This window comes from Gossypium arboreum, chromosome 4, assembly GCF_025698485.1.
Source record: "Gossypium arboreum isolate Shixiya-1 chromosome 4, ASM2569848v2, whole genome shotgun sequence".
In the NCBI taxonomy this organism is placed as follows: Eukaryota; Viridiplantae; Streptophyta; class Magnoliopsida; order Malvales; family Malvaceae; genus Gossypium; species Gossypium arboreum.
Window position 1 is genome coordinate 106776241 of NC_069073.1, and position 72089 is coordinate 106848329.

Below are 72089 nucleotides of genomic sequence, written 5' to 3' on the forward strand. Positions count from 1 at the left end.
TCATATTTAGTCATGTCTACTTATTAATTTAGTATGTATGCAGAGTCATAAGAACACAACCCCGTTCAAGTTCCATAATTTGAAGATTTGAATATCATGTATGGTAAAGATTGTGCTAATGGTAACGATGTCCAAAACAAGAACCGACATTATTGAGAGGATGGAAGAGGAGGATGATATGGTGGAAGAGAAAACAATGTAGGAGAAGGTGGCTTGAATGGAATTGAGAATGTTGGAATACTAGTAAATGATGATATGATGATGATGATGATAGCTAATCAAGGTCCTCGGCCATACTAGAATAGTCAAACTAGGGTATCATCTTTGTGGAGAAATGTGAAGTTTAATTATAAAATTAAAAAAAATTTAGAGATATATTAGAATTTATAAATTTTCATTAAAAAAATTTACAATCAATATAATTTAAATTTAAATTTATAAATGAAAATAAAAAAGTGAAAGACGATATATATTTTTATATTTTATATTATTTTAAAACTTCAATGATATTAAAGATTAAAATTTGGGTGTAAAAGTAAAACAAGCATAGGCCCATGTGACAAATAAATGCTGTCTCAGGTCAAAAAGAAATATAAAACTCAACAAAATTGGGGACTAGAAACTGAAGAAATTTCTGAAATGATCCATCCCCCGCTTCTGTAGAACCAATATTAAATTGTATGGGGACCATATTTGCTTCTCCTGCATCCCCATCACTCTCAAAACACGGAGTTGGAGAGGGAGAGAAAGCCAACGTTTTCCTCTTATCCTTCACATGTTTATCATCTCCCTTTGGTGGCAGTGACTGGTAAATTCTATTGAAAGGACCAGAAACAGCCACTTCTCATCCTCTTTCACTGCACTTTCTCCACCACACATACTTTTCATCATCCTCCCTTTCATTTTCTCCACCACACAACAGCGTTTCATACCATGTCTTTTCCTTATCTTCTCATTTCATCTTCTTTTTTCCATTTCTCTGCAACACATTCCAACATCACCAATTCTTATTTTCATAACTCGACATGGCAACTGCAACGGGTCGGAGAAACTCCAATACTCAGCTTTTGGATGAACTGGAAGCACTTAGTCAATCCCTGTACCAATCCCACATCTCCACTACTCGAAGAACTGCTTCCCTTGCTCTTTCTCGGTCTTCTCTTCCACCTACTGATGAGGTCCCCGAAGTTAAATTTGAAGATAATAAGCACAGTGCTAGGCCCCGAGCTCGGCGTTTGTCTTTGTCACCTTGGCGTTCCAGACCAAAAGCTGACGACCAGAATGATAACCAGGTTCAGGCCACGAGACCAAATGAGCTAGAAGCGAAAGCTGTGTCAACTGAAAAGAAAGGGATATGGAATTGGAAGCCGATTCGAGCGCTTACGCATATCGGGATGCAAAAGCTGAGCTGCTTGTTATCTGTTGAAGTTGTGACTGCGCAAGGCCTTCCTGCTTCCATGAATGGCCTGCGACTTTCCGTTTGTGTTCGGAAGAAAGAAACCAAAGATGGAGCTGTTAACACCATGCCGTCACGGGTATCACAAGGAGCTGCGGATTTTGAAGAGACTCTTTTTGTTAGGTGCCATGTATATTGCAGTTCTGGCAATGGAAAGCCTACGAAATTTGAGCCTCGTCCGTTTTGGATCTATCTGGTTGCTGTTGATGCTGAAGAGCTTGATTTTGGGAGAAACACTGTGGATTTGAGTCTCCTTATTCAGGAGTCTGTGGAGAAGAGCTACGAAGGAACTCGGGTTCGGCAATGGGACATGAGTTTCAATCTATTAGGGAAGGCGAAAGGGGGAGAACTCATTGTGAAATTGGGATTTCAGATCATGGAAAAAGATGGAGGAATTGGTATTTACAATCAAGCCTCGGGGGGATTGCAAAGCACCAAATCCAAGAATTTTTCAGCATCTTTTGCTCGTAAGCAATCGAAAACATCTTTTAGTGTTCCTAGTCCGAGGATGATGAGCCGATCAGAAGCTTGGACTCCTTCACAAACAGGGGTGACACCTGATCTTCAAGGACTAGATGATTTGAACCTCGATGAACCGGCGACGGTTCCTTCATCCTCTGTCTGCGTTCAGAAATCAGAAGAACCGGAAAAGATGGAAGAGATTGACCTCCCAGAGTTTGATGTTGAAGACAAGGGGGTCGAAATTCAAGAGAAAGAACTCAAAGAAGCCGAGGAAGAAGAACCCGAAGACAATAAATCAGTTTCAAGTGAGGTTGTCAAGGAGATGGTGAATGATCAGTTACATAAGACAAGGTTAACTGAGCTTGATTCGATTGCCCGGCAGATTAAAGCTCTTGAATCTATGATGGGGGATGAAAAGATTGTCAAGGCTGATGAAGAAACAGAATCACAAAGGCTGGATGCTGATGAAGAAACTGTAACAAGGGAATTTCTCCAGATGTTAGAGGATGAAGGAAGCAATGAATTTAAAGATATTCCACATTTTCAACTCGACAAAGCTGAGGATGATACCGCTGGTGATTCTGATTCTAAAGCTTATCTCCCTGATCTAGGAAAGGGGCTAGGCTGTGTGGTTCAAACAAGAGATGGAGGCTACTTAGCTGCTGTGAATCCATTGGATTCCTTGGTTGCTAGAAAAGACATGCCAAAATTAGCTATGCAGGTGTCGAAACCACTGGTTATACCATCAGATAAATCATTGAATGGTTTTGAACTATTTCAGAAGATGGCAGCCGTTGGAGTTGAGAAACTCAGCTCCCAGATTTCATCTTCGATGCCGCTGGATGAAATAATGGGTAAAACTGCAGAGCAGATAGCTTTTGAAGGAATTGCTTCTTCTATTATCCAAGGGAGAAACAAGGAAGGTGCTAACTCGAGTGCAGCTCGCACCATTGCAGCTGTAAAAGTCATGGCGACTGCGATGAACACCGGCAGGAAAGAGAGGATCGCGACTGGGATTTGGAATGTGAGCGAAAACCCATTGACGGCTGAGGAAATTCTAACGTTTTCGCTGCAAAAGATTGAGGGAATGGCAGTTGAAGCCTTGAAAGTACAAGCAGAAATGGCAGAAGAAGAACCACCTTTCGATGTTTCAGCTTTCAGTGGAAAGGCAATAACACAAGATCAACCACTTGATTCTGCTATTCCACTTGAGAATTGGACTAAGGACTACGGCTTGACTTCTTCCGAAGATCAGCTAGGCGACCCGGAAACACTGACGCTAGCATTGGTCGTGCAACTACGTGACCCCTTAAGGCGATACGAGGCAGTTGGAGGCCCTGTATTAGCACTCGTTCATGCGTCAAGTGGTGACATCGAACCAAAGAAGAATGACGAAGAAAAGAGGTTTAAAGTGATGAGTTTGCATGTTGGAGGCTTGAAGGTAGGAACACCTGGAAAAAGGAACATATGGGATAGCGAAAGGCACAGGCTAACTGCGATGCAGTGGCTCGTAGCATACGGATTGGGCAAGTCTGGAAGAAAAGGTAAACAAGTAGTGTCAAAGGGACAAGATTTGTTGTGGAGCCTTTCCTCGAGAGTAATGGCCGACATGTGGCTCAAAACAATGAGAAACCCGGATGTTAAGTTTGCAAAGTGAAGTACCCGGAGGAACAAAGCACTGGAACCTGGAGGTTGCAGCAGCATCACCTTTTCTTCAAAATTTGAAGTTTAATAAAGCTTTTTTCTTAATTGAGATTGATGCACTTGTAAGTAAACTTTATTTGTAGATATATATATAATTCACAAGAGTAAAATACAATTTTCTTGTTCCTATTTTTGTTAAACAAGTTGATAACTTGTGAAATGCAATAATTATAGTCAAATATTAGATGAAGAGTTTCCATTTACTTGAATTCAAATTTAATAATTATCATCAACAATTTCAAGCCTCCAACATAGGCAGTACATGGAGAGCAATGGAGGCACTCTATGACTCCGGCAAGGCTAGAGCTATTGGAGTTAGCAATTTCTCTTCCAATAAGCTTAGAGATCTATTGGAGGTGGCTTGCATTCCCCCTGCTGTGGTTCAATTTGAATGTCATCTATGGCAACAGCTTAGTATTATGGCACATCAAGTTGTGGGTAAAGAAAAAAGTATGTAAAAAGGTATATTTGAAATTAATAGACCATTACTGCGATCTAAGTTAAGTGATTGGAAAGGGTGATAGGGAAGTGAGCATTTCTCATACACCAAATATGGAAACAGAAAATAAATAGAACATATCGGAATTGTTTATGTTTGTGAAATATATTCACTCTCTTCAACAATTACAACAAGTCTCTCCCCGACATGGATTTATATTTAATAGAAATACAATAACTTGTTTACAATATAATAATAGAGAATAAACCAAACGTGGACTCTTGTCAGCTAATCTCATATAATTTCAATCCAATCTAAATGTTCATGTTGCAAAGGATTGTCTCGGGTGTTTTAATTCGATTCAATCTTCCATGCGAGTTTCTCAATTAATATGACTTTCATTGTTGAGCTAACACCATCCTCCAAATAATCAACGTGACTCATTCAAATCGTTCAATAAATTGTTAACAGTGCTAGGGAAATGATTACTTCCCTAAGCACTCAAAGGTCAATTTCATATTTTTAATAATATTTATAAAAATTTTATATTAAAATCAAATTAAATGGTTTGTCCCAAATTCAAATTTTATAATAGTATTATTTTACTAAAATACAAAAGATAAAAATACTACTATATTAATATTTATTACATTGTAAAAGTAAGGGCATTTTAATAATTTCAAAATTGAACTTATACCCAATTAACTTTAGTTACCAATTTAGTTAAATACTTAATATAAGTATAATACATTATGTTGAAGGACAAAATTACACAAGCCTCAATTTCTTTTTCATATTTATATTTAAATATTATAAATTTGTGTTGATTGAGTTCTAGCTCAATTGATATCAACATTGTTGATAATGTAAAAAGACGTGGGTTTGAGTATAATGAAATTTATTATCTTCTAATTTAAAAGTTGAAGAGAAATTATAAATAGTTTTAAGCATTGTATAAAAAAAATAAAGACTAGATCTCCAATTAGAATCCAATAAACTTTTAGACCAAATTATAGCCAAACCCAATTGTTTTTATTTATTAACTCATATTTCTTTTCTTATATTTATTAATTCTAGAAACTTCAAATAACATGGAGCTATTATCTTAAAAGTTAAAAGGTATTTTAGATGGTCTAGGTAAATAAATAAGATTTTTTTTCTTTCTATTTTTCACCTTTATTTATTTATAATACGGGAAGAACTAATGAATTAGGGTGATGACTTTAGTAAATCATCAAGTTTTGAGACGTGATTCAACATTCAATCAACAGTATTCAACTCAACAATATTTGTATAGTCTCTTTTTTATTTTGGTATTGTAAATGATGTAATTATTATTGAAATTTGGAATGAACGGAAGTATTGAACTTGTACCAAATGGTTAATGCACAAATAGGTGGTAACATTGTGACTTGAATCGATAGAGAGTGGCATTGTGACCTCTAACTTCTGAAGTTGTAATGACATTCACTATTTTGATAAGGTCACGACGTAACATCCATGACGACCCAGCATCGATCTGATAATTTTAAAATTTTATGTTTTAGTCCTCATTTGATTATATATCATGTGTTAATGATGTATTGAGCTTGATATTATGTATACATTGTTGAATTAAATCGCAGTTGAGGTCGTAATTACCCCAATCATGAATGTGACATTTCTTAACTTGAACCCGATAATCGAGTCAAGTATCAAGTGTTATATGATTAAAGGTTTCTTTTTCGTACACCAAATATTTGGTGCATATAGAATCGTTGAATAATTTATGGGATGGGATGATGAAATATGAGGAAAGGGTACATCACATTAGGGATGCTAATATAATAAAGGGTAAACTTTAAAATAGTCACTTTTGTTTATCTAATGTTACATTTTAGTCATTTATGTTTGAAATGTTACGTTTTAGTCACTTACATTAACGTGTTGTAACATTTTAGTTACTGAGCCATTAATTGCCATTAACGGTGTAACGGTAAGTTGACGTGGCATACTAAAACGTACCATTTCAAACATAATTTAACCTAAAATTTTTATTTGAAATGATGATTTAATGTACTACATCAGCTTTTACAAAAAAAAAATGTACCACGTCAGCTAATTGTTATACTGTTAACGACAATTAACAGCTCAGTGACTAAAATATTACAACATATTAACGTAAGTAATTAACACATAACATTTTAAATATAAGTAGTTAAAATATAATATGAAGTAAATAAAACAACTATTTTAATAATTTACCTCGTAATAAAATACTCTAGAATTTGGAAAAAGTATATTTGGAATGGTGCTGCTTCATAAGTACCGATATTCAGTGTAATTTTTATATTTTGATTGCGTCCACAGCTTGATGTCAAATATTTATCTCCAAATGTAGCAATATTAATAAAATATTTTTCATCAATAAAGAGTTTTTATCATTTTTTTAAAATTAGGTTTTAATGTCAAATCCTGCATGTGATTTTATATTTTTAATTTATTAAATAATATATTTTACAATTTCAAATATATATTTACGCTAATTAAATTTAATTCATTAAATAATATATTTTAAAATTTCAAATATATATTTAAACTAAAGGTCAATTAATTTTAAAAACATTTGAGGAAATAAAATAAATTTTTAAAATAATAAGAAAAATGAAATAATACTTAAAAACTATTTGGAACTATATAAGAAATTAAATACAAAAATATTTACACTAAATTAATATTTAATAATAACAATTAAAAATAATTGTTGAAATTTGATTTCTTCAAAACAAATCTACAAACATTTTTACTTGCACTAAATAAATAATAAATTGATAAATAAACAACAGATTTAATACTGCGTGCTTTGGATAGTAAAAATAATTTACAAAAATAAAAAATAATATTATATTATCTCATTGTAAATTAAAATAATAATTTATCTCTCTGATGCCATTTTTGTTTGAATATTATTCGATATTACTTCTTTAAAGAATCATTGCTTTAATACTCCATTCATTTTATATAATTTTAAATTATTATTGTTAACAATCTTCATTTTTTTACCTTTATTTTTCTTATATGCTACTTGACTGAATATACCTAACTACTAAATGTTATTTATAAAGTTAAAGATAAATTTTAATTGGTATATAACTCTAATACTAATTAAGTGATAATTAAAATGCTTAAAATTCTATTTCAATTAATAACTCTAATTTTCATAAATAAAATTATCACAACTTTTTTAAATAAAAGTCATTTTTTATAATAATGTCAAAATTAAATTATAATTAAATTTAACTAATAATTGTAAATTAAATAATAATTATAATTATAACAAATTTTTCCTTTATATTTGTTTAAAATTCTATTTAAGTAATAATTTTATTTTAAAATTAACTAAACTTTATATACATCATGTTATGAATATCTTATTAAGTGGATGTTCATCAAGATTAAGATAAGTTTTAGTATACTTTAAATTCTAATAGTAATTAGAAGTAGATCTTTACTCCATTTATACTTCTTATACCTATAAATAGAGACTTTGGAGAAGCATTGTAAACATTCTCATTAGTCAATAAAATACGCTCTTTTTTTTGTTCTCCTATTTTCTTTGTTATTTACTTTCTATCTTTTTATTTTATAACACGATATCAACACGATTCTCTTTTAATTATTTTTCTCCATAAGTCACAAAAATATCTCAAAATTTACTATTGTCGATTGCCTCCTAGAGCTGCTACTATTTTAATTGAGGCCTGCGCACTATAGGTAATCATTAGAGCTTTTAACCACCTAGGTACACATAAATCTCTAAATTTTTTTATGCTCTTTTATGCAAAGAAATTTATATAATCTTTACAATATTCAGAATAAGTTCTCAATTAAAATTACGTGAAAAAATATTACTAATGAGAACTTGTAAGAGAGAAAACTTATGTATGAAAAATCATTGGTTATGTACCTGTTGTACACCTGGAAAATAAGATCCACTCTCAAAGTTTACTATTAATAGATTTTAATTGGATTCAAAGTCTACTACTGGAATTTATTTTGTTTACTTCTTGATAAAATTGTCAAAACTCAACACAGAAAAAAAAAATACCATCTTTAAATATTAAATTAACTTGATATATGGTTTAAATATTTAAGATGGTCTTCTTTTAAGTTTTGATTACATGGGTTACATATTGTTTTAAGCATCTCATTTTTACATGAAAATAAATATTAACTGATTTATTTATGTCGCTATAGTAGGTTTTATAATTAAATAATATATTTGATTAAAACATATCTAGTATGCAAATTTGTGTTAATAAATTAATACATTTTATGTTTATTCGGATTTGATTTAGTTCAAAGAATTGTTAAAATAGTAGTCCATACGTTTTATATTATTCCATATGCTAATTATTTAGAGAAATGACATGAACAATTGTAAATGAAAAGTTCTATGAGTATGAATGATTGGATTTTGAATTAAATTTCTTACATGTTTATGATGATGGTTATGAAAGAATTTTTTTTTGGTTTTTATTATGTCATATTTTTATATTTGATATGTGACTTTTATTGATATATTTAATATAGGCTTGTTTCTATACATGACCTAGGCAATTATTATTGATAATTAACTGATTATGCAAAACTCTTGTTAAAAGGGTTCTAAAAGTATTTTGAATCGAACTCGAGACCTCTTGCACTCGAAGCGAGAATCATGCCACTAGACCAAATGCCCTACATTTGAAGATTTTGGTATATTCCTTGAAGCTAAAATTGCATATAATTATTTGAAAATTATATTTATTGACTTAGTGGCATTATATACTTTACATTAATTTAGACATTTCCAGTAGTAAATGTCACAATAGTACTTATATGTGGATACAGAATAAAAATGAATGATAATAAAAGTATCAATTTGTTACAATTTAGTACAATTGAAACACATATTAAAGTAAACCAGAAGTTTATTGATACAAATACATTTACTACTTGGCGTGATCAGTTAGACCATCTTGGATCATATATGATGCTAAAATTAATTGCGAATTCATATGAGAATTCATTAGAGAACCAAAAGATTCTTTAATTTAAAGAATTCTCATTTATTGCTTGTTCTTAATGAAAATCGATTGTTAGAAACTCACTAACTAAAGTTGAGATTTAATGTCTTGCAGTTCTGAAATGAATATAGGCCCATTCATCCACCATGTGGATGATTGTGATATTATATGATTTTGGTAGACGCATCTACAAAATAATCACATATGTGTTATCAACTTGCAACATGTCATTTGCAAGATTGCTTGTTTAAATAATTAATGTAATGCCCCAAAATTTTTGTTTTTGATTCTGAGGTGTTTTGACACAACTGTGTATCTGCTTCAGTAGTTAAGTGTTCTGGATGTGCGTGAGGGGTTCCTAAGTTCAAGCCATGACTTGGGCAAATTTTGGTATTTCTATGAACAAAGCCTTATCTCTAGTTAGTAGGCTTTTAAGTAATTGTTTGTAAAATGCTATTAGAATGGGCCTGCTGGTCTGGTGGTTAAGTGGAGTGTTAGTGTGTTGAAGGTCCTATGTTCAAACCCTTGCGCGAGCATGGATGATGTTTTTGCTCCAAATTTCGACTAGATTTGTGTAAAATTGGGTTTTTGAGTAGTTGCAGGTTAGTGGGAGTAGTGGTGAAATAATTAAGGGATTTTGGGAATTCTATCAAAATCTTTTTGCTGATTTCGGTTCATCCAAAATTCTATTTTCTCTTCCCAAAAATTTCTTCCATCGTTCTGACGTATTTTCACCCTTCTTCTGCCAAATTTTCATTGTTTCCTCATTCTTTTCTTTTGATTTCTTTTATGCCTTCATCGTGTTTGACGATTGAACTCACTCAATTCGGTAAGTATTCGTTTGTCACTTTCTCTCGTTCCGTAGTCAGTTTCTGAAAAAGGGTTATTTTGGTTCTTTCAAATTAGGTGAAAATCAAGTAGCGATTGGTGCTTCTGCAAAGATCTGAATGTTTGGCTTTCTAGTTCGTTGTCGGTAAGTAACCGAGTTCACTTTTTCAATGTTCTAAAGTTTCATTGTGAAATATTCTCGGTTTAGTTTTTGTTTGTGCAGTTAAAATCGACCTTGGTAATGTCTATTATAGGTTCTGGAGATACGAGATTATGTGTAGGAGCGAAGTCATAATAGGTGTGTACTCGATTGCACAAAAAATGAGGTTTTGACGAAAGCCAAAAACCCTATTATCGACTCTACACGAACAAGTGGTGTCCCGTATGGTAGGCCGTGTGATGGACACGGGCGTGTGTTCGACAAGGCCAGGCCGTGCATGCATGACACGGCTGTGTGATGGTCAAGCAGGCAGTGTGCGACACACGGCTAGACTGAATTGGGCCATGTGGGCTACACGGGCGTGTGGGATTTTGGACCAGGCAAGGAAAATTTGGGCTGTGTGGGCCCACACGGGCAGGCCACATGAGCGTGTGAGCTCATTTTCACTGAATTGATTGCTAAGGTTGCACGGGTCACCCAAGTTGACTGTGAACCTACTGTAAGGTCGGTAAACATCACTTAGACCTCTAATTGTGTGAACTGATTGATTGATTAATGTATAGTGAGTATGATAATAGTATGCATGTATACTGAACTGGTTATATGTACTGATATCATGAGTTAGCATGCCATGATTTGTATGTTGCATTGCATGGGGTTGAGTTGATTATATTCAGAGGAAGTGTACTAAAAGGCTCTCAAGCCTAATATACTGGTAGCTCAGTTGTAAATTACTGATTTGTGCGTCATTCTGTGCTACTTGGAGTGTAGGGATGGGTGGGTTGATTTAATCTCCACATGAAGTGTAGGGTTGGACGGAGATGGTGTGTAGAGGCTGGTTGGGTAGGACTTGTTACTGAATACTGCATGACTGCTACTGATACTATGATGGGCAAGGCCCTAATGCATACTGATACTGTGATGGGTTAAGGCCCTAATGCATACTAGTACTGAGATGGACTAAGGCCAAACTGTTAATTGATACCGAGAAGGGCTTAGGCCCAGGACTATTTTAACTGTGCACTGTGTTTTACTATCATTTGTTTTCTGTGGGATTACACACTGAGTTTATATAAACTCACCCTTTTGTTTAAATGTACACAAGTAATCCTCAGATCTAGAAGGATCGGTGCGGCGGAGACTTCGACGGTGACCACAATTTTGGACTGTTAAGGATTTAAACATGAGTCTTAGTTTTATTTCTACTTTATTTTTATTGGTTAAAATTTTGGGTTGTAAATTGCACTTCTGGACTTTTGCTTGGTTTTGGGATTTCAGTTTTTCTTTACTTTATGGATTTTAAACTGCTAGATATAGGAAACTTCGGTTTTCAAAAGAAACAAATGTTTCATTAAGAAATGCACGATTACTTAAACTGTTTTAAAAGCTTCCGCGACGAATAACATTTTAAAACCACCGACTAAATGAGTAACACGATTTAGAAACTAACAAGAGATAAAGTAAAGTATTTTAAACGAATAATGGTTTTGTCGTGATGGCACGATTTTCAAACACTCGATCATGTGACATCTCTAGATTTGGCCATAACGTCTAGGCCGGATTTAGGGTATTACAATTAATTTCAGATCATGCAATTAAGCTTGCTAATACTAATGAGTTTATATCTAAGTCTTTTATTGATTGAGTTTGAAATTTTTTTGTAAAAGTTTATTATTTATGCGCATAATGATTTAGAGAAATTATTGATTGAGCGCCTCTAGTTAATGTCTAAACCATTACTTATGAGAACTAAACTTCATATTTCAACATGAGATTATGTTGATTTACGTGTTGTATGCATCAAGCCAATAAGTTATAAATACTTCCCATTACAATTGATTTTTGGTCAAGAGCTAAATTTTCTCATCTTTGAATTTTTGTATGTGCGTATATGTTCCAATTGCTCCACTATAACAAAGAAGAGTGAATATTCAAAGAAAGTTAGGAATATATATATTAATTAAGAGTTTCGTATTATTATATGTTTTAAATATATTGGAGATTCAATTATGACATGATTTATGATTATTATTTTGATTTGATAGTTTTCTCGACATTAGGGGGAGGGAAATAATAACTTGTAATGAGTTAAGGGGGAGAGTAATTTGAACCAGAAGTTCAACAAGGATAACTCATTACAAGTTCTAAATATGAAAATTCTCATAAAAGATAAATAAATCTAGATGGTTATATAGTGAAGGCGAATGTTCCAGAAGAGGCCCAATATATAACTAATAAGTAAAACTCTAGAAGAGATTCAAGTACCTAAAATTGAAGATTAAAACAGTGAAAATAGGATATCTCAATAAGTTATGTCAATTCGAAAAAATGTAGAATTGATAATAAAATTGGTTGACAATGGTTTTGTATGTAATATTATTGTTGAAATAATGAAATAAAAGGAGGATCTTGAATAAATCTATTAATAAATATATATATGGAATAGACTATTCAAAATAGAAAGATACAACTCAAGTACAATTAAATTCGTGGAGTTTTTGGACCAATAGTCCAAATATCTAAAAGTATAAATGTAACAACCCGTTTTCAGTGAAATTGAAATAGTGGTTTCGGGACCAAAATTCGAGTCCTGAAGAAAAATTATATTAATATTATTTCATGGTCTGCATTATGATTGAAATATTGTATGAAAATTTCATAGAGAAAATTTAATCGGTTACATGTTTAATGATAAAAGGACCAAATTACATAACATGCAAAAGTTGAATTCTAGTAGCTACAGGGATCAAATAGCTACAGAATTCAAAATTAGAGGTCTTTATATGGAAAATAAACTAATTAGTGGAGTTAGTAGATAAGTATGATTAATCATCATTGGAAAATTCAATAAAGAAAATGATGAAATTGGAAAGTAAAAGATAAAAAGATGATAAATAATAAAATAAAACAAAATATCATCATTTTATCATCTTTCCTAAGATTTAAGACATGGAAACCCCAGCTATGGGTGTTGATCTCAAGAAAACTATTTTGGCTTAATTAGGTAAGTATTCTTATCCCGTTTTTAGTAATTTTTATATTTTCGAGATCGTAATAGCTTAATCCAGCTATCTCGGAGATTAATTTGTAAAGTTATCAAAGTATTAGGGTTTTGCCATCGATGAATATAGTTGAATAATGAAGTTTTATGGTAGAAAATGAAAGGCTGTTGATAGATAAACAACTTTTGTAAAGTGAAATTTGATAAAATTAAGATTTAGAGACTAAATTGTAAAGATGGAAAATTCATACAAAAATTTGATTTTTGTGAAATACATGACTCTTATTGTTATATGTAAAAATCAGCTAGGCTTGGAATAATGATTAAATTGCATGAATTTCATTTTTCGAGCCTAGGGATGAAACCAGAATTAATTAAAAGTATAGGGGTAAAATGGTAATTTTTCCTAATATGTGAATTAGATTAAAATGAGTATGAATTGTATTAAATTAATTTTAAGTTTATTCATATGATCTGGGTAGACCAAAAACGAAGTTAGATTGAGAAAAAGAAAAAGTTTCAGATTAGTAGATTTTGCATACGAGAACATTTGTCAAGGTAAGTTCGTGTAACTAAATTGTATGTTTATATTTTTGAATTGAATGTGTGTATGTGATTGTATTATTTCCATGTATATGAAATTAATCACATAACTGACGATAACTGGCAAGTATTAAGTTTTGTTTGAATAAATAAAATTCGATGGATACAGGGTTCCCGAATCGGTGGTGGTCCTGCATATGTTGCGGACACACCACAACTTGAAAGGGGGTCCCATTATTAGCTCTCATGGGCTTCCCATTATATGGTTCTTGCAAGCTTCCCAATACATAACTCTTTAGAGCATCCCAATTGGTTGTGATCCTGCATATGTTGTGGACACACCGCAGCTCTTATGAGCGTCCTGATATATGGCTCTTCGGAGCTTCCTAATTAAAGGCTCTTTCATGAGTTTCCCGATTTATTTGACTCTCCAGACCTTTCCGATATTGGCTCGCTTGAACTTTCTGGTTATGACTCTTATGATCTTCTTGTTATAGAGCTCGAATGAGCTTTCTGTTACATGGCTCACATAAGCTTCCCTTTACATGGCTCAAGAGAGAGCTTCTCATTTATGTGCTCGTATGAGCATTCCTGAATATGAATTGACAAATTACAGATTTGTACACTTTGTGTGTATTACCCTTGTATCCATCGATATTTTAAATGATTCAACGGGCAAAATCCTAACATGAGAAAATATATGAATTCGAAATAAATCATTATCCGTATTTACTCAAAATACACGGAAATTTGATATTTGATGAGCTCATACATGTTTCTTAATATTCATGTGAGATAAATGACTAACATTTTTGACGAAGTTATGTGTTTAGGCTACTAGCCAATTTGCTTTGGATGTATTTTTGTATGTTTACCTTAAATGTAAATGAATGGTAAGTTAATTTTCCGTTATACGAACTTACTAAGCATTAAATGCTTACCCTGTTTTATTTCCTCTATTTTATAGTACTTCAGAAGCTCGTTGGGTTGGAAGCTTAGTAGAGATACCTCACACTATTCATCAGCTCAATTCGATATAGATAACAAACTAAATTTTGGGTTATAATGGCATGTATAGGCTAAATTTGGCCAATAATGGTATGTATGTGTTTGGTTGTGACTAGCCATTGGAATGGCTTGTGTTGGACATATCTTGATAAATGTTTGGTGTGATTGAATGATGGATAGTATATAGGCATGTTGATAAATGAGTTGATATAGTGTATTTGGTATAAGTAAGCAAATATGTGTTTTGATCATCATGGTAAATTTGAATGCTAATATATATGTGATAATATGACTTGCTTAAAACTTTGTTTTGGATTTATTTAAATGTCTTGTATTGGCTTGTGAATGTGTTAAAGTTTTCATGTAGGTGGAAGATAAATTTGGGTGAGAAATGTGGCCTTGGAAATGGCCAATTTTCGTCCACACGGGCAAAGATACAGGCGTGTGTCTCAGTCGTGTGTGACACACGGCCTCATGCATGGGCGTGTGGTTTGGCCATGTGTCTCCTACATCTTTAAAATTGAAAAACAGAATACCCAAAAAATTTTCACACGGCCTAGCATAGGGGCGTGTGACTTGGTCATGTGACCACTGAACTTATTTAATTACAAGTCAGTATGCTCACACAGCCTAGCACATGGACGTGTGGCTTGGCCGTGTGACCCAAGTCAGAGAGCACCCTAATTTGAACACGGGTTAGGACACAGTCATGTACCTTTATTTTGAATGCCCACACGGCATGAGACACGAGCGTGTCTCTTGACTGTGTGAGCCATACGGCCTGGTCACATGGGCGTGTTCCCTCTGCACCATGGAAAAATCTTGATATTTTGCGAAATTTTTTTTGAGTTTCTGGATTAGTCCCGACTTGATTCTAATGCGTATTATGGGCCTCGAGGGCTCATATAAGGGACGATATGATTGATTATTACTAGTTTATGATATGAATATGTAATGATATGAAATTGTTTGATCTGTAAATCTCGGTAATGCTCTGTAACCCTATTTCAGCGACAAATAAAGGTTAGGGGTGTTACAATAAAGCCAGTGAAGGTACAAAGGAAGTAGTTTTGCAAAAACGGAATAAAAATATGAAATTTTTCGCTAAGTCCTGGCATTGATTATGAGAAGAGATAATATTTTTTTTTGTGGTGGATGCAATAACCTTTGGATATATTATTTTGACAATTTATAAAAGATTTAACTTGCGTCTAATGGTTGTTGTTACAACCTTTTATGAACCATTATATTGTAACAGCCCGATTTAGGGCCAAAATGGAATAGTGGTTTTGAAACCACGAATCCGAGGTTGAAAGAAATTATTTTGATTAAGTTTTAGTGTTTATATTATGATTTCATAATTGTGTTAAAATTTCGTTGCGAAATTTTATCGATTGGGTGTTTAATTTGATATTTAGGACTAAATTGAAATAGGTAAAAAAATGTGTGTTCTAGTTCATAAAGTACTTGATTGAAATGGGGGTTTTAAGTAAAGGTACTTAAATGGCAATTAGACCTTTATATGGACAAAAATTAGGACATGGATGGAATTTTAAGAAAGTTTAGTAGTAAGGGCATTTTGGTCATTTGTATATTAAATGAAATAAAATGGGAAAAATAACACAAAAATGTGTTCATCTTCATTCAAGCTTGGCCGAAACTTACATGTTCTCCATAGCTAGGGTTTTTCCCAAGCTTTCAAGCTCAATAGTAAGTGCATTCAAGCCCCGTTTTTAATGTTCTTTACATTTTTGAAATCCTCGTATCTCGGTCTACCTATTTCTACCATTATTTCGAGCTAGGGTTTATGTTTAAAATTTTACCCATGAATGATATGCATGTATTTTGATGTTTAATGGTAGAATATGAATGTTTGAAGTTAGAAGAACGATCTTTTCTAAGCGATTTTTAGCGAAAACGAGTAAAACGACATAATCGGTAAAAATACCTATTGTTCATAACTATGTGTTAGAGTGAGAATTTGATGTTGTCATAGAAGGGAAAAATGATCAGCATGTCATAAAACATAATAATAAGGGCTGAAATTAAATTCCTGAGCCTAGGGGCAAAATTGTAATTTTGTAAAAGTTAGGGGGCAAAAATGTAATTCTTCCATAATATGATTTTTGGATTGAAATAAATAGTATGAGTGTTAAATGAGCTAAATGTGTTGTTATAGATCAAGAAAGGCGTGGAATCGATCTCGAACGGGGGAAGGAAAAGGTTTTGGACTAAATTGAAAAATTTATATATTTTGCACCAAGGTAAGTTTGTATGTAAATAATACATTAACTTCATTTACATTTTTATATTTCAGCCTATTATATGTATTTTAGCTAATTTTGAAACATAAATCGACTATTGGAGGAATGGAAATAAGTAATAGAGAGAGAAATCCCGGTTGAACATTCGGAAAGATTGAATAATATTGATGGAGTGTAGCTAGGTCACATGTATGGTGCTGAGTGCACATCATGTGTACAAGAGAGCTACGAGATACTATGTAGTAGCTAGGTCACATGTGTGATACGGGATGTATCTCATGTAGACAAGAGAGCTACGAGAGAGATAGATGTAGCTAGGTCGCATGTGTAATTCCAAGTGAAGGACACCATGTAGATAAGAGAGCTACGAGATAAATTGGCTAGGTCACATGGGTGGTACTAAGTGTTCACCATGTGTACAAGAGAGCCGAATTATATGAAATATGATAGTGGGGCAGTGTGCTGAAACCATCAAGTATCGAGGATTGATCCCAATTGTTCAACGGGATAATTTTACGGTGGCATTGTAATCATGGACTTATACTTGTGATGTATGAAATGTGATGAAAATGAATTGTGATATGTATGCTAAGTGAGGTTAATACAAAGAAAGAGTGAAAGAGTGAATTTGCAATAATACTGTTTTGGACAATAGCAGTGATGTGACTTTGAAAAATCACGAAAAATAGTATAAATTTAATTAGAGGCTGAATGAGATATGAAATTAAAGCTCAATGAGTCTATTTTAATATAAACGAAATAGAGAAAGCAAAGGAACTCTATATTTTGAGATATTTATATTTGTGTGTGACTTGTTCAGATTGACTATGTGATCCCCTGTTCTGAATTTGATAAATCATTAAAAATTGTACAAAAATAAATAAGAAATATAGTTTATATGTCTAGATTATTTATTGAGTCTAGTTTTAAATGAAACATGTTTCATGGCTATTTGAATTGTGTACTAGGAGAAATTCAACTCGTTGTGAACAGAGGTCAGATCAGTCGAGCTGTATAACAGGGGAAACTTTAACTAATAAACTGTACTAATTGGATGGACCAAAAATTCTAGAAAAAAATTATTAAGAAGTTATATGAGTCTAGTTTTAGGAAAATTTTATGGATTTGAATTTCGAGTTTTGTAACTCGAGTTATGATTTATTTAGTGAACATGACGCAGGAGAGACAACTCAATCAAAGTGGAGTAAATATTGAAATTAAAAGTAGATACACTTGAGTTAATGTGTAAACATATTAGATTCTTTAATTATTATTTATATACTTACTTACTAAGCTATATAAGCTTACTTTATTTTTCTCTTTTGTCTTATAGTGTCGTCCAAGCATTGCTCGGGAGTTAAGGATCGTTGAAGATCCGCCACACTATCAATACTTTTGGGTATTTGAACTAAACATTTCTTTTGAATTATGGCATGTATAGTAGGCTTCATTATTTTGTTACGTGTCATAATTGCCTAGGTTTAAAATATTGGTTACATTATTTAACAAAATTATTTTGTATAAGCCATTGAAGTTGGCTAATATTGTTCAAGACATATGTTATAATGATACATTATCTATTTGGATGACATATTTCTATTTCAGTTTCGTTTAATGATATATATTATGAGCTGGTAATACCTCGTACCCTGTTTCGATGTGGAACACGGGTAAGGGGCGTTACATATATAGTAAAGTTTATATTAAAATCCTTAAAGGATTTAAGATGCTAAAAGCATATTGAATTTCTCAGGAAATTATTCATTTATATGAATTGGAATAATTTGAATATATGTGGTAAATAGATATATTATTTTAACAATTTATAAAAGATTTAACTTGCGTCTAATGGTTGTTGTTACAACCTTTTATGAACTATTATATAGTAAAGTTTATATTAAAATCCTTGAAGGATTTAGGATGCTAAAAACATATTGAATTTCTCAGGAAATTATTCATTTATATGAAGGGGGATTATAAACTGATTTAAAATACCTATTTGTGTTTTTATAGAAGAATCGTGATTAAAGTTTGCTATGATTATTGTTGAAACTCCTGAAAAGATCAAAATATATTTCCCCCAAATTTTCTCTCACTCATGACTTTCAAAAGAATAGTGATATAAATGTTTAGCAAATACATTCAAATAGTCATTTGAAAAACTAGTATTCAAGATTGAATATGTAGAATATGAGAAAGTATGTGATGTTTTCATGAGGGGGAGTAAATACGTGCGGTACTCTTTTCCTTTAATCGAGGTTTTGTCCCATTGAATTTTCCTGATAAGGTTTTTAACGAGGCAACATATTATGCGTATTACAGATATATGTACTCTTTTTCCTTCACTAGGAATTTTTTTCCCATAGGGTTTTTATCTTAATAAGGTTACCTGGACATAGAAATGATGAACGACATCAGAAGGGCATCTTTTCTCCTTAGACCAAGAGAACCAGTTTGATAGCAGAAAGGGGAACGTTTGGGTAGAAGGAACGGTAAAGAAATGCAAAAGATCAATTTTTTTGGGAACATTTGCCTTTTAGGAATTTGGCACCAACACAAGCTTCTAGAGTTTACTTTTGCGGAGTGGACGCCAGCTAAGTCTAGACTGGATTTTAGTTTTTTTACTTTTTCAATTTCAGTTTATTTATTTGTTTGGTTCTTGTTTTTAATTCTGTTTGTTACTTCACTCTCGTAGGTTCATCTTCAATGAGTTAGTTTGTACTTTGATTTCTTTTATTGTAAAATTCAGCCCGGTTAATTTAAAAAAATAATTTTTCCGGAAAAAAAGTGATATTCAAATAATTTTTTTTAATAAAGATTAAAATCAATAATAATTTTCATAAGAAAATTAAAATTAAATGAGTAAAATATGATAGGCCCACCTGGTCAACAATTTGGTATGTCCGACCAAAATGAAATCCAAAATCCTACCGAAGTGGACGGTCCCGCAATGCAGGCCGACTTTTCACCATTGGGGGTTGGGCCCACTTTCATTTTCCACAGCAAAGCCGAACCAGTGTCCCAGTCCATCATCACAGCAAAGCACACGTGGCGGAATACTGAAGAAACTTCTCACATGATCCCCGCTCCTTAATAACAAATTTAGGGAAGGAAATTCTCTCTGTTTTTTCATTTTAGCATTATAAAAAGCGTGGCCGACTGCAAGGTGCTCTTCGTATTTTAGCTTTTCGCATTTTGCGTCCAAACCAAGCGCTTTCTCTTTGTTCCATCCAGATGGCGAATGCAATCAAGTTCTTCGAGTTGAACACCGGAGCCAAGATTCCCTCCGTCGGCTTGGGGACTTGGCAGTCTGAACCTGGCCTCGTTGGCGCCGCCGTTTCCGCCGCCGTAAAGGTATATATAGTTGGCACTATTGTTGATCGTCGCAGTTCTCGAATATTTCTGTCTTCATTGGAAATGCAGTTCGCTGGTCGTATTTATTTTGATGTTTCAAAAATAAAATAATAATTAGATGTCTGTTTGGTCGTTCTATTCAGATCGGATACCGCCATATCGACTGCGCTCAAGTGTACGGAAATGAAAAGGAGGTAAACTATGCTCTGTTTGGATTGGACATATTTTTAGAACCCATATTTTACTTTATGTTTTAAATTTTTTACTCACTTTTTTTTGTTAAGAAAAGCGAAAAAAAGAAGAGCAAAAGCCGATATTTGGATGCCGAATAAATAAAGTTAAATTTTAGTTTTTTTAATTGAGTAGTAAGTTAATGATAATGATCAGATCGGTATGTGCATGTCTGTATATGTTTTAGATTGGTGTGGTTTTTAAGAAGCTGTTTGAAGATGGTGTGGTTAAACGTGAGGAGCTGTTTATCACCTCCAAACTCTGGTTCGTTTTTCATTCTTGTATATTCTTTTTATCCATGGATTTTCTTTTTATCGAAGATTGCTTTCTAAAACTATGTTATGCACAGGTGTACTGATCATTCACCTGAAGACGTGCCGGCTGCATTAGAGCGAACTTTGCGGGATCTTCAGCTTGACTATGTTGATTTATACCTTGTATGTATTGCTTGATAACTGCTACTTTATCTGACCTTTGTCTGTGTTATTTAATACTGGTGAATATGCCGATTAAATGAAGCTTCTAAACAGTGTCATTGAATATTTTATGTTAAGTAGAAACTATTGCCTGACATCAAGTTTTAAGAATAACATTTGGAAGATGTTGAGTTTTTTATGTTAGCGATTTTGTGGTATCCTGTATTGTTGAAGGTAATTCTCATTTGTGGCTAATATGAGGATGTTTGTTTGTTTGTAAGATCCATTGGCCCGTTCGGATGAAGAAAGGATCAGCTGGGTTCAAGCCTGAAAACTTTATTCAGCCGGACATACCTAGCACGTGGCGAGCAATGGAAGCACTCTATGACTCTGGTAAAGCTCGGGCTCTTGGTGTTAGTAATTTCTCTTCAAAGAAATTGGGGGTTCTGCTTGCTGTGGCACGTGTTCCTCCTGCTGTCAACCAGGTTGAGTGTCATCCTTCATGGCAGCAGGCTAAGCTACGTGAATTTTGCAAATCCAAGGGAGTTCACTTATCGGTGAGCATGTAATTCTTGTTCCACTTTGTGTTGGATTCTTGAGTCTTGTGTTAGTGAAAAATAACGAAGTGGCATATCTTTATTTCAGGGTTATTCACCCCTGGGTTCTCCGGGCACAACATGGCTCAAGAGTGATGTTCTTAAGCACCCAATTCTAAATATGGTTGCACAGAAATTAGGCAAAACTCCTGCACAAGTTGCACTGCGCTGGGGCCTGCAAATGGGTCATAGTGTGCTTCCAAAGAGCACACATGAAGAGAGGATCAAGGAGAACTTTAATGTCTTTGATTGGTCTATTCCCGAGGACTTATTTGCCAAGTTTTCTGAAATTGAACAGGCAAGTTGCTATAACCTTTCTCAGCAAAAATGCTATTATTCTGTAGTAAGGAATTACAAGTGGCTTGATGAATTCCGATAACTCTCTTGCTCCACTATCTTATGGTCCTGAATGTATTCTCGTTTTGAATTATACAGGCACGATTGCTCAGGGGAAATTCATTTGCGCATGAGACTTTTGGTCCATACAGGACTGTTGAAGAACTTTGGGATGGTGAGATTTGAGTGACTGAATAATACAGGAGCAGTGGAGCAGAAGAAGATATGTAAAAGAGGAAAAACGAATCTGTTTGTGGTGAGGGGGAAAAAGAGTGAAAAGGGGGATGTTTTTAGTACCTTTTTTTTTTTTTTTTTTCTCATTTCTTCCTATTGTTTTGGTTCTATCAATATCAGTAACTAGGATGGCCGATGGATGCATCGCTCGGGTATTTTGTGCTCGACAACTATAATAATAGTTTCAAAATTTATCTTGGCATTGTTTAGTTTTGTGAAATTTGGTTTAATTGGCCATGGATGAACCTTGAAATTTGAAGGGTTGGTAGGACCCTGGCCATTTCTTCAAGGATGCATATATATCCACTTAAGTTAGGTCCATGAATATCTCATAATGGTACTTATTCCAAACCAGTTCCGAAGTGACTTGTATGCCTATCCTCTAAACTGCATTTAAAAAAAAAAAGAAAAAGAGAGATGGTTTAGAAGGAAGATTTCGAAGTGTCAGTTCATCCACCCTGCACTACTCTCTATCTTTGGAAATTGGAATTAACACTCAAAAGTGATTGAAAATTTTATTACCCAAAGAAGAAAAAGGGAAACCCTATCATAAGGTCAGCAACTGCAATAGCAGTAAAACAGAAAACAATTACATTTTGGTTAGCCTTTCACCAAGTTCCCAACATGGCAAATTGAAATCCTTAGACATCCGCAGTCTCAGCCTGATAGTTCCTTTTGACAAAACTCATTCACGTAAATAATAACGTTACATTTATATAATAATATACTAATTTCAGATTTACAATTCAGATGTTTTTTTACATTACAAACAATACAATCATAACTATAAAACAACATCTGAATAATTACATTTGTCAAGTCTTGCTACAATTCAAATTCTTTTTTTAACAAAGAAACGGGCCCAAAGGCCATTACCTCAAAATTAATAAGATTTGGAAATTATAAGATTATGGATATCACGAGGATAATCCATCTCAATGTACAGCAATTCAAAAGCAACCAATTACATAAAAAATCAGCCACTGCAATTATGATCCACCCATTTGACCTCACCTATTTCTCACACCTGTTTGACAAAAATATGGTAGTTTATTGTTGAGGGGAGGTTGATTCTTTTGAAAGAAGTTTTTGAATTCTCAGTTCAAATTAAAATTTAGTTAGTTTTGTCTCTTAACTCTAATAAGAACTCAAATGTCAAAAGAGTAGGAATGCTTCATTACATTAAGTTATGTGACCACCAATCAAAGGTATGTGAGCATCGTTCATACCCGTGTATTAAGGGGAACATGATAAAAGTTGCCATTTATGGGGCAAGGGCAAACCTACCATGTCTGGATGCTTGCATCCCTTAGTGGTGACCGTACATCACACACCGGCCGACCCAACTAGTTATTCTTGTTCGGTTAACTTGTCACTTTCAGTATGCATGCTGTCATGAAACAACACCCTGACTTGATCCAAGGACCATACCAACCCAGTCCGTTAGCTCCAAATAGTCTCCAGAAGGAATCAACTTCCACTCAACATTTATATTAAGAAAAAGGTGAGTCACAAAACTCTTTCGTTGGGGTGTTTTGTTGTTTGTAGAGTTCTTAGAAAGATCCAACTTTGTCAGCCGTACGATTCTAATATAAATGATTGAGATACTTTTGATATCGATGTGTACAAACCTGTTACATGTGGAATTCTGTTGACCTTCAATAACCTGTGTTGAAATTGACCAACAGTTGCCGGATTAGTTGCTGAAATATCGTGATTTTCTCATTTGGTTCCTATCTTTTTCTCTTTCCAACAGAAAAAAACCACCATATATATCATTGAAGTTGTTCCTTTTTCAATTTCAATATAGTATTAGAAGTTAAAAGCTGTGGGTGTTTGCTCGTTCAGTTTTTTATTTTTCTTATAGAGTAAAATGGAGATGAAAAGTGGACATGGACCTTTCTATTTTGAACTGAACACAGGAGCTAAGATGCCATGTATTGGTTTAGGGACATGGAAAGCTCCTCCTGGTGTGGTTGGTGAAGCTGTCGTTGCTGCAGTCAAGGTTTTCATATTTTATTTTATTCCCATTGATTTTGTTTCTCTTCCTGCTCTTCCTTGTATTGGATTGGAACCCAAATCTATAAATTTTCTTTTCATCCCATAAGCGATCCCATTTTTTTTCAACTTTTATTCAGCCCAGAAAGTTGCTTATAACTTTCCCACCATAATAGATCTGGGAGGCATTTTGCAGCAGCAGAAAATTTAACTTTGCCCATATATAGTTCGGTTCGATATGAATCTTATTTTGCAAGTCTATACTGTGAGGGGACTTACTCTTAAAACTATCGAGTATTCTGATAATGCCATTGTTTCGCAGGCTGGTTATAGGCACATTGATTGTGCTCATGTTTATGATAATGAAGAGGAGGTAAAATCCCCCTCCCCCTTCTTTTCTGAAATTTTCTAAATTGATTAAGGTGATTGCTTCTTTTATCTATGGTTCATGCTATGTAGATTGGGCTTGCATTGAAGGGACTGTTTTCCTCAGGGCAGGTGAAGCGCAGTGAACTCTTCATCACATCTAAACTCTGGTATCTATTTTAGTCTCCCTTTTAGCTTTAAATGCATGGTTTGTATGATAATGAGAAAGAGATTAGCTTTGAAATCCATATTCAGGTTTAAAACTGTGTTATTAAGCTCTGATTGGTTAAAAATAATGTTAATGGCCTGGCTGATACGTGACTTGAGTCCCTTTTTTTCTGTTTTTGGAACATAAACAGGTGTTGTGACCATGCGCCTGAAGACGTCCCCAAGGCATTGGCCCGAACTTTGGAAGACCTCCAACTTGACTATATTGATCTCTATCTTGTATGTCTTTATGCTCTTAAGTGGAGCTCATTTTGCCCGAAATCATCAATGAAAAATCATTCCCATTTCGAAAATGAATTTGTACACAATGCTAATGCAAATTTGTCCTCTGTATGTTGTAACAGATACATTGGCCATTTCGTACAAAGCCTGGTATGAGAGGATGGGATCCCGAAATCATGGCTCCCTTGTGTCTTCCAGAGACATGGAAAGCAATGGAGGACTTGCATGTGTCTGGTAAGGCTCGGGCCATCGGTGTCAGCAACTTCTCAACTAAGAAACTGCAGGATCTGCTCAAGTATGCTAAAGTTCCACCTGCTGTAAATCAGGTGGAATGCCACCCTGTTTGGCAGCAGCCTGGGCTACACTATTTGTGCAAGTCCATCGGAGTTCATCTATCGGTATGATTATGTAATTGGTTTAGTTTTTAATCATAAAAATGGACACAAACCCTTTAAATTTTGAATGATAAGATGTGAATATTCTTGCAGGCATATTCCCCACTAGGATCTCCAGGGTCTTGGATTAAAGGAGAAGTGTTGAAGGAACCAATTTTGGTTGAAATTGCAGAGAAACTTAACAAATCTCCAGCACAAGTTGCTCTACGCTGGGGTATTCAGAGCGGTCACAGTGTACTTCCAAAAAGTGTGAACGAATCTAGGATTAAGGAGAATTTAAGCTTGTTTGATTGGTCCATACCTCCTGAGCTCTTTTCGAAATTCTCAAGCATCCACCAGGTAAAACATGGCTCATCACATGCATGCATGCATTCATGTATGCATAATAGTAAAGAATTTCAATTGCCTGCCATTGAATAAAATCTTGAATAAAGTCTTTTTTAATTTATATGCAGCAACGGCTTCTCCGAGGGGAATTTGCTATACATGAAACTTGTAGTCCTTACAAGAGCCTTCAAGAACTGTGGGATGGTGAAATATGAGATGAAGTCGACGAAGACAAATCATGATTCATAGCAGTTTCATTCTGTACTTTAGCCAGAAGCCAATAAAGTTGGCAGCAATGTCAACGAGTCCAATTGTATGGCCCCCATAGAATTTGTTTCCATTGAGCGCACTTTCAAGAGCTTTTAGGCATTCGCAAGCTTCTTCCATCGCCTTTTCTCGCTCACTCTCTGGGCTCCACTCTGCTTTCCGTATCGCAGGCCAACACACACAAACTTAACACCGACACTACACTTTCATCAATTCGTTTTTGAATAAAAAACAGTGCTTAAATCTGAGCTGCCAAAGCCCCTTTAGCTCCAATGGAGATTCGCCTCTAAACATGATTATTTCAGAAAAAATTATGATATAATTATTTTAAAAAAATCATATTTTAAATAATATGATATGATATATTGTTTTTGAGGATTATATCATATTTCTATATTAAGTTATCTGTAAACATTGATTTTGTATGACAAATTAATGTGCTAACAATATCAAATATTGATTTTTAATAAAAATATAATAAAAGTATCATATTATAACATAAGTTTACATTAAAAAAATAAAAACAATAAATTAATAAACCCAACCAAACATGTTTATTTGAACTTTTACTTGTAACAATTGCTTTTTAGGCCATATAGACTTGAAAAAGATGGATCGGAAAAAGAAGTTTATACCTTGTCATCAATGAACTTAGCCCAGAATCGAGCCATAGCTTTCCCATAAGGATCTTCTGGCAAAATTGGATTGTTTTTCCATGTTTCCTCTATGTATTCAAGTATAACCAGTGATTCTGCTATTGGTTTTCCATTATGGAGAAGAACAGGAACTTTCTTATAAACTGGATTGTATTTCAAAAGCAAAGAGCTCTTATTTTTATATATATATCCTCTTCTATATATTCGTACGGAACACCTTTCAATCGCAAAGCTAGCTCTACCCTCCGGCTAAAAGGGCTTGCCCATGTTCCAAAAACCTTCACTTCTTCACCCATTTTTTTTTTTCAACTCTTGGAGGGAATACTATGGTTTGAAGCTATTAATAGAGGGAGGAGTTCCTAGTTTTCTTGGGGAAGAAGATAGGTTGGCTTTCATCATCTTTACTTAATCAGTGACGGTCTAAGGGAGACGGAAATGGTTAAGATGTTTAAGTTAATTATTAACATATATATAATGGACAGTCAGAAAGGAGACGAAGCAATGAGCATGGGAGAAAGCTCAGTTTTGTAATACTAAATTAACCAAGTCAAAGTAAACCAATTCCGGAGAGAAATCCAATAAGAAAAACACGATTCCATGAGGTAAAGATGGTGCATTATCTGGAAATAGCACAACATTAGATGCAAAGACACAAGTTGCCTTTGAGCTACTACGCACAAAATCATGAGGAAATAGGATTAATCGGTCCATCCATTGCCAGATAGCCAATTCTTTAGAAAGGCGATTAGTTTATGTGTAGGAGGCAGGTGTCGCTTAACAACGTTGCAGTCTACAAACTCTTCACAGCATTTGATCAACACAGGGCACTCATCTGCTGTCAAAAAATCTAGTCCTGAATCTTGTTGAATATTAAGTAGTCCTGTGGTGTCTCCCCCAAAGAATTTCTTTCCCTTAAATACACTCTCAAGTATTTTCAGACACTTTCTCACTTCTTCCAAGGCCTTGTCCCGGTGCCCAAAACAGCTTTCCACACTGGAGGCATGCACTACATTAAACACAAAGGAAACATTCAGAAACCAATACAGATCTCCTACATTCAAAAACTTCACAGATAACGAAGCATAAGCTTTGCTGAAACCAGATTCCATAATCCATATCCACAACCTGGAGCTGTTTTGTAGGTTCTTTAATGGCCTTTATGATGCCAATCATACATGGGGCTTTTACTGAGAAAATGGGCTCATAGATTGGACTTTTGTTAGCCTAACTATTTTTAGGTCAATCATCAACCCAAGTTTTTTATTTGTTTCAAGGATGTGATTTGTTAAAAAAGAAAAACCCATTATTTTGGATAATTATCGGTTGTGAATTATTACATTCTTTCAATTTATTAATGTAAAAGGAATTATATTGTTTTTCATGCAATCAATTATACGAGCATCAATCCTACGTTGAAACTCCATCCTTCTCGTGACTAAAATTTTATTCAATAATCAATCTAACATAATTTTTGTCTCTTGAATTTTGTAATTTCCTCTATTATCTATATTTTTTATTTATTTTAGTATCTAAATTTAATAATTAGATTCGATTTGATTCTTAAATTAAAAAATATTTAAAAATTTAATAATGTGACACTTTAAGAATGTGCCACATTTATCGCTAAAATTTTCTAAGAAAATTATATAAATTTTTAGACGATGATAATATGGTATAATTTTAGAGTGTTACATATAATATTTAATAACCAAAATAGATATGAGGTACCATGCAAATTTTTTTTTAAAAAAGTACAATTATAAATGCTAAAGTAGAATGTAGTTGCAAAATTTAAGGAAAAAAATATAATATCCCTTGATTTTAAAAAAAAGTTTTAAGTTGGGGCAACTTAAATACATACATTGGTTCAAACTTGAAAGCTGAAAAAGGATAAGAAAAGAAGGGGAGTACTTGGGATTCAAATTTCAAAACCTACCATTTAAATGTGGATGCTGCATCACACACTCCTAAAACCAAAAATATTCCAACCATAAAAATAAAGGGGTTTCCAACCCTACATAACAAACAAACTAACAAAGTTTAAAAAATTGGAATCCTAATGCATTTAACCCTCTCCAAAAGGAACAACCACATTAACCAAAGGAAGTGGAAATGTTAATTTTATATAATTATAATTATTTGATACTTAAAGAAATCCTCAAATATTCTTAATTAATAAATGACAATACCCACATCTTCATTTTTCTTTTTCATTCTCAATTATAAGAATAATGCTTTTGACTTCTATGTTGCTTTCACATCTTAATTACTCGTTTTCCAAATTAAATTAAAAAAATGTTTTACCCTTCCCATAATTTTATTATAATCTAAACACTTTCACATTGGGGCCTTCAAAATTAACAACTATTTAATTATTTACTTTTACATTGTTTTTAAAATAATCCCAATCTAACATAATTTACTTAAATATAAAACATACCCACTTTGAAATTCGATTCATTACTTATTTTATCTACTGTACTTGTCAATTATTTATTCATTCTCGAAAATTATTCCGTAAAATTTTCAATTAATTACAATAAATTAAAATTTAAATGTAAATTATGTAAAAAATAAAAAGAAAAAGTTATGATCAAATTAGTTTTAACTTTTAAAGGAAAATTAGACTTCAATAAAAGTAAATAAAACTGACATACTAAACCATTAAAATATGTTTAAAGTAGGTAATTTAAAAATTAATAGCAATAAATTTATGAGTAAAACTGAAATGTGATTTATAAAAGCAAAATTGGCATTGAATTCAAATAAAAGAATAAAAGTTGGTGATGGTTGATATGTATATCATCCTGTTGAATTTCATTTACAATTCAAAGTAAAGAAGAAATGATAAAAAGTTTGATTTGGGTTTGGAAAAGAAGATTCCAAATAAGAAAACATGACACAGACAATGTGGAGCGCTTAAGCAGCATAATTAAAAGTGAAGAACAACTTTTCCTTTACACCAAAAACAACTTCAAGAACTCGTAAATTTTGAAACTAAAGGCATTGTGTGCATCTTATTAGGATCTTTAAAACAACATAAATTGAAAGGATAGACGTCATGGATTTGAATGGATACATCCTCCCATCACCACCCTACTTTTAATTTTCAAACAAAGCCTAGACATTGTCAAGCCCTTTTCTTGTCTGCTTAAGAACATGACAACTTAGGAAAAATAACAAAAAGGAAAACTGGGGATTCTCTTCAAATAGTTATTACCAGCTTTACTTCATAATATAAGACCACAAAGCTTCACACTTTTTTCTCTCATACATTAAGAAAAGGAAAAACCCATATTCTATTTCTGAGTCTTTTTTTTTTTTTACTTCCATTCTGCCTTAATGCAGGCATGGTTTTAGCCTTATGGATGGACCTTTCATCCACCGAGAGCACATAGGCTCAACCCAACAAGAAGATTACCAGTTCAAGCTTTGTTTGCCTGTACCAAAGCTAAAAGCTAGTAGCTTTTGGGTTCCAAAATCTGTTAAAAGCTTGTGCTACAGAGCTATAGAGCCAAATGTGTGTTGCTTAGAGAGATTAGATTATAGTGGTACAATAGTTAACAACTCTGCTGTTCCTGATTCACCTGGTGTTCTTGAAGAAAAGAGAGCTGACATGGAGGGTTTGGTTGAGAAGAAAGAAAGGTTTGAAGAGAAGATTAAAAGCTTTGGTGAAAATGGGGTTCAAATGGGGACCTTTGCTGTGTTACTTGAAGACAAGGGTCGTGAAAGTAGTTCAAGTTCTGATCTTTTCACATCAGAAACAACAGTGCATGAGGAGGAACACAGTCACAGTAGTTCTGAGGAAGATTTATATTCACCACCTTCATTGGATTGGCATGGGCAGGAAATTGCGGAAACAGAAGACAGCAGCATCTGTAGTAGTTTTAGTGAAGATAGAAAGAAAACCCCCATGGATGATAGGAAATTGGAGAAACAAGGTTCCACGGTTTCAGGTATTATGACTACTATAAGAAAATGTCTCTCATTTTCCTTGTTTGATTTATTTTATTGATGTATTTCGTAATGGGGTTGCAGAGATTGAGTTGATGAAGGAAAGATTTGCAAAATTGTTGCTTGGTGAAGATATGTCTGGGTGTGGAAATGGTGTTTGCACTGCCTTGGCTATTTCAAATGCCATCACCAATCTTTGTGGTATGTTGACTATTTTTCTTTAAACATAGTTTCTTTTATCTGTTTGATTTCTCCATGTGGCATTTGTTTCTCATTCACTTTGCCTTAACCACGCAGCCACCTTGTTTGGGCAAATATGGAGGCTAGAACCAGTACCGCTTGAGAAGAAAGCAATGTGGCGAAGAGAGATGGAATGGTTTCTTTCTGTTAGTGATCACATTGTTGAGTTGATACCGTCGTGGCAGACATTCCCAGATGGAAGCAAGCTTGAGGTGAAGCTTTGATTTAAAATGTGACATTAGGGCAGTTCTAAAATCTAATGAACAATTTGTATCTAATGGTGGATTTATAGTTTAAATTTCAATGGCCGTTGCTGTGATTTCAGGTCATGACGTGCAGGCCCCGGTCGGATCTTTATGTTAATCTCCCAGCTTTAAGAAAATTGGACAACATGCTTCTTGTAAGATCCATCGACTTTTATTGCAATACGGAAACATGTTTCTGTTGTAGAGTTCATTTTTAACGTAGAATTGTTTTTGCAGGAGATATTAGATAGTTTTGTTGATACAGAGTTCTGGTATGTTGACCATGGGATTCTAGCTCAGGAGGCTGCTGGATCAACCCCATTTCGGAAAGCCCTTCAGCGTCAAGAGGAAAAATGGTGGCTTCCAGTGCCTCGAGTGCCCGCAGGAGGCCTTGATGAAAATTCAAGGAAGCAATTGCGGCATAGACGTGACTGTGCGAACCAGATCCTAAAAGCTGCCATAGCTATCAACAACATTACTCTTGCTGATATGGAAGTCCCTGAATCATATTTTGAGTCTCTTCCAAAGGTAAAAGAAAGTGGATGGTAATTAGATGTACTGTGTACGTGTTACGTGTTCTAGGAAGTGCTGGTTGTTAACTTCTGCTAGAATTTGTTTCAGAATGGCCGAGCAAGCTTAGGAGATCTCATTTATCGCTATGTTTCATCTGATCTGTTTACTCCCGAATGTCTTCTTGATTGCCTTGATTTGTCCTCCGAGCATCAAGCTATAGAGATTGCCAACCGAGTGGAGGCCTCAATATATCTGTGGCGCAGAAAGACCAATCCCAAACCTGTCAACAACACATCCCGCTCTAGTTCAAAGTCGTCATGGGACATGGTTAAGGATCTAATGGTTGATGCTGAAAAGAGAGAAATACTTGCAGATAGAGCCGAAAGCCTCCTGCTTTGCTTGAAGCAGCGGTACCCCGATCTTCCCCAGACCACTTTAGATATGAGCAAGATTCAGTACAACAAGGTTTGTGTCTCAAATTCCACTTTCATATTTGTTCTTAAGAAGGCTTTCTAAATAGCCATGCTAATAATTGAGTGTTGTGGTGCTACTTAGGATATTGGGAAATCCATTTTGGAAAGCTACTCTCGAGTTTTAGAGAGCCTGGCATTTAACATTGTGGCGCGTATCGATGATCTGCTTTATGTTGATGATTTGACCAAGCATTCAGACCAATTCTCTTCGCCGACCAGAGTTGGTGTAATCGGTCGGAAGAGTCTTTCGATTCCTTACTCGGTGCCCTTCTCGAGCACTCCTTATAGAACTGCATTTACAACTCCAAACTTTTCACCAGCACATCTAGTTAGCCCCGTTAAGGGAGAAAGTTCACCATTATTCTCAAGCAACAAAATCCCACACCATGGGATGGGTGTGAAAAAGGTCTTGTTGACAGACTATCTTAGTATTGATTTAAGAGATAAGGAACACAGTAGTCCAAATGAAGTAACTGAATCAGGTTCAACTTCAAGCATAGCTAGAGAATCGAGGGTATCGTTTGAGGGTCTAAACGAGGCTGTGAGCCTACCAAAGCCCGAGCCAGCCCCAGAGAATGAACCCTGATGTTGCACGCCATGAACCATTTCCTTAAGACGACAATCTTTCACCTCTTTCTATAATTATAGTTTTTTTTATTATATAAAATTTGGTAGAAATAGGAAGATGTTTGAGAATGATGAACAGTAGTCACCCTGTGATTTGTTTTGTATCCTAAATGAAACCAATGTTGATGGATGTATTTCAACCAGTTGTCCCAATAGAAGAGTTTTTTTTATATGATGTTATTACATTATTCTTTGTAGCTTTGTTTAGCAAGCCAATAAAAAATCGACAAACCTGGATTCTATAGGTATGATTCGTTTGACAATTGTTAACAAAGCTAAAACAACGTTTCAACCATCATGAAGACGACCATTGATAAATGTAACATCAAAATCCTAATCAACTTTCACACAAAAGGTTGTGTGGTTGCAGAATATTTGTCCTAACCCTTACAATCATCTATAGCGACCAGTTAAAAGGCATTTGCGGTTTGCCCCCACCGACTGATAGATAGATAAAGACTGATTTAATCTGTGGGCTGCAACGTTTGATTGGGGAACCTTAAACTGTTCACATAAGTAAATAGGAAACGACAGAATGAAAGATAATTGTGGGAGATGATGGGCCACACACAATTGAAGGTTTGTTTTTAACTTTTTATGCTGCGTGGCATCCTTAAGAGGCAAAATCTGAGTCATGAAGTGGGACAGTGGTGCTTTCAAGTATCTCAAAAGACGAATGTAATTTTTGACAGTTTTAAAGGAAAAAAATGTCTCCAGTTTCTTTTTCCGTGGCTTGTTTAAGGAGAAAACTTGGGGGTTTTCTAGGGGTGTACATATGATCGGTTCAAAAGAAGCTGATTAATGCAAGAATTAAAATCTTATTTGATTATGGCCGAGAAACCAGACATTCAAGCACAAGTTCTAATTCATCATAGTGTATCAAGAAGTCACTTAAGTAGATATGCTTAACAGAAATAAAAGAAAGAAAAGAAGCCAAATAACTATAGTGCTGTCCGCAATGTCTGATTACTGTTATCCAGTTCCATGTATATAGCTAGAAACAGATCGAACTGCTATCTGTATCTTCCTTATGTATCTGTTAAGGAAGAATATGCAAGTGTATCAGAAAAACAATGAAAATACAATGAGTTACTCAGCAACCATTTGTATCTAACGAAAAAATGAAGAGAGAAACAGAATTGCGCATGGAGCACATTAAGAATTCGCTTATACACCTTCAAATTACTTTACTTCAAGGTTAAAACAATACAGTTAAATATCAGTTTAGTAGTAATGGTGGTTAGACCAAGCAGGGTTAACACTCTTAACTACCGGTTGTCGAAGAATTGGTTCAGGTTTTAAAGGTCTTACCTATTAAGTGATGATTAATAGAGAAATGGGTTTAATGCAGTACCAACAAGAAGACCATATATAAGCATGTTGATTGGCTATTTCAAACCCAGTGAATATCTAACCTTGATATGCACGTCGATTGGCAAGTGAACTCTCAATAATAGACAGATCCTACAGAAAAAGAAGAATAAAAAAAAAGAAAAAAGAAAAAGAAGATATCAACCTTAAGAGTTAAAAAAGTTAAATGCTATGCTTCTCATAATATAAAGACCCCATTAGACAACCATACCTTGCCACCAATTTCCTCTTGATGCATACCCAGATTCATCTTCTTCACTGTCATCGTTCTAGAAAGTCATGAAAAACATGTTAGTAGATTCCTAAATCAAAATTTGAATGCAGAAGGAATACTCCAGAGGTCTTTTGAGGTACTCACCAATCCAGAGTCCTGGTCACTGTGGGATCGAATGTATATGTCTTGGCCACCATAGTAGATCGATGAACTTAGATGACATGGTTCTATTTGCTCCTGATAGATGGAACCCACTCTTCCATTTTCTGCACTTCGAACTTCACCCGCATGCCCTTTAGAATGATTACCTGACAAGTTTGGATTGATTATTTAGAGAGTTTTCAAACACAAAAACAAGGATTCAAGAACTAGTCAGTGCATCAAGTCATTGAACGACATAAAATAAGTGTATTCAAAACACGAGCAAAGAGTATAATCTAATTTCTACCACTATCTCTTAAGTTACCAAATAGTGTTAAATCAAATACAAGACAACAATTTGAGCAAGTTCTTGTGCATAAATATACGAATGAATTTAATAAAATCCTGAAAAGGCTAAAAATGATGTACAAACCATTGGTTGTAGGCTTTGCATTCTGGGGCACATTCAGGGAATCCTGTGGTAAAGCCACCATACCAGGACGAAAATACCTTCCTCCTGACACCTAAACCATCACCAACATGGTGTAATTAACAAAAACTAAAACGTCAACGATCAAAACAAAAAAGAAAAGCAGAAACAGAAAATTGGGCTGAAAAGAGAACTTACATATGAGATAACACTGGCAAAGAACTATACAAAATACGTTAAAACACAACAGAACAAGATCAATACTAAGAAACAATGTCAAGTCTTTGTTTCCTTAAGCATCAATAACGTTTAGAGAAATCAAAAAAATTTTCCACTCGTAAAAAAAAAAAAGAAGAACAAAAATCTTTTATTCAGCATCAAATAACCCAATTGAAAGAAGAAAGGATTCAACCTTTGAAGCTTTATGTGACCAGAAACTCCATTAACAAAAGAATTGAAGTCCAAAGAAATGAAAAAGAATTCAAACCCCATAAAGATATAACTTTTGAATATGATAAAAGAAAATACCTTAGATTGAGGAGATAATAGAGCCCTTAAAACCTCATTAGAAGATGGTGGTGGTTCCCTAGAGCCAAAGAGTTGAGTAGTTATGGAAGGAGGAGATGACCCCGTTCCTTTCCCTGCCTCCATTTCACTTACCAAACTAGACTTCTCTTTTCTTTCTTTCTTTTTTTTCTCTTAACAAATCTTGTGAGTTACAATAATCTTGGTTCAGCATACAACAAAGCAGGAGGCTTTTATATAGAGATGTAAGTTTGAAAATAAACAGCTCAAGCGAAAGAAACGGAAACGGAAATACAATAGAAGTAGGAAAAAAATAAATGAAAATAAAGAGAAGGAAACAGTAAAGGAGAACAAATAATTAAAGGTTAATATATGCATAAGCCCTTATACTTTTTTTCAAAATTTTGAATTTAGCCTATATACTTTTATTTTCAAGAATTTAGTCCATTTACTTTTTAAATTTCAAATTGTAGGTTCAATTGTTAACACTATTAAATTTGTAAGTGCGACATTTTGAAATAGAAAAAATAATCACATGGTAAACATGTAATTAAAAAAATGACATTGTGATTAACTTAGATTTAACAAACAAAAATTTAGCAGGATTAACAGTTGAAATCTAAAAAGTAAAATGACTAAAATCCAAATTTCTGAGTAGTGCAAGGATTTATGATAAATTTTAACCATAATTAGACAAAGACACGTGTTGAATTTGAACTTTGAAACCGTCGTTATCTAAATAGATTTTTCTATAATATATAAAAAGCAATTTTCTAATGTAATCTTAATCGTCAATTTAAATATTTTTGAAGATTTGTGATATCTAGAAATAACAATTTTAATCTTATTAAAATATTTATTTAAATAAATTTTCTTGATAAATAGTAATTATAATTCTATTAAATTTTTATTAAATTAAATGTTAATATTTGATACATTAATAGTATTTGTTTAATTCCACAATCAATTTTGAAAATTTAATATTTATCTTTTTTTTTCAATATTTATATTTTAATATTTTACTATACACTAATCATATTTTTTAAAAGAGGTTGAAATTAAATTATAATTTTTATGATAATAAAAATATAATTTTATCATTTTAATATCCTATATCTTTATAATTTTTAAAAGATTTGTTAGAGTTGTGTGATCTAAATTCTGTTAAAGAAATAATACAAGTGGTAAAATTAGAGAATCCATATAGAATTACACTTTCTATTTGATTTTGATTAGAATAAGGTTTTTAAAACTTTTAAATAAATGTAGTTGGAACTCTTTTTATATCATTCGATTTTCAACATTAGTGAATTTTCTTTTCTTCTGCTCGTGATTTTTTCTCGAAAGGGTTTCCACGTACAATCTATGTGTTTTATTTTTCTTTTTTTATTACTTTGCGATCTTTCTATATTATCATGATCGACATTCAACTTTTACAAGATTAAATCAATTCATTTTTAGAGGGACCAAAGTGTAAATTTACTTTTACTAATATAAATTTAAATAAAAAAATTTATATTTTAGGGGGTTGGGCCCTTGCCAACCCCTAATTACGCTCCTAACATGTTAATTCCATGATTCTACTTGTCAGTATGTTAAATAATTTCCCAAAAATTAATTTATATAATAAATAAAAGTTGAATTTTATATTGAATTGTTTAAATTATTGTGTTTTCGTTAAAAAACAAAACACAAAAAAATACTTTAGTTTTAAACAGCAAATTTTAATTGTTTTTAAAATAAGTGTGTTTATATTTCATATACAAAATTTTATAAATAATATATATAATCTAATCTAATGTAATGTATTTAAGATAATTACATATTATTTACCAACTATTATAATCAATTTATTTACTATTAAGAACAAGAAAAATAAATAAATTGTAAAGAGTTTAATTTACTCTATATAAATTCTAGCAATGCATATGATATTGAAATCTAGCATATATAAAAACATGTGTTTTAATTGGGTGTGCTTTTCGTGGTGGGGCTTAAAGTCTGTTTGTTTCATTAAAATGATTTTTAGAAAATAATTTACTTTTTTGGAAAAATAAATATTTTCGATATTTGGATGAATCATGTAAAATATTTTTACTGTTTGATGATTTCTTAAAAATATTTCATAAAACTGATTTTAATGAAACAAATATACATTATAGAATTTCTTATATTTTCATTGTTTAATTGAGCTTATTTTATATCTATAAATTTATATTTTACATTATTTTTGCATATATTAAAAATATTTTGTTAAATTTAGGTTCATTACAATGCCCTTTTTAGTTACATGACTACCAAGTGAGTATTTTTTTATTTAAAATGTTATATCAAAAAATTGACAAAAAATTTTTAAGAATGTCAATAATTGGACTTGATTTTCAAATATGAAAAGTAAAGAGATTAAATTCTTGAAAGTAAAAGTACAAAAACTAAATTGTAAATTTGTGAAGAGTATATAGATTTATGACATATTTTAACCTTTGTACTACAAAACATTTATTATTAATATATTTATAATTTTAATAAATATTTATTATTAAAATATTAATATTATGCTGAAGAATATTATTTAAAATTATTATTTTTAAAATGGGTAAACTACCAAAATAGTCACTTTTATTTGCCTCATGTTACATTTTAGTTACTTATGTTTGAAATATTACATTTTAATCACTTACGTTATCGTGTTGTAATATTTTAGTCATTGAGCCGTTAATTGCCATCAACAGTGTAATGGTAAGCTGACGTGGCACGTTAAATTATCATTTTAAACAAAAATTTTAGGTTAAATTCTACAATTGGTCCTTAAATTTTTTTCATTTTGAGCATTTCAATTTTTTTTTTTATGTTCTTTTAACAAATGGAAATATTTTCCATTCTCTTTTACTTCTCTCTCTATTTTCCTTCATTCTTCATTTCTTTTAACGTAGTTTTTCTATATTTCCATTTGTTAAAATTAGTCCACAATCTTGCCTCACTAAATAAAAAATTAAATTGTTCAAAAAAATAAAAGTATAGGGACTACTTTTAACAAATGGAAAACATCAAAAAACTACGTTAAAAGAAATGGAGAAGGGATGAAAACAGAGAGAGAAGTAGAAGAGAATGGAAAAAATAAAGAAAAAAAAGGAAAGTTAAAAAAAATAAAAGAAAATAATTAAATTGCTCAAAATAAAAAAAATATGGGGACCAATTGTGTAAATTAACCTAAAATTTTTGTCTGAAATGATGATTTAACGTACCACATCAGCTTACCGTTACACCGTTAACGGTAATTAACCGCTCAGTGACTAAAATGTTACAACACGATAACGTAAATGACTAAAATATAATATTTCAAACATAAGTGACTAAAATGTTTGGATAATTTCGTTTAATTAGTAGTTAAAATTTTCTAAAATGTTTGGATCTCAATATTATTTTCTAAAAGATAACCAATTAAAAATTGATATGTGACAAAAAATTATTATTTTTATATATATTGTTTTTTTTGTTCTTTTTTCTTTCTTTAGAATAAAATTGATGGCAATTCAAGTCACTAGTTCTGAGTTTGATTATTTCTACCGGTTCAATCAAATAAATTATTAAAAAATCATAAAAATAAAAAATATTTACAAAGTAGATAAAATCAGTTCAATTTTTTTTTTTTTATCTTAGTTCAATCAGATTGTATAGATTTGCGAATCAATTGATTCAATCTCTATTTCTAAACTGATCCAACGAGTAGTACCGATATAGTTTTGAACACATTTGTTTTGGTAGATGAAATAACTTTTTCAATCTCGTTAGGTCGAGCAAGCAAATAATGAAGTTTAAAAATAAATTAATTGCTAGCACTCAACCTTAGGAGAACAAATGATGAAGTTTGAAAACAAATTAATTACTAGCACCAACCATAGGAGGACAAATTTCAAGCATTGCAAGTCTTGTCATACACTATAAAAGAAGAACACAGAAAAAAAAAAAGAAGAAAAAAGTAATAAAGAGAGAAATAATATAATAGAAAAAAATAAATTAAAAATATTTTTAATTTTATATGACGTGGTAGATTATTATTGACTATAATTTCCTTTAATAGATAGAATATTTTTGTATAAAATAAGTAATGAACAACAGTTTTAGGTATTACTTGTGATAAAAAAATGTTTAGGTACTAAAATGGGAAAAAATGTATAGTTTAGGTAACGGTTAATGGGTTAAGCCTTTTTAAAAAGATAGATTTAACTATTTGACTAATGAAGACTCCAAATTAGGGAAAAAAAAGTAATTTAAGTACTATTTGTGACCAAACAAAGTTTAGGTACGAGAAAAAAAATAGTTTAGGTACCAATTTTTAAGTTAAGCCTTACATTAAAAACTAATTATGTTTAAATATTTGTATAAATTGAATGAAAAAATGAAAAAGAAATTAAATAACTTTAAAGTGTTGGAATTAAAAGATATAATGACCTATTTGGTCCTCTAACTTTACAAAAAGTCATTTTAGTTTTTCATTTAATTTTGTCTTTTTTAACTTATGCTTTTTAATCAAATTATCTCAAAATAGATGAAAATTAAAATTTTCTAAACTTCCTTGATGTGGCATACAAAGAATTTTTCATGTGGATAACATGTCAATATTTAATTAATTTTTAAAATTTAAAAAATTCAAAATAAAAATTATTTTTAAAAATAAAATCATTAAAATTATTTCAAAAGTAAAAACATTAAAACTATTTTTAATATTTTTAAAATTTTAAAATTAATTAAATACTAACATATTATTCACATGGTAATCCCTATGTATGCCATGTTAGTAAAGTTAATAAATATTAAAATTTTTATCTATTTAATAAAAAATATGAGCTTAAATGTTAAAAAAGACAAAAAATAAAAAAATAAATGAAGAGTTAAAATAATTTTGAAGGGTTGAAAAGTACTTATGCGAAATTAAAAGGAAAATTTTTTTTAGGCTTGGACGACCCGACTTTTACCTTAAAGTGGTATATTTCGTTTGTTTTTTCATCTTACAGATTTCTGGCACGTGGAATGAAAGAGACTTTAAACGGGCTCAAGATCCAAGTTCCAACCATTTACTGCCACGCGTAGATAATGATATAATTATTTTGACATAATTAAAACCATTAGAATCAAATTTATCTAACAAAGACAGTTGACAAAAATTAAAACTCTACTTACCAAATAAAAGTTTTAAATTTTATTTCAATATCTTAAGATATTAATGAAAATCCCTTAAGATATTACATTAATTTTTAATTTTTTCAAAGAATATTTAATAAAATTAATTGATAAAAAATATATTTAACTGGGAGGATCCACTTACAATAAAATAAAATTAAAATGATTTTACACTATTTTGTATTTTTATACGATTAATATTTTAACAATTCAAACTATATTTTTAACTATTTATTTTATGTAAAAATTTCAACATTAAATATCTTAATAAATTTAATAATTAATTATTAAAATATTAATCGTATAAAATTATAAAATAATATAAAATAATTTTAATTTTATATCAGTGTAAATAAATTTTTTTATATTTAAAATCTATTATATTCAAGTTGAATTTAAGATTATATAATCATTTATCAAACAAATTAATTATACTTATATTTTACTTCAAGTAATATACTAAACGAAAAGGGATTGAATGAAACTATGATTTCACTTTATCCCTATCCTATCTCTTTCCGATAGCAAAATGAAAAATTAGATTTTTCTTCCTGATTTTCTGCTTTTTCATCCTGAAAAAAATTCAAATCCAATTAAAAATGCTAAAAATGAAGAGGAAAAATCTAATTTGTCATCATCCTATCGGAAAGAGATAGAGATGATGTGGAATTATAATTTCATACAATCCTTTCTCTATACCAAACATATTTGTACCAAAAAAAAAAAGTACCAAACATATTTTGTAACTTAATTTAACCTTTAATTTTCTAATTTACCAAACCGTTTGCTTCTTATCTTTTGTTTTGCTCAGCGGCGATATAAGCCTTTGGGCTGGCTATTGCCGCCTTTTTCCTTTCCCATCAACCCTTTCTTTCTTTATTCTTCTCATTCACTACACACGTATTCTTTCTTTTCAGTTTGGAGATCTGTAACACCCTTAACCCGTCTCCGTTGCCGGATTAGGGTTATGAAGTATTTCCGTACAATCGTAAAACATTTAACATCATAACATTTAAATAAATTAAACATATTATAAACCATTCAATTATATACAATTTGTCCCTAAATTGAGCCTTCGAGGCCCTAAAAAATAACTTAGAAGCGATTTGGGACTAAATCGAAACAAAATAGAAGTTTTGAGAAAAAGATGCAAAAATGTAAAATCAGAGGTCACATGGCCGTGTGACATAGCCCAGGCCGTGTAACATCCGAACTAAGGACACACGGCCGTGTCCTGACCCATGTCTTCATCTGTGTAACTCATTGAGGAGGGTCACACGGCCATGTCGCAGATCGTATGCCAAGCTGTGTAATTCTCTGAGTTGCCATAGACGCCCGTGTGCTAAGCCATGCAACTTACTGACTTAAAACATTAAAATTTTACAAATGACACACGGTCGTGTCACCAGACTGTGTGTGTCACATAACCGTGTGACAGCCCATGTCCCAGGCCATGCGAACTCAAAAACTTATCTAAAATCAAGCTATTTCAAGCCCAATTCATACCTAACCATTCAAACCATTTGGGCACACATTCAAGGGATTCAAATATCATTCAAACACACATAAACATGCCATTCCAAACATCCTAAATCACCTAACCAATATGCCATTCAAAGACACCACAATTGCATCAAAAAGTTACTTACCAAAGTAAGTTAATATTGCATATTCCCAAGCATAATAACCTAGTTCAATTAACTACCATACATGACCATTTGCAAGCCATCAAACATACCAAAAGAACCTTATTTACAAGCACTTAAAAGTGACCAATATGACATATCTTGGTAAGGCATTAAAGTACACCAAACCAATATAACCTCAAAAGCTTAAACATATTAAAACATACATTACAAAGATGCTATACATACCATTATTAACCTTGGCCAAAATATACAAAATCTATCGAAATAATTGCTGGTTAGTGTGATAGGTCTTCGACGAGCTTCCAATTGATCAAGCTCCCGATAATCTATAAAACAAAAGAAAGTAACTACATAAGCAACAGGTGCTTAGTAAGCTAGTATAAACTTAAATATAACTTACCATTTCATTAATATAATTTATAGATTAAGCATAAAACATTACCAATGCCATAAACATAGTATAAGCCTATAAAACATAATCAAACTCACAAGTTAGTACACTTGTTCATGATACAAATGAATTCAACCATAAGATAAGTAGATTTCTATATGTAAATACATCATTTAGCTCATAAATTCTTTCATAAGATCATGATTCATTCCATTTGCATACTTACCTCTTTCATTTCCTTTTCTAACCCGTTGAATCAACTAGAATTATACAAAATCTATCGAAATAATTGCTGGTTAGTGTGATAGGTCTTCGACGAGCTTCCAACTGATCAAGCTCCTAATAATCTATAAAATAAAAGAAAGTAACTACATAAGCAACGGGTGCTTAGTAAGCTAGTATAAACTTAAATATAACTTACCATTTCATTAATATAATTCATAGATTAAGCATAAAATATTACCGATGCAATAAACATAGTATAAGCCTATAAAACATAATCAAACTCACAAGTTAGTACACTTGTTCATGATACAAATGAATTCAACCATAAGATAAGTAGATTTCTATATGTAAATACATCATTTAGCTCATAAATTCTTTCATAAGATCATGATTCATTCCATTTGCATGCTTACCTCTTTCATTTCCTTTTCTTACCCGTTGAATCATCTAGAATTACATCGGATACTCGGGAAAGCTCACACATAGTGTGCCTTTACATATAATTGTATAGTGTGCCTTTACATATAATCGTAACCTTTCCTTTACATCAATGTTCACACAAGCTGTGGAGAATCCGTAACAAATGCAGGACCTCAGTCATCGGTAGGACATTCAAGACCATCATCCGAAACATGAAATCTCTAATGACATGTCAATTGTATCCTAATAATTCTTAAGGTTCAAACGAGACTCATTATCCGTCAATTCATCACAACATTGATTCATATATAGATTCATTTATACTAAAACAACATAGTAAACATTCAATTTAGCTAACATTAAAACGATCACAATTTATACAAACTTACCTCGATAGCTAGGGTGTAGAAGTAGAATCGAACACTAATCCGAAGCTTTAGTTTTTCCTCGATTTAAGTTCGTTTGTGGTTTATCTTGATCTAAATAGACAATTTCATTCAATTAAGTACTTCTAGAATTCAATTCAATCCATAATTCATATATATACAAAATTACAAAATTTTCCCTAATACTTTTGACTTTTCACAATTTAGTCATTAAGCTTATAGCTTGAGGATAACTCATTTTAGCCTAAATCCAACTTAACCAATGTTATAAGGGACCTTGAAACAATCCATTATTACCAAAATTTCACAACAAAACTCATGGATTTATACTTTCAACAATTTAATCCCTATTTCCAGAATTCATAAAAAAATACTTAACAAAACATGTTTAGTTTACAATCAAGATTAATAATTTATCAAATAACATCAAAACACATTCAAAAACATCCAGGGAAATTCCCTTAAAACTTTAACATTTTTGCAAATTAACCTCCGGGCTAGCTAGATTAAGCTAAAACGAACTCAAAAACATAAAAGTCATTAAAAACAGGGCTTGAATACATACCATGCAAGTGAGAACAATGCTTAGCCGAACCCTAGCTATTCTTCCATGGATGAATCGGCTATGAAAAAACAAATACGAAGAAGAAGAAGATTTTAGCCTATTTGATTTTAATTTTATTTACCATTTTACCCTTATTACTAATCAAAATTTTCAATAAAACCTTGTCCATAACTATCCACTAACTTGTCCATAACTATCCACTAACTCATTAAACGGTATAGTTACTATCTTAGTCTATTAGTTTAAAATTTCATAGCCATTTGGTCCATTTACAATTTTTACCTTCTAGATTTAGTCATTTTTACCTAATTAATAATTTAAACATTAAAATTTCTCAATGAAACTTTAATACGACCTTAATATAATCCCATAGACATTAAATAAATAATAAAATAATAATTCACTCGTTGAAATTGTGGTCCTGAAACCACTATTTCTGACACCACTAAAAACGGGCTGTTACAATATCTATTTTGTGGGTATCTTTATTGTCTTCACAAGTTGTGATGGATAGATGACAGTGCCTGTCATTCGCTAAAACTCTACTGGTCACTAGTAGTTTTTATTGAAAAGTGGGTGGCTCTTCATCAACTTCTTAATCTGTTTCTTTTTTTTAGAGTGTTTCAAGATAATAAATGATTTCACGTGTCGATTTGGACCTGTGTTGTCTTAAGTTTTATATATTTTTGTTTGATTTTCCATTGTTTAATAAGTTGTTAGTTTTAGAATTTTTTTTTTTTTTGCTATTGTAACATGTTTTTTAGTCTTGCTTATGCATGTAATCTTAGTTTTACAAGTGATTTTAGGGATGATTTTGTTGTTATCCTTTCTAGTTTGGTGAATGCTTGATTCTATTATCCATTTTTGTTTTGGACCATTCAGGGTTGATTTCCTTATCATATTAAGTGTTTGAAATCATTCCAAATATGTCGTGCTTAAGTTGTGACAAAGCCAATTGTCAATGTGTCATAATGTTCTATTGATGCTGAGGCTAAAGCCTTTGTTATGTTAACAGAGCTTGTCCTTCAATGTCTACGATGAGTGTTTACTATTTTTCTCCCTCTAAATTGTATGGTTTCTTAATAAAAGTACAATTAAATATATGTCTAAACTATTCATAACCTTAACCCATAAATTAGGTGTTAAGTATGACTCTTATTTCAGTAAAATTTGAGAAATAATCTTTCAATTAAACTCTATTTATTTGTTTCAATCAAACTCTGATTAGTCTAGATTATTTTATTATTATTTGACCTATGAATTTAGCCTATAAATAGGCTCTTTTACAACCTTAGAAAATAAACCCATTAGAGATTAGAACTCATAACACTTTAAGAGAAATTTGTGTTTACGTTTTAAGGGTTCTTTGTTTTTAGGTTTTCGGGGTTTAATTTTTATCTCCATCTTTTGTACTCTTCATTCTTTTGCCATTATAGTAAAATTATCTTTGTTTGTGGTTTTTATCCTCTTTAGAGAGGTTTTTCCACGTTAAATTTGTGTGTTCAACTTCTCAATTTCTTTTGTGATTTTTACTTGTTTGTTGCTTAATTGGGTCAATCCTTAACAAGTGATATCAGAGCTAGTTTAATTTTTTTATATCAGCCTGTTCAGAGATGACAACAACAAATTTTGAAATTGAGAAGTTCGATGGTGTCACAAATTTCAATCTGTAGTAAGTTCGGATGATGGCAATTTTAGTTCAAATAGGTCTGAAAAAGGTTGTTACTAAGAAAAAGCCTGAGAATCTAAATCAAACAGAATGGGAAGAGCTTGATGAAAAGGCTTTGTTTGCAATTCATTTGTGCCTCACAAATACGGTATTGCAGGAGGTATTGATGGAAAAGACCTCATCCGCCTTGTGGAAAGGTTAGAAACTCTTTATGCGACTAAGTCTTTGACTAACCGTTTAGTGTTGAAACAATGTTTATTTACGTTTCGTATGAACCGATGTGAGCTTCTTAGAGATCACATCAGTCAATTCATTATTCTTTTAAATTATTTAAAGAACGTTGAGATTCAGATTGATGATGAAGATCAGGCTATGCTATTATTGTGCTATTTACCCCATTCATACAAGTCTTTCAGCGAAACCCTGATTTATGGTAGAGATAAACTCTTGTTCGAAGATATGAAGGGTCATTTATTGAGTAGAGACAAACTCGAAAATGAGTTTGGTTCAGATAGTAATGCAGATAAGCAAGCTTCTATTTTGGTAGCATCAAAGAAGTAGGACAAAATGTATCGCTATTGTAAAAAGTTAGGTCATGTCAAAGCAGATTGTTATAAACTGTGAAATAAAAGGGTTATTGAGAGTAATAAGGAAGATGTAGCTAGTGTTAGTTTGGCCGATGAAAGTAGTAATGATTTCCTATTAATGTCAACGAGTGATAACTCTAAGCTTACGTCCAAGTGGATCCTAGATTCAGGATGTTCTTTCCGCATGTGTCCCAATAGAGAATGGTTCTCCACATATAGTTTGATTAAAGGTAGAGTTGTACGCATGGGAAACGATTCATCCAGTAAGGTAATTGGTATTGGTACTGTTAAAATTAGGATGCATGATGGGACGATTAGGACACTCTCAGATGTCAGGTATGTACTTGATTTATGAAAGAATCTCATCTCTTTGAGTATTTTAGACTTGAAAGGATGCAGAATCAACATCAAGTTGAGCGATATTAAATTATATCGTAGAGCTCTCGTTTTGTTAAAAGGTAAAAGAACCGGCAGTCTTTATATTCTGAAAGGCTCTACAGTAACCGGTGAAATCAAACGTCCCTCGTCCGTTACGGAGTTGAAGTTAACTCATTTGGAGCAGAGGCAACTTGGTCATAGGAGGGAAAAATGTATGACCGTTTCTTTGAAGAGAGGTTTTCTTTTGGATGCAGGTTTTAAAAATTTAGGGTACTGTGTTCGTAAAAATCAAACCCGAGTTAGTTTTGATTTGGTAGTGTAGAAGTCGAAGACTAGAAGTCTTCCAGTTTCTATGTAGCACCCCAAACCCGGCCCAGAAGTTATGGCCGGATCTGGCATGCCACATCAAAAACGTAAAAAAAAAAGATTTTCCATTCTAAGTCCAGAAAATCGTACTTGATGTTCAAAAGATTAATTCATTAAAGGTTAAAGTGAATGGAAGTCGTGCACCGTGTAGGAAACCGGAAAGAGGTGGTGAGTCCATCGGATCGCTAAGTACCAAGCTCCTTCGACCCAATCCTAGACATGCATATCGCCATTGCCACACCTTAACGTCATGGATATTTCTAGGAAACCGATTTGATTAAGTCATTTTTAGGAAAAGTGATTAATTTTGGAAAATACTTTCATTGCGAAAGCTTTGCTTGTTGTCGTGTTATTTTGAAATCAATTGTTGTTTTTGAAAACGCACCCTAAAGCTATCCAATTTCAAACAGTTAAAATAAGTATTACCTATCTTAGTAATACATATTAAAAACCATCAAAAATAAATAAGCGACCTTATTACATTTAAAAACCCAAACTTCAAACGTAAATAAAAGGATGTCCAGTTCACCAGAAGAAAATCAAACTTTTAGAACGGGTGGCCACTCCGAATTCCCTCACAGCTCCAAGCCCACTATGGTTGGGGATTTCCTGCGTGGATGAAAATAAAAGGGGTGAGTTTGGGGAAACTCAGTGTGTAAATTAACCCAACCATAGCCTATATCAACTCAAACCACGAAATAGAATAAGTTGGCCTTAGCCTGCAATGTAATCTGAATAAATCCCATAGGCCCATAATGTAACGTAGCAGATATTACATGTTTATGCGAAACCCAACTAGATTCATCCATAACACCCTGCATCACCTTACACCATGTGGGGAGACTACTCGACCCACCCAACCGCTACACACCACAGAAATCGCAACGAGGCTGCCAGATATTGTGACGAAGTCACCAGATACAGATATTGTGGCAGAGCCACCAGAAAAGGTATATGTGGCAGAGTCATAATCGTGGCATAGCCACCAGAACAGATATATGTGGCAAAGCCACCAGATCAGATAATTGTGGCATAGCCACCAGGACGCTTCCTCCATAATATAACCCATGTCCCCATGCAACAGATATATAATCATGGCGTACATCATACAGAATCAGATCGTCATGCTTTTCAGTCAAAATTAACCCTAAGGGTATAACGGTAATTTTGCACTTAGGGGTATAACAGTAATTTTCCATACATAGGGGTATTATAGTAATTTAGCTACTTTTAGCGTTTTCATGCATATCCTAACTATTTACGTACTATCGTAACACTTATCACAAGATACTTACGAATTGGGCCCGTTGGCCCATGAACCCGATCTTTGGCCCATTAAGCCCAAATTATCAAAATGTACGAAATCGCGTCATCGCAGTTTATTACTTTAGATTACCAAATATACAAACCCAACTATCTTACGAGCATTCGCACACTCGCAAATTCTCAAAATATCGACTTTTCGGCATTTCGCTTTTGCCAATCTAGTCTATGAGAGGGTGTCGATTACACATTTGCTTATGACGATATCTTGACGAGATCCACACACGAACCGCCTACAATTGGATTACTAACACGTTAATCTAACTATTCAAATACAAACTACGTATTAACCCCTTACAATATTCGGCCAACCACACCTACAGATCATAGTAAGCTTATAAGAAATCAATAAGCAACTCATTAACAAATTTTTGTCAATGTTTACCACATAATCATAATTTTACTGCAAGCTGTCTTCCTGAGCAACAGTCACTAAATTATTTATAAATGGAGCTACGAAACTCCAAATCAAGTGACGTTAATTTTCCCTGAAAATAGACTCATATATCTTCTATCCATAAAATTTTCAGAATTTTTGGTATGGCAAATCAATACCAGATTTTTCTTAAAGTTTCCCATGTTTCACTGTTTGACTAATCTGACCACTCTTCATTACGAATCAAATTTCTCATTGTACAGAATTCAAAATATGTTCTCGTTTATTCCATTTGAAACTAGACTCATTAAGCTTTAATTACATAATTTATTCAGCTTCTAATTCATCTCCCACAATTTATGGTGATTTTCCAAAGTCACATTACTGCTGCTGTCCCAAGCAGATTTATTACCAAATCACTCTTTTACACCTAACGTACATGCTTGTTATTTCAACATGTATATCACCAATTAATCATCACATATCTGTGATTTTACTTAAGTATAATCTCCATTTCATCATTTTAAAGCACAACATGTTAGCTGATTTTTCCCTTTAACATCTAAGGCACATGCATGCTCATTTGTTTGGCTCAACTTCACCTATCTTCCATTTTTCATCAAAAGAACATGAAACAACAACCATTTCTTTCATTTTAATTCATGACTAAATGCTCACAACACAACTAAAAATCAAAATATACTTCAAGAGTTAAGGTAGAATCAAGAAGAACTCATGAACCTCAATAGAAGCAAGGTACCAAGAACTTACCTTCAATTTTCCTCCTCCTAATGACCGAATACTCAAGAGCTTTCTCCTCTCCTTTCTCTTCTCTAACTTTCAGCTATGATGAACAAAGATGGACAAAACTTTGTTCTTTTCACCCCTTTTTCTTTTAATAAAACTTCATATTTCATCCATTTAATTCTTTAATACAAAAGACATGAAATTCTTATCGTGAAACATTTACCTAACCCATTATCATGAAACATTTACCTAACCCATTATCATGGAACATTTACCTAACCTATTATCATGGAACATTTACCTAACCTATTATCAATTTGTATCAATTTGTATCATAAATTATGGATATCAAGTGTACATTTTGTCTACAACAACATGATGGCTGGCCACTTCATGTAAAATGGGAGGTTTGTCATGCAAATCCTCCTATTTTGCACTCCTATTTATTTGGCCACTTCAATTTAGCCTATAGCATTTTCAAACATTTTCACATAGGTCCTATTTCATAATTTCACCCCCTTTTTCTTATGGAACAAAAATTAACTAAAATTGTCGGGTTCTATCTTAAGTTTGGGCTTTCTAGAGGCCCACTAACATAATTAAACCTATGCCAACATTCACAGAATTCCCGAAAATTGGGGCGTTACATTCTAAGCACAGATTTCACTCAATTAATTCTCTGCATAGTTCAAGATAGGCCCGTGGCGGGCTTTGGCAAAGATGACGTTGTGGAAATATGAGTCAAGGTGGAGATTTGTTAAGTATGACTCCTATTTCAGTCAAATTTGAGAAATAATCTTCCAATTAAACTATATTTATTTGTTTCAATCAAACTCTGATTAGTCTAGATTATTTTATTATTATTTGACCTATGAATTTAGCCTATAAATAAGCTTTTTTACAACCTTAAAAAATTCACCCATTAGAGATTAGAACTCATAACACTTTTAGAGAAATTTGTGTTTACGTTTTTCGGGTTTTCGGGGTTTAGTTTTTATCTCCATCTTTTGTACTCTTCGTTCTTTTTCCATTATAGTAAAACTATTTTTGCCCATGATTTTTTTATCCTCTTTGGAGGGGTTTTTCCACTTTAAATCTGTATGTTCAATTTCTCAATTTCTTCCGCTATTTTTACTTGTTCGTTGTTTAATCGGGTCGATCCCCAACATTAGGCAATGTGTATTTAAATACACTTAAATTTACATTCTCTCTGTTATTGCATCACATTTAAATAATAGGTAGAAGATATTAAGATGAGCAAGATATGGTCACTAGACCTTACCTAAGTCCTAACCATCCATTAACCGCCCTATTAAGAGCTTATTTTTTTGTTTTGTCCTGTTGGACCAAGCCCCTCGACTTGGGTCTTATTCATCACTCACAACTTTAAAAGGAAAACTAACACAACTACTATCATTCAACTTTTTATATAAAAGAAAAAAAATAAAATGGAGAAACCAATAGAATAACACAATGTAAAGAGAAATCTGAACCGGTTAGGGTCCCCTCCCGTTATGATTTGAGAGAGAGAACTAAAGTGTTATGTTATCCAATGTTTTGGATAAACTTTTCAAATCGATATTAGATAGATTGATTATTTCATTTGGACTTTGGAGTTCAATTAACAATGATGAAATTTGGTTTCTCAACTTGAATGATGATGAGTGATAAAGAGAATGATTCTTATGTCATGCCATCACAGGGTGGAGAAAAACACTTTGATAATATAACAATCTATTTTGAGAGGAGGTTGGGTCGTATCTATACTCTCTATATCACTTCCAAAAAGTATTATGAATTAGAAATTTGATTATATTTTGTTTCATTTATTCGAAAAATAAGTAAATTAGTATCTATATATTAGATCAAAGAGTAAATTAATTATTTGTATTAAAATTTTATTCGATTTTGCTGTTAAAATTTAGTGTGGTTGATAGAATAATCAGAAGTGACACGTTGCATGCCACATATACCTCATACTGACATACAAAGATCAATTTTTATAAGCAAAAATGAATGAAATTTTTAATTGAAGGACCAAATTACTCTTTGATCTAATGTAGAAGAACTAATTTACTCATTTTTAAATAAAATGATCAAAATATAATCTAATTTTTAATATAAATTTTTTATAATACTTATATTTAAGTATGACTAAAATTGAGTAGAACAATTTTATAATCTAAAACTAATAAATAGAAAGAAATATTTTAGGAAATGGAAAGTGGAGAAAAGAAACCATGACTTGAAGATAAACATGAGGTAGGAAAAGCAATGTTTGACAAATTCAAAATCGGTGTGGGTTATGATAAGATTATGAAGTTATGATTACTAATAAATGTGTTTTGTAAGGGGAAATGATGTGGGTGAGATGAAAGTGAAACACTTATGCAAAAGTATGGCATTGGAAATGATAGAAGAGTAGCACAATTAAAAAACAAGCAGCTAAAAACTCCAAAGCTTAATCAGCAGATAAGATCAATAGACCCAAAACAAAAGTTGAACACGTTAAGAGCATGAAAGCGATGTACAAAGTGCCCATGTCGACGAGGGTTTTAAACCTGACTTGCATGTGCCGCCCATGCTTGCACTAGACAACCTTATTTTAGGCCTAATTTTCTTGGGGTCGAACGTAGCAAAATATTATGGGTTAGTTTAATAATGATTTTGAAAAGTGCTTTTGAAAAATATTTTAAGAAGTATTTTTAAAATTTTAATTTAAGATTTAAGTGTTTAGTATTTTTGTCAAAAAGTGATTTTAAAAATAAAATGTTCATATTAAACATGATATTATCAAGTAACAAATATGTATTTAAATAATGTTAAAATTAATTAATATTATTATATTTTAGTAAGAATATAAATTTTTTTATAAATTGTTGCTAATATTTTAATATATGAAATATAAATTTTAAATATTTTTAAGCAATAAATATTAATTATTTATAAAATTTAATTAGAATATATAAACTATATTTTAAATATTTAAATATAACCATTAAATATTTGTAATTAGATATTAACATATTTGTATTATTTTAAAAATATTTTTTATTTTTAATTAATGATTTGAACACATTTGTAATTAAACACCTAGGGAAAAAAGAAAGAATGTAAAGTATTATATTGTTGGAGGGATGAAAAAGTAATTAAGCACTAAAAATACTTTTGGAAGAGGAAAAGCTAAAAGCTTTAGCTTATCCTTTTTAAAGGTGTTTTTGAAAAACAAAAAATTTCAACCAAAACTAATTTATTTAACACAACTTTTCTTCAAAAAGTAATTTTTTTTAATCACTACTAAACAAACCCTATATCATATTAAAAATATCTTCTTTGGATTGCATGATTTTCTTGCTAGGAGGGGTAATGTTCCTGCATTATTTTGTAACTTCAAATTTAAGGATTCTAACCATATATTTGATTTATTGTAATAGAATAACTATTAAGTGGAAATGGACACGATATTCAGTTAATTTAATGTAATAGACAAAGAATAATAAATTATTGTTCGATAGATAAGAATGATGTTTTGGAATAGTTTAGTAATAGTTTAGTAATAGATGTAAAATACCTTTTTTTTTTTTTTAAATTTAAAATAAAACAAATAGCAATAATCTATATAATATTTTAAAACTAATAAAATATTTTTTAAAATATTATTTTAAAAATAAATTTAATAATATATATTATTTTAAAATCATTTTCTAAAATATATTTACAAAAATTAATATATAATTTTAATATGTACGTATCTTTTTTTTTTGAAGATTATCGGGCTGGACATTTTATTAACTTATAAAACAAAACAAAAACAAAATTGGCCCATAGATAACAGTTTGGTCCAAACCATGAAAATCGAGAACAAAAAAATGTAAAAAAAAAAAAGAAACTAAAATAAAATCTTTAAAAAAAATATTAAGCTCCATTTGTTTGCCAGTAAATTATTTTTCGAAAAATAATTTCTTGAAAATGATTTACTTTTCTGAAAATGATTTATTTTTCTGGTGTTTGGATGAATCTGTATAAAATATTTTCTGCTGTTTGGCAGATTTCCTGAAAATATTTTATAAAAGCTGTTTTAAATGACTAATTTGAAAACAGCAGGTGCATCAACTGTGACCACCACCTTCACCGATGGTTGATCGGACCACTTCGTAATTTCAGCAAACCTGCTCAAATGCATCCCACTCAATAATGAACAATCATACATCAATACAGAATTTGAAGGGTCCAACTGCATATCTACACATTATATCTACTTTATCTCCAATCCAAGACAAGCACAACATCACTGCATAGAAAAAGCTTTCATATACAATTTGATTTCCATTGAACCTATTATCAAATTTCAGCAAAAAATATTCAAATTAGGGATAGTAAATGTCAAAAATTTAGAAATGAAATTATTTTTCATCAATTACATAAATAAAAGTATATTATGATTATAGATACCCTCTAATAGCTAGTATTAATTTTTAACTAATCACATGATTTATTTTTAGAAACATGAGTAAATGGCAAGCAGGATGTGAAGCATTGCCTATGCACTCTCAAGCCAGACCCTGCTTTATATTTCGATTATCTTTGCTTCTGAACCCTCTTTTCTCGTATTGGCAGTTCAATAGGCTACGCACTCTCGTATAGCCAGACCCTGCGCACTCTTGTATTGGCACTCTCTCGTAGTCTGTCCCAACTATCAATTATGGATCCAACCAAAAGGAAAGTTGATTCAAGTGAAGTAATTCCTACATTGTAGGGATAAAGACAGCTCTCAGGAGACATAGAAGCTGAGCTTTCTTGAGAAGAAGGTAGGACAGGCCAAACATTGATCATTATCTGTATAAGCTCCATTGCTATTATTTTTCTCTTATAAGGAGCAGAAGGATAACAAGAGAAGAAAAGAAAACAACTCAACCACCTCATAAAATTAAATAGCTCCTTTACTCTGCTAACTGGTATTATCCTCATTTCCCGACATAGACACAACTCGCTAATTTCATTGGTCATACGAGGTCGCCACTTCTCGCTTAAATTGCCTCTCCAAGGTCAGACCTTTTAGAGAAAAAACTTCCTAAACAAGTCGTGTTGTTGAACATGAGATCTTCTTCAATGGTATGCTGTACTATTTTAAACAAAGGTCGGGACTCATATCCAAGATAGTCTTTGCTCCAAACCTCTTGGTCAACAGAGCTAAAGGAACATATCTCCCCTTACAACGTGACCCTAAACGAAGCAGATCTAAAGCAATCTTTTGTAGGAATGTCTTTATTTTCTCACTACCCTCTGCCCCACAAAGAGGGGACTGAATGTCTAAGAAAAGATCAAATATAAGATGAACTTGTTTGACTATTTGACTTAAAGGATCTTCCAAGTTATTCCATATTATTTTCAGCATTTTGGTTTCCATATCCTCCGGCAATGGGTTGTAATTTTCAGATGCAATTGTAAGGTTTGCCAACATAGGGGTCTTAATCTATTGCAAACAAATTTGCATTACAGTTAATGCATGGAAGTTAAAATGGCTATCTGTGGGGTTGTCACAGTAATTACACAGCTCAGGAAAAATCCTATCATATAATATAATCTTTACAGAACAAGCAACATTTCCATGGGACTCGATATCATTACAAGTTTCCCTATATACAACAAAATGTGTATTTAGAACCATTCTTGGAACAACAGTAAGAATGCCTCTAATCAAACAAAGTCTATTCAATCCAGAGAGATTACGTATGTCAAGGCAAACATCTCCTTTATAAGGAACTTTGCTAATAACATTGCTAAACGAATCCTAGTGCAAGAAATACTAACAATTTGACCAAATATACCTTCAATGATGAACATACCAAGCTCTTGATCACTGAGGCAAACTTGAAAAGCAACAAAAAAACTCACACCAGCCGCCACAAAGCAATCCCTCGAAAATGCCACTGATTTCAAAAGACTTATCAAAACCCCTAAAGCCATCTCCATTACATTAGAATCATCACCACTCAATTTTTTAAATTTATCTAGAAACTTCTGAAACAAGTAATACATACAAGATAAAGCCTCTTGACACTACTCCAGAACTATAGGAGAAGGTCTAGCCCACCCTTCAGTCTCCAAAACCACATTTTTCAACCTTAAAATAGCATCCCAACAAACAAAAACAACACAATCTTGAATTACATCAACTAAGAACCCCAGCTTTGGCATTGCCATTACTGATAAAGCCACACGTGACACAGAGAAATGCTTCTTCTTATCACTCATTGTACTATACTCGTTACAAAGTAATCTGAAACACTTAGCAATAACAGGTTGGAAAACATCATTGGTTTTAGCAGAAAAAATTTAATCCCAAACCCAGAAAAAAATTAAAAATAAAGAAATAGACAAAGAAATCACGAATAAAGAAATAAAAATTGAAATAGAAAAAGAAGCTGTAAAGAGAAGATTACCTTTTGGGAGAGATTTAGAATCGAGAAGATTAAAAGAGAAGACAATTGAAAATTTTCAATTTTGATGAGAAAATTTGGGGAATTTATCACTGATCAAAGCAAACTCTTATCGAAAATGATGGGGGAAGGAGAAGGGGAAGGGGAAGGGGAAGGGAAGGGGAAGGGAAAAGGGAAAAGGGAAAAGGGAAGGGGAAGGGGAAGGGAAAGGGAAGATCGTATTGCTTCTTTTCCTAAAAATGTTTTACCGAAATACAAACAGTAAGACATTTTCCTAAAGTATTGGCTTTGTTTTCCCGTGTTTTGTAATTCATTTTACTTGGGAAAATATTTTCCTCCCAAACAAATGCTGGAAAAGGCTGAAAAGCTTTTCCGAAAAATGTTTTCCTCCCAAAAAAATAGACCCTAAATCCATCCAGCCTGATTTGAAACCATCCTTCTAGAATGCTCCTTCTTTGCCTTCATGATTCCAATCCCCATAGAGTACATTTTACCCTACCTTTGGAACATCATTTTTGCATTCCTAGTCGATTCAAGAAATAAAAACGCCTCAACTTAGTCTGGCTCTCGTTCCTGTTGAGTGCTCGTGCCCAGCAACCTTATGAAGTCTAGAACATTTCCAACCAGGTACATTTCGACTCCCCTCTTCAAACTCTCAATTGCAATTACATGAGCCATTCGGTTTGCTGTTCTGGGTAGAAATCTGAAATGTATTTCTTTGAAACCTCTTTTGATTTGCTGAATATCTCTAATTAAAGCCCCAACCTCAGATTTATCTTGCTTTTTTGAATTACATTTTTTAATAATTGATAATGAATCCCCTTCTATTTCAACCATGTCAACGCCCATACTTCTGCCCAATGCCACTGCTTGAACACACACGAGAGCTTCCGACACAAGCGGAGACGCTACTCCTACATGCAGCGTAGATTTGGTCAACGAAGATTCAACTCATTCCACATTTCCACTGTGACAGTAAAATTCCTAAAAACATGGTCAATGATTTCTGAACTCCCTCCGTATCTTGGGCAAGCTGTGTTGATTCAAATTCGTCTATTATAGAGATTAGCTAGTGTAGGCAGAAAATTCCAGGAAATTTTCCAAGTTGTAATTTTCTGTTTTAAATTTAAATTTAATCCCTACAATTTCTTGTAAAACCCCTTAATGGTGTTCTGTATGTCTATAAGTTGATTATTCTGACCACTATCAAGGAGCAACTTATAAGCAATTTTCATCAAGAAAACACTTGAAGGTTCGCCTCTCCACACTACTATATCCTCATGCTCCAAGCTGGCTAAGGGGATTCTTGGAATTTTGTCCGCAACACTATCTTTAAAGGTATCCCTTATTAATCGAACCTTTTATTTTCTTTGAGAATGGTTAATCAAATCATAAACCTTTTCGATATTATTGTTGCTGATATTACCATATATTTTGAAAATTTCAGGCCCTGCCAACCAAGCATCCTCACGAATAGAGTTTCGGTCTCCTTTACCAACCTTCCAACCAAGACCATCTTGCGGCAGACACTTTGCTGACCAAATGGTTTGCGAGGTAAAATAAGGTAAATTACCTAATCATGCTTGCAAAAAGTCACAATACGGATAGTATTTAGCTTTTAGGAAGCGACTTAATAATGAGTTAGAATTAGTAATAATACACCAACCCTGTTTGGCAAGCAAAGCAACATTAAAAGAAGTCAGACATCGAAATCTCAAACCGCCATTCTCTTTAAGCTTACACAAACTAAACCATTGACACCAATGAATACTTTTCTTGCCATGATTTTTTTTTGCCACCAAAACCTTGCTATTATACTTTCTAAATCACGACACAAAGGCTTAGGCAACAAAAAACAATACATTGAATAAGCTGGGATATTTTATAGTGCCGCTTTGATGAAAACCTCTTTACCAGCTTGCGACAAAAGTTGTGTACTTCAGTTATCAATTTTTTGTTGAATGTGATCCTTTCAGGCTTGAAACGCAACTCTCTTTCTTCACCCAACCATATTTGGAAGCCCCTGATACCTTTCTATTTCATTTGATTGTTGAACCCTAAAAAAACTAGAAACCTGAGTCTGATCCTTTTTTGAAGTATTCAGGCTATAACACACAACAAATTTATCATAATTAATGCATTGCCCTGAACATACTTTGTACTCGTGCAAAATTCGTTTCAATGCATTTGCCCCTATATCAATAGCTTCTCCAAAAAACACATAATCATCTGTAAATAAAAGATGCATTATCTGTAGACCCCTTCTACTAGCCTTAGCTCTCTTTATCTAAAGTCAGTCTCATAAACATAGATAAGTATTCGCTTCAAATAACAAAAAAAAATGAGCTTAAAGTGTCACATTGTTGAAGTCCCTTACTCGGCTAAAACCTTTCCCCTACTTCCCCATTTAAAACCATCAAATATGAAACTAATGAAATACATCTCATAATTGTTTCCAACCATCTACTAGCAAAACCCATTTGTTCTATCATAAATTTCAAGAAACCCCCATCCCACTCGATCACAAGCTTTACTCATGTCAAGTTTAAGTGCCATAAATCCTCTCTTTCCCACCTTTTTTTTTGTTGAGAAGAATGCAAAATCTCATAGGCCAATAAAACATTATCAAATATCAATTTACCCGGCACAAAGGCACTTTAGCCCCATCAATGCAATTCTCCAACACTCTTTGGAATTGATTAGCTACCATCTTAGCAACCACCTTGTAAAGAATCGTGCATAAACTTATTGGCCTAAAATTTGCTAGATTCACCGGGCAAGAAATTTTTGGAATAAGCACACTATTTGTAACATTTAATGGAACTAGAAATTTACCTTCATTTAGGACCTCCAAGCAGAAAAAAGTAATGTCCTTCCTAGAAATATGCCAACACCTTTGATAAAAAAGAGCCGAAAAACCATCATCCCCGAAGCTTTTGTTGGACCCATACCATTTAACGCCTCCAATACTTTTTCACTATGCACTCTTCTATCAACATACTATTTGCCTAATTTGAGGTACATCTTACCCCAGACAATATATGATCTATATCTCTAATCCCCTTTGACTAAAAAAAGGATTGGAAATAATTATGAGCAATACCCTCTATCTTAGCCTTATCTCTTGTAATACAACCATCCCCATCTTGCAGATTGACAATCTTGGTCATTCTTCTTCTCTGTGACGTAAAATTATAAAAAAAGCCATGTTTTTATCCCCCAACAGTAACTAATTCGCCTTAACTTTTTACTCTTAAAATCGTTTATCTTTATCGATCTCTAAATTAAACTGAATCTTGGTGTCAATTAGTTCCGAAAGATTGTCTTCATCTCTTTCCCCCAGTATTAAATCCTCGTCAATTCTTTTTTAATCCCTACCTTCCTCCTTCATATCACCGCTATCTACCTCCCTATGCTAATTCGAATGTGTTTTAACTTAGATAGAATATCATCATCTTCCCCCTTTCAAAGACATTTACAAGTTGACAATCAAAAGGAACCTCTCTAAAAGCCCCTATTCTTCTTTCCTCACTTGACACCCCATTTCTTTTCAAAAGAGTACAAAATTTAATTGAAATCACCCCCACAATCCAAGGAATATTCTATTATTAACCTAAAAGCCTTTGCAAATTCCAAGTCGCCTCTCTACTCTGCGAATCTAGGGCCCATAAAATCTCATAAATCTCCAAATATTCCTCTCCATACCACCCTTCCTAACTTCAGTATCAATATGATGTTTAGAAAAGCTCCTCAAAGTAATCGTATAATCACCTTGCCAAGCTAAACTCAAACCCCTTCTAGATCATTCAGCTTCAACATCAAACCCATTCAAAAAATCGCATCTTCGATGGACATTCTCCATTCTTCTTGAACTTAATTTAGTCTCTATAAAGAATACAATTTAAAGATTATATATCTTTAGCAAATGCCAAAGTTTCTGTACAGCCCGTGGCCTCCCAAAATCATGGGTATTCCAACAAAATATTTTTATTGTGACCAGTCGGTATGCCCCTTTGTAACAGCTGATATGAAAAGAGTCTTTCCCACTGGACGATCTTTCTTAGGTACCAATGAATCTATCACTTTAGCAACCTTGTGGTTCTCAGTATTATTCCTTGGGCGTTTCTTCCCTTCCTCTCCCTTAATTGGGTTCTCTTCACCATCATGATCCATATCAACCCGTCCCCCAATCTTAAACATGTTATCAACCATACCAAAATTATCACTACCATCCCCCTCCAGATTAACCTCTAAAATAGGATTCATTTTCAAACCCGATCCTTGCCTTCCATTTTCGCTGTTTCCTCTTTTCAGGTTATATCATTGGGTTCTCTATTCACCATTTTCTCTTAGCCAAAAGCTACTTATCACCGCTGCTCTCCTCGATTGTGCTCGTATGAATAGGTCCCATCCTGTTTCCATAAATTTTTATTCTTTTGACATTCTAATTTGGCAAAAAGAATAACTATGCCTTAACGGCCCACAATAAAAATAAAACAAAGTCAACCATTCATACTTAAAAGACACAAAAGTACAAGAACCTGACACACATGGTACTTTTTCTTCATTTCAAAGGTCTTCTCACATACAACAAAACTCGAATTCGTATAAAACTTCATAAGCCCTTACTCAAACTTTTAGAATCATACTCCAAAAATTCCCCAACAAAATCACTCAATTGCTTAGCAACAGGCTTTTAGAACAGGCCCATTGGTAGATCATGTACTTGCACCTAAAAAGTAGAGAACCATAATGGTACTTTAACTGGATTTTCCCCTACATGCAGTTTACGAAACACCAAAAGATGATTATTAAAAATCCAAGGAGCCCCATTAACAACCCGATCTAGATCCATTTTATGAAAAAAATTAAACAAGAATCTTTTTCCCTCCAGATCTGAGATCTCAAATCTTTTCACGGGATGCCATAAATTTTCCAATGTACTATTCATTGTTGGAAAATGAACAATACTTGCCATTAGAAAGCACCCCACCAAACACAAGTTCTACACCACCTGTTGATGGCCACTATCGATTTGAACCAATAGAATTTCATTTTCTTCATCTTTAAGTGACAAATTTGCTAAATCCCTTTCCATCGCTGCCAGGAAGCACAAAACGAAAAGGTTAAAAACAAATAACCTAAAACCATAAGAAACCTAAATGTGTCAAGAAAGCAGAAAATATCGTGCTAGATTGTAGACTCTCGTTACAAACTAAGCAATTTTATTTCCTAATTAAAATCCTAAATTTGCAAACACAATCATTAATATGTAAGTATTGATTACATTACAATTATTTAATTTTAGTGATAAAATTTATTTAATTTCTATAAATTAATATTTTAAATAATCATAGTATAAATTAATAGTAATATTTAAATATTATTAAAAATAATATTTAAATATAAAACAAATAATTATGTATTATTTTATGGGAATAAACACCCAATTTATAATTTTTTAATAATTTCATTTTCACTCCCCCTCTTACACTTATCCCTCTAAGCATCTATTTCTTTCTCATGTCTCCCTCACTAAAACCCAAAATTTATTATCTATTATTTTTAAGTTTTTGGTCGTTGACCATCAAGATTGTTGCCACCGTCCACTGTTCACCATCGATCAAATACTTAGAGTTATTTTTTATAAAACAATTTCATTAAAAGACTGCCAAAGTACAAAGGTTAAAATGACCCAGCACAACTCAAAAAGAGACGAACCCTAATCGTACCACTTCTATTTTGTTGCTGGTAGCTACAATGGGATGAGAAAAGGAAATGAAAATCCTAATCTTGATGAAATTATTGTACTTCCAACACATAAGTTTGCTACCAAAGAGAAGCTAAGACCAATAAGAGTCCAAAAGAATCCCCATTGACATCGTGGAGCATGTCAAGGTCACTAACTATGTAAATCCCAAGCCTTTGGGAAGGCATAATCATCCTAAACCAAAGACTTGGATGAGCTCGATCGACATCACCATGCATAAGCCTCCAAGGCTAATTGTCAGCAATGTTTCTCCCTATGCAACATTCTTGTTGGAACGAACAAAAATGAGAAAGATGAGGTTTCTGACCAAACAAAATGAGACAAGCTCCTAGATAGAAATCGTGGAAAGACCATGGGGAAACCAATGGTAGAGATGGAAGGCCAAGTTATTATACCAACCAAAGATAATGAAAAGAAGAGGAAAGGAAAAAAGGTTGGCAAAGGGAGAATAATGGGAGAAAATGTTGGGATCTAGTGCCCTCAGTGTAGTATTGTCATCTATCTATACTTGTATTTTTTGAACAAATTGGTTTAATAAAATAGCCATTTAATTACATTAATATCCTTTGTATATTGTCCTTAATGTTTTTACACGCAAAACAAAATGGAGGCAAATATTGGTTCGCTAATTATCTAACATTTAGCTAATACTAAACGATATTACATGGTTGGATCGTAATACGAAAAGACAACTTATATTAGTAGATAATCTAAACATGTCTTTAGTCTAATAAAAAATAAGCAAACTGATTGAAAGACTAATATTCGCTTATAAAAGTCCAATTGAGGAGATGTCTTATTTTGGGTATTAGAGCTGATGACTCTTAAAATACAGAGACATGGATATGACTGATTGGACTAACAGTACATCGGACATGACCTAAATAGAATAGATCCTAAATCCGTTTATGGATCTATTCACTTGTTGCGTTCATAGAGTGATATACCTTAATTTTGAGTGGATGATGGACTATGTATGTGTAACTTGTATACTGTACCACTCTGCTACCTAACTTAGTCGTCAGATCTAAGCAACAGGATGTCACATTCATGCCAGAGCAACCATAAATCAAATTATAACACCCCAAACCCGGCCTAGACGTTATGGTCAAATCTAGAGGTGTCACAAAGAATGAGTTTTGATAAGGAAGTCTATACGATAAAACCATTTCAGTTTTTCAACTATTATTTGCTTGTATCCATTGTCAAAACGCTTATTCAATTAACTAATTTGCCTTAAAACGTGTTTTATAGCGGAAGCTTACGAAAATCGTTGTATTTCAAGAAGGTAGTTCTTATATTAGAAAACCTTTGTTTTAATAAAAATCGTGTTTCTAGCGAGTTATCCAAACAAAATATTAAACAAAAATCCAAATCCCAAAACTTTAATCAACAATCCGGGGAGTCCAATTAATACAAAACTCTCAAAAAATATCCTTTAAGTAAATAAAACCTTTAATGAAATTCAATTCGTAGACTAGTGGTCACCGTAAGACTCCGCCGCACCGATCCGTCTAAGTTTGTGGATCAGCTGAATAGAATAGACAAACAGAAGTGAGCTTACGTAAACTCAGTGTGTTATCCAACAGAAATTGACATGCAAACATGTAGAAAACTCACATACAATCAGATACAGATTCGGGCTTATGCCCATTTCAGATACAGATAACAGAGTCAGATATATAGATCAGATAATCAAAATCATACCCTCATCCTTTACACACCAACTCCGACAATCCCATATCATCATGTGGGGTTAAAAACATCCACTCAACCTTACACACCATATCGTGCCATTATGACATATATAGATAAGGTGCAGCCAAACTGCCAGAATATAGGCAATGATCGCCATACAGAACACTTTCTCCACATATACAAATCCCACATCAAAACAGATACAAAAAATAGATACAGAAATAACAGATTAAACATGATCATTACGCTTATATACAAATTACGAAATAATCACACATGCATAGCATTATCATACTCAGAACAAAATATCAAACTATCAGATTTACAGTTTTAAGGTTTGGTTAGCCCTTGCCGACCCTATGGTAGGCCCACAGTCGATCGAAACGACTTGTGCGACCCTAGGGAAAATTTTAGAAACATGGGCTCACATGTTCGTATGGCCCACACTGTAGCACCCCAAACCTGGCCCAGAAGTTATGGCCGGATTCGGCATGCCACATCAAAAACGTTAAAAAAAAAATTTCCATTCTAAGTCCAGAAAATCGTACTTGATGTTCAAAAGATTAATTCATTAAGGATTAAAGTGAATGGAAGTCATGCACCGGTAGGAAAGCGGAAAAGAGGTGGTGAGTCCATCTGATTTGTTTAAGTACCAAGCTCCTTCGGATCCAATCCTAGACATGCATACCGCCATTGCCACACCTTAACGTCATAGATATTTCTAGGAAACCGATTTGATTAAGTCATTTTAGGAAAAGTGATTAATTTTGGAAAATACTTTCATTGCGGAAGCTTTGCTTGTTGTCGAGTTATTTTGAAATCAATTGTTGTTTTTGAAAACGCGCCTAAAGCTATCCAATTTCAACAGATTAAAATAAGTAATACCTATCTTAGTAATACATATTAAAACCATCAAAAATAATTAAGCGGCCTTATTACATTTAAAACCTAAAACTTCAAACGTAAATAAAAGGATGTCCAGTTCACACGAAGAAAATCAAACTTTCAGGCGGTGGCCACTCAATTCCCTCATAGCTCCAAGCCCACTATGGTTGGGGATTTCTGCGTGGATGAAAGTAAAAAGGGTGAGTTTGGGGAAACTCGGTGTGTAAGGAAAACCCATTCAAAGCCCAAGTCACTCAAGCCTATTGGGCCTAAGCCCATTCAGTAATGATGGTATTGGGCGGAGGCCTTTTCAGATTACAATAAACCGAGCCTTAGCCCCTTATTCAGATAACGGTATGGCCCATAGGCCCATTTCAAAATACATGCAACATCAATAACATATGCAAGCCCATTTGGGAGACTACTCAACCCACCAACCACTACACTCCACCGTACCACCATACACTCCATGTGGGATAGCTCAACCCACTCATTCAACACTCCACGTTTAAAGATTCCGCTCGATTAACGATAAATTGAGGCAAAGCCTCCAAGACGTGGACAAGCCACTTTCAATACTTCCTCTGTCAATATCCCGGTCCATGCATCGATAATAACAACATGGCATGCAATAAATAATAATGATCAAACATGCATTTAAGTCAATTTAACCACAGGGGTATTTGGTAATTTATCTCCTAGGGGTAAAGCGTAAATTTTCACTTTTAAAGGTATTTTAGTAATTTATCTATTTTAGGGTTTTCATGCATATTCTTACCTTTCACGTACTACGTAATCACGCATCGAGGGTTCTTACCGAATTGGGCCGATTGGCCCATCATTCCAATTTTGGCCCATTAGGCCCAAAAATATCGAGGGCACGTAAATCATGCACTTTGCGGTCCAAACATTGTAACTTACCAAAACATTAATCGATTTACCTCACGAGCATTGGACACTCGCAAATCTACAAAATACCGGTTTTGGCATTTCGGCATTTCGACTTTTGCCGATCTAGACTAAGAAAGAGGTGTTAGTTACACACATTTGCGACGATATCTTGTGAGATCCACACACGAACCGCCTACAATTGGATTACTAACACGTTAATCTAACTATTCAAATACAAACTATGTATTAACCCCTTACAATATTCGGCCAACCACACCTACAGATCATAGTAAGCTTATAAGAAATCAATAAGCAACTCATTAACAAATTTTTGTCAATGTTTACCGCATAATCATAATTTCACTGCAAGCTGTCTTCCTGAACAACAGTCACTAAATCATTTATAACTGGAGCTACGAAACTCCAAATCAAGTGCCGTTAATTTTCCCTGAAAATAGACTCATATATCTTCTATCCATAAAATTTTCAGAATTTTTGGTATGGCCAATCAATACCACATTTTTCTTAAAGTTTCCCATGTTTTACTATTTGACTAATCTGACCACTCTTCATTACGAATCAAATTTCTCATTGTACAGAATTCAAAATATGTTCTAGTTTATTCCATTTGAAACTAGACTCATTAAGATTTAATTACATAATTTTTGTAGCTTCTAACTCATCTCCCACAATTTATGGTGATTTTCCAAAGTCACGTTACTGCTGCTGTCCCAAGCAGATTTATTACCAAATCACTCTTTCACACCTAACTTGCATGCTTGTTATTTAAACATGTATATCACCAATCAATCATCACATATCTATGATTTTACTTAAGTATAATCTCCATTTCATCATTTTAAAGCACAACATGTTAGCTGATTTTTCCCTTTAACATCTAAGGCACATGCATGCTCATTTGTTTGGCTCAACTTCACCTATCTTCCATTTTTCATCAAAAGAACATGAAACAACAACCATTTCCTTCATTTTAATTCACGACTAAATGCTCACAACACAACTAAAAATCAAAATATACTTCAAGAGTTAAGGTAGAATCAAGAAGAACTCATAAACCTCAAAATAGAAGCAAGGTACCAAGAACTTACCTTCAATTTTCCTCTTCCTAATGACCGAATACTCAAGAGCTTGTTCCTCTCCTTTCTCTTCTCTAACTTTCAGCTATGATGAACAAAGATGGACAAAACATTGTTCTTTTCACCCCTTTTTCTTTTAATAAAACTTCATATTTCATCCATTTAATTCTTTAATACAAAAGATGTGAAATTCTTATCATGAAACATTTACCTAACCCATTATCATGAAACATTTACCTAACCCATTATCATGGAACATTTACCTAACCTATTATCATGGAACATTTACCTAACCTTTTATCAATTTGTATCAATTTGTACCATAAATTATGGACATCAAATGTACATTTTGTCTACAACAACATGATGGCTGGCCACTTCATGTAAAATGGGAGGTTTGTCATGCAAATCCTCCTATTTTGCACTCCTATTTATTTGGCCACTTCAATTTAGCCTATAGCATTTTCAAACATTTTCACATAGGTCCTATTTCATAATTTCACCCCCTTTTTCTTATGGAACAAAAATTAACTAAAATTGTTGGGTTCTATCTTAAGTTTGGGCTTTCTAGATGCCCACTAACATAATTAAACCTATGCCAACATTCACAGGATTCTCGAAAATTGGGGCGTTACAACTCTACCCTCCTTAAAAAAATTTCGTCCTCGAAATTTACCTAATCCAAACAGATGAGGGTATTGCTGTTGCATCGTCTCTTCTAGCTCCCAAACTCAGAAGTTTCCCCTTCCTTAACTTGTTGAAAACGAGCGACTAAAGACTCATCGTTCAACTGTTTTTCCTTAATCGATCCACCAGGTTGGCCTCACTTGCAACTCACCAAGCAGACTTCCATCATCATACTGACTCGAGACAAGCAAACATTGCTCTCAGATCAGATACAACTCTACGACTTAGAGCATCGACTACCACATTAGCCTTGCTTGGGTGATACTCGATCGAACAGTCATAATCCTTAAGCAACTCAATCCATCTCCTTTGCCTAAGGTTCAGCTCCTTCTGAGTAACCAATTACTTAACTCTTGTGGTCTGTGTATATAATACACCTCTCCCCGTACAAGTAATGTCTCCAAATCTTAAGTGTAAATATCACTACTGCCAACTCCAAATCATGAGTAGGATAGTTCCCTTTGTGAGGTTTAAGTTGTCGTGATGCATATGCAACCACCTTATCCTCTTGCATTAACACGTAGCCCAAACCCACGTGTGATGCATCACTGTACACACTAAAATCCTTCCCAGACTCCGGTTGAATTAACACAGGTGCTTCAGTCAGAACTTTCTTCAACTTCTCAAAAGCTTCCTACTGCTTCTCAGTCCATACAAACGGTACTCCTTTCCTTATGAGTTTTGTCAAAGGTGCTGCCATCACAGAAAAACCTTCCACAAACTTTCTGTAGTATCCTGCCAGTCCTAGAAAACTCCGTATTTCTGACACTGACCTAGGCGGCGTCCACTCCAAAATTACTTCAATCTTTCGAGGGTCCACCTTAATCCCTTCGGCAGAGACCACATGTCCTAAGAAGGTTACCTCCCTTAACCAAAATTCACACTTACTGAACTTCACGAAGAGTTCCTTCTCCCTTAACACTCGCAGCACTATACGGAGATGCTCATCATGTTTTGCTTCAGTTTCAGAATATACCAGGATATCGTCAATAAAGACGACTACGAATTGATCTAAAAATGGTTGGAACACATGATTCATCAGATCCATAAACGCTGCAGGATCGTTCATTAGTCCAAATGGCATAACCAGAAGCTCGTAATGACCATACCGAGTCCTGAATGTCGTCTTTTAGATATCTACCTCCTTGACCCTTAACTGATGATATCCAGATCGAAGGTCGATCTTGGAAAATACAGAAGCTCCTCTAAGCTGGTCGAATAGATCGTCAATCCTTGGCAGTGGATACTTATTCTTAATCGTCAGTTTGTTCAACTGGCGATAATCAATGCACATCCGCATCGTACCATCCTTCTTTTTCACGAATAGCACCGGTGCTCCCCATGAAGACACGTTTGGCCTAATAAAGCCCCTATCCCACAACTCTTGAATTTGAGCATTTAACTCTACTAACTCCTTCGGTGCCATCCTATACGGTGCGATAAACACAGGCGCCATTCCAGGCAATAAATCTATTCCAAATTCAACTTCTCGGGTCGGAGACAATTCTGGAAGCTCCTCCGGAAAAACATCTTGGAACTCCTTTACGGTCCTAACCTTATCCACTGTCAATCCCTCCGCTTCTGACTGACTTACAAATGCCAAATAGACCTCACAACCTTTCCGAATCCACTTTTCGGCCCTTAATGCCGACACCACATTGGACAAATAATCCCTTCGCTCACCTATCACCATAACCTCCTCATCCTTTGTGGTCCTTAACACCATTCGTTTAGCAGCACAATTCAGAGTCGCTTTATGCTTAACAAGCCAGTCCATTCCAAAAATGAGATCAAACTCTCCGAATGGTAACTCCATCAGATCTCCAGGGAAAATCTTACCTTGAGTTTCTAAGGGCACATTCCTATACAGTTTGTCTACTCTAACCGAGTGACCCAAAGGATTTAGTACAGATACCCCACTCACAATCTCCTCAGAGCAGTCCAAGTTGTCCATAATCCGTTCTGTGGCCTCCAACCAATATTTCGCCACATTCGGGGCTATACCAGACACGCCCTTAAAGATCTTCGTTCCGTTAGTCCCGAAGTCATTCAAAAATTGATCCCTGAATTTCGTTGCCCGAACTTGCTCCGGCAACCCTTTCCAGAACATGAAGCATTGCCTGTGACAAGGCATCATCGTCGGTGGCCCTATCATACGGCCCATTCTCATCCGTCGGTGGTGGTCATGCTACTCCAGTGGGTATGTGTTCAGAAGACGAAGATCCAGCTTAAGTACTACCTCGGCCTCGACCACGGCCTCTTCCCCGAGTAGCTCTCGTACTCATATCGATTTATCTTGATTACGAATTTTTATGTATCAATTCAATATTCTAGTGTTTATTACGATGTTTTATGAATCGACGATAATTCAAAGTTTGTTTTTGCGAATCGAAGTCTAGCTACGTTTGATCTCTTATCGATTTTCCTATGGTTTCAAAATAATCCTATCTAGAGTATCCTAGTAGGGTTTCAAAGACAAACAGATAATTGAGAAAAATATTCGAAGAGTTCGAGTAATACTTACAGACTTGGTAGGAGATTGAATGCCACCTTCTAAAGATCTAAATTTTGAAAATTGAGTTTTTTTGCATTCTTTATAAAATTTTCGCTTTTGAAAATCTTTGTTTTTGTAAACCCATTCCACGTACCGAGTTGTTGCAACCTAGGCTCGATACCACTAAATGTAGCACCCCAAACCCGGCCCGAAGTTATGGTAGGATTCGCATGCCACATCAAAACGTTAAAAAATTTTCCATTCTAAGTCCGTAAAATCGTACTTGATGTTCAAAAGATTAATTCATTAAGGATTAAAGTGAATGGAAGTCATGCACCGGTAGGAAGCGGAAAAGAGGTGGTGAGTCCATCGGACTGTTTAAGTACCAAGCTCCCTTCGGATCCAATCCTAGACATGCATACCGCCATTGCCACACCTTAACGTCATAGATATTTCTAGGAAACCGATTTGATTAAGTCATTTTTAGGAAAAGTGATTAATTTTGGAAAATACTTTCATTGCGGAAGCTTTGCTTGTTGTCGAGTTATTTTGAAATCAATTGTTGTTTTTGAAAACGCGCCCTAAAGCTATCCAATTTCAACAGTTAAAATAAGTAATACCTATCTTAGTAATACATATTAAAACCATCAAAAATAATTAAGCGGCCTTATTACATTTAAAAACCCAAAACTTCAAACGTAAATAAAAGGATGTCCAGTTCACCAGAAGAAAATCAAACTTTCAGAACTGGTGGCCACTCCGAATTCCCTTATAGCTCCAAGCCCACTATGGTTGGGGATTTCCTGCGTGGATGAAAGTAAAAAGGGTGAGTTTGGGGAAACTCAGTGTGTAAGGAAAACCCATTCAAAGCCCAAGTCAGCTCAAGCCTATTGGGCCTAAGCCCATTCAGGTAACAGTGGTATTGGGCTAGAGCCCTTTTCAGATTACAATAAACTGGGCCTTAGCCCCTTATTCAGATAACAGTATGGCCCATAGGCCCATTTCAAAATACATGCAACATCAATAACATATGCAAGCCCATTTGGAGAGACTACTCAACCCACCAACCACTAGACTCCACCCGTACCAGCCATACACTCCATGTGGGATAGCTCAACCCACCCAAATTTAACACTCCACATTCTGCAGCATTCTTTGCTCAGTTATCAATAGAATTGAGGCAAAGCTCCAAGACGTGGACAAGCCACTTTCAGTACTTCCTCCGTCAATATCCCGGTCCATGCATCAGATAATAACAATATGGCATGCAGTAAATAACAACAGTCAAACATGCATTTAAGTCAATTTAACCATAGGGGTATTTCGATAATTTATCTCCTAGGGGTAAAACTGTAAATTTTTCACTTTTAAAGATATTTTAGTAATTTATCTATTTTAGGGTTTTTCATGCATATTCCTACCTTTCACGTACTACAGAATCACGTACCGAGGGTTCTTACCGAATTGGGCCCGTTGGCCCATCATTCCAATTTTGGCCCATTAGGCCCAAAAATATCGAGGGCACAGAAATCATGTACTTTGCAGTCCAAACATTGTAACTTACCAAAACATTAATCGATTTACCTCACGAGCATTCGCACACTCGCAAATCTACAAAATACCGGTTTTCGGCATTTCGGCATTTCGACTTTTGCCGATCTAGACTAAGAAAGAGGGTGTTAGTTACACACCTGTTTGCGACGATATGCTGACGAGATCCACACACGAACCGCCTACAATTGGATTACTAACACGTTAATCTAACTATTCAAATACAAACTATGTATTAACCCCTTACAATATTCGGCCAACCACACCTACAGATCATAGTAAGCTTATAAGAAATCAATAAGCAACTCATTAACAAATTTTTGTCAATGTTTACCACATAATCATAATTTCACTGCAAGCTGTCTTCCTGAACAACAGTCACTAAATCATTTATAACTGGAGCTACGAAACTCCAAATCAAGTGCCATTAATTTTCCCTGAAAATAGACTCATATATCTTCTATCCATAAACTTTTCAGAATTTTTGGTATGGCCAATCAATACCAGATTTTTCTTAAAGTTTCCCATGTTTCACTGTTTGACTAATCTGACCACTCTTCATTACGAATCAAATTTCTCATTGTACAGAATTCAAAATATGTTCTAGTTTATTCCATTTGAAACTAGACTCATTAAGCTTTAATTACATAATTTATGTAGCTTCTAACTCATCTCCCACAATTTATGGTGATTTTCCAAAGTCACGTTACTGCTGCTGTCCTAAGCAGATTTATTACCAAATCACTCTTTCACACCTAACTTGCATGCTTGTTATTTAAACATGTATATCACCAATCAATCATCACATATCTATGATTTTACTTAAGTATAATCTCCATTTCATCATTTTAAAGCACAACATGTTAGCTGATTTTTCCCTTTAACATCTAAGGCACATGCATGCTCATTTGTTTGGCTCAACTTCACCTATCTTCCATTTTTCATCAAAAGAACATGAAACAACAACCATTTCCTTCATTTTAATTCATGACTAAATGCTCACAACACAACTAAAAATCAAAATATACTTCAAGAGTTAAG

At 33.4% G+C, this 72089-nt stretch overlaps 6 protein-coding genes, 1 long non-coding RNA gene and 1 pseudogene across 7 annotated transcripts in view; 4 read left to right on the forward strand and 4 right to left on the reverse strand.

Moving 5' to 3' along the window:
• The first annotated feature begins 500 nt into the window (after window positions 1–500).
• On the forward strand, window positions 501–3765 carry LOC108460920 (protein PLASTID MOVEMENT IMPAIRED 1). Its single transcript, XM_017760625.2, has one exon. It carries the CDS (start codon window positions 1026–1028, stop codon window positions 3573–3575), a length of 2550 nt encoding a protein of 849 aa, XP_017616114.1. The 5' UTR covers window positions 501–1025; the 3' UTR covers window positions 3576–3765.
• A 16171-nt stretch (window positions 3766–19936) lies between these two features.
• LOC108460560 (NADPH-dependent aldo-keto reductase, chloroplastic-like) lies at window positions 19937–22300 on the forward strand. Its single transcript, XM_053027022.1, has 7 exons — window positions 19937–20267; window positions 20411–20461; window positions 20686–20762; window positions 20848–20935; window positions 21196–21471; window positions 21560–21808; window positions 21946–22300. Exons 1-7 carry the CDS (start codon window positions 20148–20150, stop codon window positions 22030–22032), a joined length of 948 nt encoding a protein of 315 aa, XP_052882982.1. The 5' UTR covers window positions 19937–20147; the 3' UTR covers window positions 22033–22300.
• A 789-nt stretch (window positions 22301–23089) lies between these two features.
• On the forward strand, window positions 23090–25995 carry LOC108460557 (NADPH-dependent aldo-keto reductase, chloroplastic-like). Its single transcript, XM_017760084.2, has 7 exons — window positions 23090–24085; window positions 24401–24451; window positions 24538–24614; window positions 24804–24891; window positions 25017–25292; window positions 25383–25628; window positions 25745–25995. The coding sequence occupies exons 1-7, from the start codon at window positions 23954–23956 to the stop codon at window positions 25829–25831; spliced, it is 957 nt and encodes a 318-aa protein (XP_017615573.1). The 5' UTR covers window positions 23090–23953; the 3' UTR covers window positions 25832–25995.
• Window positions 25974–26974, reverse strand: LOC108460558 (glutathione S-transferase U8-like; annotated as a pseudogene).
• Window positions 26975–27237: 263 nt separating this feature from the next.
• Window positions 27238–27648, reverse strand: LOC108458934 (glutathione transferase GST 23-like). The gene has a single exon (XM_017758323.1). It carries the CDS (start codon window positions 27646–27648, stop codon window positions 27238–27240), a length of 411 nt encoding a protein of 136 aa, XP_017613812.1.
• Window positions 27649–29375: 1727 nt separating this feature from the next.
• LOC108458116 (rop guanine nucleotide exchange factor 7-like) lies at window positions 29376–32761 on the forward strand. Its single transcript, XM_017757385.2, has 7 exons — window positions 29376–30495; window positions 30578–30694; window positions 30791–30945; window positions 31059–31133; window positions 31216–31506; window positions 31600–31956; window positions 32047–32761. Exons 1-7 carry the CDS (start codon window positions 29904–29906, stop codon window positions 32548–32550), a joined length of 2091 nt encoding a protein of 696 aa, XP_017612874.1. The 5' UTR covers window positions 29376–29903; the 3' UTR covers window positions 32551–32761.
• Window positions 32762–33389: 628 nt separating this feature from the next.
• Window positions 33390–35609, reverse strand: LOC108459386 (uncharacterized). Its single transcript, XM_017758746.2, has 6 exons — window positions 35276–35609; window positions 34751–34841; window positions 34321–34484; window positions 34174–34231; window positions 34007–34055; window positions 33390–33627 (listed from the first exon to the last, which is right to left on the reverse strand). The coding sequence occupies exons 1-5, from the start codon at window positions 35396–35398 to the stop codon at window positions 34039–34041; spliced, it is 453 nt and encodes a 150-aa protein (XP_017614235.1). The 5' UTR covers window positions 35399–35609; the 3' UTR covers window positions 33390–33627; window positions 34007–34038.
• Window positions 35610–70107: 34498 nt separating this feature from the next.
• Window positions 70108–72089, reverse strand: part of LOC128291851 (uncharacterized) — a 2194-nt gene continuing 212 nt past the window's right edge. The window contains exons 2-3 of the long non-coding RNA XR_008281788.1: window positions 70958–71230; window positions 70108–70300 (exon numbers count right to left, since the gene is read on the reverse strand). This is a non-coding gene — a long non-coding RNA (uncharacterized LOC128291851). The remainder of the gene's footprint in view (window positions 70301–70957; window positions 71231–72089) is intronic.

Coding starts and splice junctions, on each gene's coding strand:
- LOC108460920 (XM_017760625.2), top strand. CDS start 1,026: ATGGCAACTGCAACGGGTCGGAGAAACTCCAATACTCAGCTTTTGGAT.
- LOC108460560 (XM_053027022.1), top strand. CDS start 20,148: ATGGCGAATGCAATCAAGTTCTTCGAGTTGAACACCGGAGCCAAGATT. Junction 20,936..21,195: donor ACTATGTTGATTTATACCTT/GTATGTATTGCT, acceptor TTTGTTTGTAAG/ATCCATTGGCCCGTTCGGAT. Junction 21,809..21,945: donor AGTTTTCTGAAATTGAACAG/GCAAGTTGCTAT, acceptor TGAATTATACAG/GCACGATTGCTCAGGGGAAA.
- LOC108460557 (XM_017760084.2), top strand. CDS start 23,954: ATGGAGATGAAAAGTGGACATGGACCTTTCTATTTTGAACTGAACACA. Junction 24,452..24,537: donor TTTATGATAATGAAGAGGAG/GTAAAATCCCCC, acceptor CATGCTATGTAG/ATTGGGCTTGCATTGAAGGG. Junction 24,615..24,803: donor TTCATCACATCTAAACTCTG/GTATCTATTTTA, acceptor GAACATAAACAG/GTGTTGTGACCATGCGCCTG.
- LOC108458934 (XM_017758323.1), bottom strand. CDS start 27,648: ATGGAATCTGGTTTCAGCAAAGCTTATGCTTCGTTATCTGTGAAGTTT.
- LOC108458116 (XM_017757385.2), top strand. CDS start 29,904: ATGGATGGACCTTTCATCCACCGAGAGCACATAGGCTCAACCCAACAA. Junction 30,496..30,577: donor ACAAGGTTCCACGGTTTCAG/GTATTATGACTA, acceptor ATGGGGTTGCAG/AGATTGAGTTGATGAAGGAA. Junction 30,946..31,058: donor CAGATGGAAGCAAGCTTGAG/GTGAAGCTTTGA, acceptor CTGTGATTTCAG/GTCATGACGTGCAGGCCCCG.
- LOC108459386 (XM_017758746.2), bottom strand. CDS start 35,398: ATGGAGGCAGGGAAAGGAACGGGGTCATCTCCTCCTTCCATAACTACT. Junction 34,485..34,750: donor TGCAAAGCCTACAACCAATG/GTTTGTACATCA, acceptor CAAACTTGTCAG/GTAATCATTCTAAAGGGCAT. Junction 34,232..34,320: donor GTGACCAGGACTCTGGATTG/GTGAGTACCTCA, acceptor ATGACTTTCTAG/AACGATGACAGTGAAGAAGA.